Genomic DNA, 72089 nt, shown 5'->3' with positions numbered 1-72089 from the left:
TTCTTCAAAAAAAATGCTTCTGAAATAATGGTTTTGATATCAATGTACTTTCATTTGTTTTCTTGATGTGTATTATTTAGAGGTCTAAGTTTAAATTTTTACTATGAAATGTAGGTTTTAATAGAAATGTACCTCTTTTGAAAAAGATTTTTTTTACGCTTTTTATTACCAGGTCAAAGTCCGAGCTTGATACAATTTTCTTTGAAAACATTTCTGAAATGACAGTTTAAAAGCAGTGTACTTTGGAAAAAGAAATTTTTTTGTTTTACTTTATGATGTCTTTTATTACCAATATTATACCTGGATGCAAGTTTTTTTTTTTTTTTTTTGGAAAAACATTTGATGAAGGTATATAAGTAAACACCATTATATTGACATGGGTGCAAAGACCAAGCTACGATTTCAAAACTTCCTCCACCTCTATAATGTAATTATGGATCTCCACTAATTGTCATTTCATATACTCTTTACAAGTGTTTTTAATAAAACCCATGAAACATGCAATGTTACTTTTAATGTAGGTGATTATGGACAGTGGAATATGAGAAGGGATTATAATTGTTGAATCTTCATTTAAAAAGCTACATCCCGGTATAAGTTCTACCTTTTTAGAATGTAATAATTTTAGGAGTTTGTTTGAAATTATAGAGTATTTGTGCAATAAAAATTTTAAGGGGTATTTTGGTCCTTTTATGAAGTTTGATGGTTTAAAGACCACCCAAAATAATAATTTTGGAAGGCATTATGGTTTTTTTCTGGATAAGAATAAAGGACAATATGGTCCTTTTATGGTTATTGTAACAGATGGTTTAAAGTCATTTTTTAAAATTTTAAGTCTTTGGTTCACATGAGATAAAGAAAAGTATGGTGTGATGCTTAGAAATTTTGGTGTGACTACTCAAACAAAGGGCATCTTTTTTTTTTGTTTATTGTTATTTACGCTAGACTTTTTTCAAATCAGAATGAACATTCTTGATTATGGAAGGCAGGGGAAAAGAAGTTAGACCCTGTTTGATATTGGTCTGACCGAGTCTAGTCAGACCTTTTTGGCTGACTCGGTCAGCTAACGCTGTTTGATAAACACATATTACGCGTCTGACTCAGAAATAAACATCTGATTGGGAAAGATCTTGGAAGCCGACTGACTGGGAAAGGGAAAAAGAATTCCAATCGTACCCATTGCCCTAACATAGCCTCCTTTCTTCTCCTCTTCCAGCGGCTGTTTTCGTTCTCCCGTAACCAACAACCATTTTCGTCCCATCCTTCATCTTCCAACCACCGATCGAAGCTCCTTCTTCATCTAATCAGGTACATTCTGCAGTTAAGTTCCAATTTTATGTCTAAAGTTTCAATTTTATCTTTAAAAGTTCCGATTTTGCCATTCTTTCTCTAAAAGTTTCGATTTTTTGCTCTTGAATGTTTGATGTTCAATTGATTTTGCTCTTAAATTCATACATACCTGAATTTTATACCTTTGTGAATGGAGAATTTTCATATCTTAGATGATATGAAAATTCTGTTATTCCAAAGTAGTGGAATGTTGTTAATTGTCGACAATTTTGAAATTCGAATGCTTATAGCGATGTCAATTGTTTTCTTTTCATTGTGTAATTACAAATTGATCTTGTGTTAAGTCTTCTTCTTAAGCCATAACATGCATGTAACGTTGAATAATGAAATACAAAAGTGTCTCACTTATTTTTAGATATTTGATCGACTGGGATGACCACATTTAAGGACTAGGTAATTTTTTTATTGATGTCCCATGGGAGGTTTTCTTCCGTTTGTTCCTTTGTAATAATCGTAAGCAATAAGAATCGGAATTTAAGCAATATGTCAAATAAATAAAGATCATTATGCCCTAAAAGTTGGTATAAATCTGATAATTAATACCAAAACTTTTGACGTTATGATTAAATATTGATCAGGTATGATATGTTTCGAGTTATGTTGTCATTGATTATATAGAACTATGGTAACCATTGAATTGTTTGTAATCACATTTGGTATCTTGAAGGGTGGTTGTAGAGGTGGTTGTCAAGGTGGGTGAAGAAGATAAGGGGTGAGAGATGGTGATGTGATGATCGATCATGGTTGCTCTTGTTCAAGTCTTCTTTTATTTCCAAGATATCATCAAGTATGTGATGTAATCAACAACTATTTTGTTTGTTTTTTTGAATTCACATGCAAAATTTCTAGTTCAGATATTAGATCATCTCTTGAATTTGTTACCCCATTTTGCATAATTCCAATTAATGTGTGGAATGTTGGAAACAAGTTGGTGTTTGTTGGAAATGATATTTTTGAAAAATTTGTTTTGTATATTATGCAAATCAAAGAATCTCTTTTGTTTTTTGGGTCAAATATTCGTATGTAGTATGCGATCAGTTGTGGTAGGGTAAAAATGTTATTTTTTATTAGTCAGTGCATTCAGTCAGATATACAATCAAACAACATGGTTTCTTACTCACTCAGGATTTCTTACCCAGACAGACATTTCCCAGTGAACACTTTATCAGTCAGAAACTATCAAATGGGGCCTTAGTCAGATGCTTTGAAGTTTTGGTGTAATAAAAATTTTAAGGGGCATTTTGGACTTTTTCTAATTTTTTTCCAAGAAATTGTTTTTTTTTTCAAGAAAGCTTTTTCAATTTAATTGTACTATATGTTACTCCTTTTAACAACGTGGGCTTTTGGAGAAATAAGGAGTGGTTACCGATTAAGTGTATACAAAACTTCTATGTTTGTAAATTAATAAAAAAAATTAAAATTATTAATAATGTTTTTTTTTCAACCGTGGTTTCCATGGGTTTAAACCTAGTTATTCAATAATGAAAGATATAAATAAAATTAAATAAAACTAAAAGGGTTAAATTTCTAAAATATGAAGATTATAAATGAAATTATATAAATGATTTTAGAAATAATCGATAGAAAAAAAAATGGTGGGCCTCCCACGGTCCCACCAAAAAAATCTATGTCTAAAAAGATATTTAAAACAAACCTATTTTTAAAACATTTTTTGAAAACTAATGGAGTCACAAACACCCGATGCAAAGGAAGACTTGGGAGAGATGGAAAAATCGGCCCTCTAGGGTTTCTTAATCATAGATCTGATTTTCCTAAGACTAGGGGTCTATTTATAGTTGTGTGGGCTGCTAGGGTTTCAGGTGGAAACCCTAACTCTCTGCTTAGGCCTTAAGCAATCCATGGAACCCTTCTAGAAGGCCCCTTGGACAAAATCCTTATGGGCTTCCCATAGATTTCGTCCAACCCCTTCTATTGGGAGTCCATGGCCCAACCAGCAACTATTAGATAATTACAACAGCAGTCCCCTTTATTTAATCAGTCTCTTTTGACCACCAAATTAATTCCAAATTAATTTCTGATCAATACTAATTAAATAATATGATTTCCAAATAATATATTAATCTTGTAATATATTAATAAAATCATTTTTAGTACGAATTTATTATTCATATAATAAATTCTACTCTCTCTCCTCTTGTCATCTTATTAAGTTGCATGGGTGAAGGCAACCCAAAAGGACCATGCTCATAATCGGGTCAAGTACATACCAAAATAGTTATGGGCTTAGACACCTAATCCAACAGTCTCCCACTTGGATAAATCTAATAACTATTTTGCAAGTACGACTTCAGAACCTGATCAACAATCGTAGCTTTCAAAAGCCGTTGTCAATTCTGATCTTATTAGTGATGCGTCCTTTAGATAAGGGATCATATACTCCTCCATTCTAGATATCATATAAACATGAGACATGGATTATAATCATTCTCTCCGTCTATATGTTGTTTCCCGATTTCCGATTTGTGACGACTGACAATAGAATACAATTGAACACATCAACTTAGTCCAGGCTTGGCCAAGTGCTTAGGGTGTCATCACTAAATCGTCGAGGGGCCCACAGATATCGCTTTTATCCCACATTGTGTAAAAGGAATGGATAAACTTCGACTCAAATGTTTGCTTGTATTTTCTCATGAAATCGCACACAACACTATGTTTTATAACACCAAGTTACTGGTGCGTTTACATATGTCAATGTGCAACCGACTTGCAAACTACAACTCACACGTCTCGGTTTCAAGAATATAAGATATTATCGTCTCACTAATCACTCGTGATAAAATCCATGAAGTGATTCAAGTGAGCATAGGTTTAATCCAATACTCAAATCTTATTTCAGGAGTACTCATGAACACTGCAGCAGACTTTTGCTATGTCTAAACGCTTTAGACAATCTACAGTCGGATTCATGACAGTCTAGCTTCAATACCTATTTCCAAAGTATTTATCGACTGTGGATGGTTTGAATAATCTTATTATTCGGGAAGTCAAAACATGCAAAGTGAAACACAAGAATAATACTAATCCTATATGGCCCCAAACTTTTGAGTATAAATAAAATACCTTTATTTAATCACCATATTGATTACTCATTATTCATTGTATAATGTTTCGGATAGTCAACTTATTACTTGAATTATAACAACAGTTGTCCCATGCTCCAAGCATGCACACTATGTTTACCTATGATCCTTACTTTGTGAAATAGATCTATTGAACACATTCCAACGATACTCATTTCACAACTCCTAATCCCTGTCATAAGTGTAAGAATACCAAATTCTTACCACTATTAGAATATGTTAGATTCTAACATTTTATGCAACGATCATTTCGTAATGTCACAGCACCAAAGCCACGAAGACTTTGCCAATGATACTACAAAGTGATCTATTGGAGATTGTTACAAGGCAATTCCATAGATATGAAGTCTCACATTCAAAGTACATTCCTTTGAACATCCTTCTTGCATAAAAGTTTTTAATCTAGACATAAATTCTTAACGTCCAACTCCCAATATTGAAACATGTCCATATTTACCATATGACAACTCATTATTAATAGAATCTTATCTATTGATAATAATGTCAATACGTTACATCTGATACTATACTTCCAACTGCCCACAAGCAACCAATCCTTGGCGAATCTTAGATTGTCCTTGATAGTTGTTTAATTTAAAATTAGTCATATCTGGTTCTGGTCCTTTTTCCCTCTTAATGCCCTAGGCATTTGGAAATTTTAGAACATTCGAATATTACAGCATATGCAATCGATCCTATACCCGAAGCGTATTGGACACGATTCATAATGAAAAACGTGATACTTTATCAGTTTCTTGCTGCCATATATAAAATTCCCTTATGTTGAATGATTTCAACATAACATTTATATATGTCATTTGACTAAATTTGATTAAAATTTCTCGATCTAAGCTTTTAGATTTGAAATGAAGTATAATCTTCTCTCCCTTAATTATAGCAAAACAACTTTTTAACCCCTGCAACTTTGCAAAGTGAAACTTTTTGTTTTCTATAATTAATATTGCTAACTTGCAACACGTAAAATAATAATAATGCTCCCACCAACATGATAATTATATCCATACCAGCATAACATTTATGCTCCCACTAGCTTCGACATGTATTCAAAAAAACAGTTGGACTTCTAGAAATCAATACTTATTGACTTCCAAATTCATATTTCTAATACGATATGCTTCGATAAGCCTTTATCTAAGCTTCTCAAACGCATACACATTTCCTTAGATAGCTCATATGTATGTCTAAACTAATTCAGGACTTATAGCAATAAGTCCTAAATGTTTAGACTAATTGTCAAATCTCACAATTCGAACTATGAAGAGGGATGTCGTAATCATAATCGAATTTGAGAACGCAAATATCACAATTGCTATCTCCTGAAAATCTCTCTTAGTGAAAGCGTTTCCTTACAATCACTTTCATGAAACGGAGAGAAACCTTATAACACTTAGATTTTATGGTGTATGTGCTCTTATCCATGTGAATTTGTCATAACCATAATCATAAGATAATGTTTGTGATAAATCCAAACTCTTATGGACAGAACTTGTTCATTCTTTATTTTTTGCCATCAAGGGTCCTACCATTACCTCAAAGTTATTTAACAGCTCACCTATACTAGTCAATGCACTTTCGTTGAACAAGGTGCTGTCCTTTATGCAGTCAATTGAGAACTCGTAGAACTCATATGCATAAGTAACTTTACTGGAATGTCATAGAAACAAAAATTGTGTCAACACGATAGGTTACAAACCTCAAGTCGTGTGCTAGTGTTTAATAGGTTTACTCTTGATTAGTTCTTGAACCTTTTCAAGATCATTTAGACTCCCACTGACCTCTTGACATATAAGTTTCTCTTGTCAAGAAACATTTCTTGACAAACAAATATTCAGGAGTTAGTGAGGATTCCTATCAAGACAAACATTACACACAATTGGTCTTAGTTGGTCTTTGTCTTATCCAAGATATCACAACTTACCAATTTCAAACGTGCAAGAGTAAGAAAAACATTTTTCTAATCCACATTTGATGAGTGTGTTAAAACTTCTTAAGATGTGTCACTCAAGTCACAATCTTGGAGTACGACTCTAAGAATTGTTTTTGGAACGAAGTATGACTCATCCTTTTGATTTAATAATTTCAACAATTCCCGATTCTTCTTCTTATCCATACTAGTGCACTAAGATTTACTTAGAGGATCAATTGTGATATGGTTTCATAATCAATGAGACGATCATAACATGATACAAAAGTACTCTCCCTTCTTTCCAGATTGGAGAAACCTTTTATCTTTCTGCCTTATTGATTCTTCTTATTCGTTCTGCCATACATTGAAACTTTTCAATGATTCAGAATTACACTTAATCTTGTAAGCATAACCACATTTACTAGACTTTTAGTAAATCATGACGAATAATTTTATTGTTCTTTGTGGCAGATTTGACCTAGCGCACAACAATGCGTACTAGATCCTTTATTCCTTCACTTGACTCAAATACTTATGTGAACAAGGAATTAGTCTTAATTTCCCAAATACGATGGTTCTCATTCATCATACAATACATGTCACATGATTCCAAGTTTCTGTCCAATTGAAACTTGGGCGATAGGAATCTTTCCTTACTTAGAAAATTACGACACTACCATAAATAACATAACTAAGAATCACATCCACTCAATATTGCTTATAATAGAAATACACAAGCATCAATTTTAACAAATGACATTGCAAGGAGATATAAATAAGACAAAACTCAAAATTTATTTTATTTATAAAAAGGTGCGGAAAACTTGTCCTTACAACGCAAATTTCAAATGAAAACTATGTTATTACATATTCCAAAGCAATCTATCATAACTCTAAGCAACTCAAAAATCCAATCCTCGAATCATGCGATCGAAATCCATTTCTTCGTGATTAGACTCAGCTCACTCTTTCTTTAAGCTTCCTCTCTTTTCTTCGATCCTACAAAACATCAAAATGCAATCTTATCACATCATGTATTAAGAATAAAAAAAATAGGAACTTAATAGAGTTAGATAGTGGATTTTACCTGAAGCAGAGTCATACAGACTCTCCCATCTTCGCGATCCTTCAGATAATTGCGGCAGCTTCGTAACCAATGCCCCTTCTCTTGGCAATAGAAACAAGTGGACTTCTTCGGAATAGCACACGGGACAATCTCAGACTCAGGCTTTCTCTTGCGTAGAGAAAACTTTTTTGGACTTCCAATGTTGCCATCAATGTCCATAGAAGTTTGGGAGGTTGACTTACCAGACACATTTGCTTTACCATTCCGCCAAATCATTGCTGATTCAGCAGCAATAAGCAAATAAGTCATATCAATGAGGGTCACGTCGTGATCCATCATATAGTACTCTCTAATGAACTCACTATATGATTCGAAAAGTGATTGAAGAACCCAGTCAACAGCCAACTTCCTCGGGAAAACAGCACCCAACATTTTCAACCTGTCAATGTGTGACTTCATCTCCAAGACGTGTGCACACACAGACTTTCCATCTTCATGTCTTTTTGCCAATAAGGCTTGAGTGATATTGAACTTTTCAATCCTTCGAACTTGTGGGTCTGGGAGAATTATAGGAGGAGGTGGAGGAAGTGAAGCATGATTCTTATTTCCATGATCCAATCGTGGAACATCATTTTCATGTGGAAAGCTTTTTCCAAAAGGTTTGGGAAGACCATAGTCATTAGATTTCGACATCTACAAAACGGGAGAAATTCAAGTTAGTTGATTGAGTCCTTAATAACACACCCAAATGAGATATTAAGGCTAGGACCCAACACAATATTCTTCAAGTTGGAAGAGGGATGCCGTAATCCAATTTGCAGAACATTGGAAGGTATGTAAATGACGATTTACCAATTTCCACCATGAAAAACGAAAATTTTAAGGTTCAAGTTTTAAATGAATTGAAACTCCGAGATCTTTAGAGATTCATTGAAATTTTCAATGGCATGTTAATCTTGATTGTGCCCTTCATGTTTGTAACTGGGATGCCGAGGATCACAAACAAGGTGTGGATAACCATGCAAATATACTTGGTACCCTCAATGTCACTATCACCTAATCAATGTGTCGGTTAACTACACACGCTCCATTGATCTATGACAAACATCGAGTCACCCTCTGCCATCCTAACCAATCCCAAATTAGTGTGCCGGTTAATCACACACGCTCCACTAACGTCTCGGCAAGGTGCAAAGTGTAATTTCATGGGTTAGCACCAATTCCACATTTTTCCTAAAGTAACTAAGATTTGGGAATTTATAAAAGGTTTAGTTACTTGCATTACATTATACTTATAATGGAAGGTTGTGTCCCATCCTACCCGTTCGGTTAACGACCCTCCACTAGTCAAGAGTGCGGTGGGTAAGAGTGGATACCCATTCAATCGCCATTTTATAGGCAATTTCCTTAAACACCCCTTAGAGACCAGCTTCGTGAATGAGGCTTACTAACGGTAAGACTGACTCTTTACTTATACATATATAATATGTTAAACCTTTGAATGTTATATAGTATAAGGTGCAAGGTTCTAAAAAGCTCGTCATGGCTCCGCCATGGCCCGCCATGACTCCAAGGCTTGCATGTGCCGCCAAGCTTTACCAAAACGCCGCCTTGACTCATATATGTGTATAAAAATGAATAATAGTAGGAAATACATATAAAAATATGAATTATATACAAAATTGCCGCCTTAAGTCACGCCTTACAAACGACGTGACTCGCCAAGGCTCGGAAAAGCTTGAGGCTTGACATTGCCGCCAAGTCATGCCTTACGTTATTTAGAACCTTGATAAGGTGTATTTTATACTTTTAAAATACTAAGTGGTTTAAATTTATTAATAAATTAGACCATTAATTTGATTAATCTTAAACCATATAATTATGATTTATTAATTATCTCTTTTAATTAAACTCTTAATTAAATTAATAAACCATACGGGTGTAAATTAAACTTTTCAAAACTTTAGGGTTTTAGAATTTAATATTTCAAAATTAATACCTTTTAATTAAAATTAAATTCCAAAACTTAAGGACAAGTTTTGAAACCTTTCAAAACATTAGGGTTTAACTATTTAAATTTCAAAAACTAAAAGTTTTAAGTTCAAATTTAAACTATAAAACATATAGGGTGCAATTTGAAATTTTTACAAATTACTAGGTTAAATATTTGACTAATAATAATCCTATATTATCCATATTTAACCAAATCCATCAATTTTGATGAGGATAACCATTCCAAACATAAAAAATCGATTTTAGGCAATAAAGACGAGTTTTGGAAGCAATCCTCAACAAAATCTGGCAAGAAAATCGAAAAACCCGACAACAGACCTTTGGACTCGTCGAGTCCACTATGGAACTCGTCGAGTAGGACCTACTCGTCGAGTCCATAAATGGACTCAGCGAGTCTGCCAGTCAGAGAACAAAAATTTCGATTTTCTTGAACTTTGGCAATTCACTTTTGCATCTATTCACTAGAAAAACGACCTAGGCTCTGATACCACTGATGGGTTATAAGCATTACATCATTTCTATGGTGTACATGCAACCATAATTGCTTTGATCTAGGTTTTTCTACTATGAACACAACAACATTAATACCAAAGCAATGATCCTAAGAACTAGCAAACAACAATCAAATTGACATAAGATTAGGACTAGAAACATTACCTTGATTGTTATGTAGCAATAACAATCACAATCCACAAAGTCCTTGACTCTTGAAAGCTTAGTGCCCCAAGTGTTGCACCTGTAATGGAGTCACAAACACCCGATGCAAATGAAGACTTGGGAGAGATGGAAAAATCGGCCCTCTAGGGTTTCTTAATCATAGATCTGATTTTCCTAAGACTAGGGGTCTATTTATAGTTGTGTGGGTTGCTAGGGTTTCAGGTGAAAACCCTAACTCTCTGCTTAGGCCTTAAGCAATCCATGGAACCCTTCTAGAAGGCCCCTTGGACGAAATCCTTATGGGTTTCCCATAGATTTCGTCCAACCCCTTCTATTGGGAGTCCATGGCCCAACCAGCAACTATTAGATAATTACAACAGCAGTCCTCTTTATTTAATCAGTCTCTTTTGACCACCAAATTAATTCCAAATTAATTTCTGATCAATACTAATTAAATAATATGATTTCCAAATAATATATTAATCTTGTAATATATTAATAAAATCATTTTTAGTACGAATTTATTATTCATATAATAAATTCTACTCTCTCTCCTCTTGTCATCCTATCAACTTGCATGAGTGAAGGCAACCCAAAAGGACCATGCTCATAATCGGGTCAAGTACATACCAAAATAGTTATGGGCTTAAACACCTAATCCAACATATATATATATATATATATATATATATATATATATATATATATATATATATATATATATATATATATATGAGAATCGGTGCCAATAGTTATATCTATTTTAAAGGTTTTGAACTAAGAGTTAAACATAAAGAAGATACTTAAGAAATTATTATGTAGAGAATAATTATTGAGACTTCAGTTTTCATTAGACGATATGCGATTTTCTGTTTTTGAGACTTGAGTTTTTTACACTTTTTCACATCAAATGAGAGTTGGAATGAATGAAATAACAAAACTTTTTAATGGAAAGGACAATGTTTTCGATTGCCACTAGTGTGCAATATAACTAAAAACACCAAAAAAATACTAATAAGGCGTTAGAGAGCACGGTTAGAAGAAACAATTAAGAAGAGGATTAGAGATTCACATCGACTAATCTAACGAACCCAACTTAGATTGATGATTGATCCAATTAAAAACAGTCAATTAGATATCATCTGTTGTTTTCAAAGCGACAACCTTGCTTTTGTTGAACATCCACCTGTTTCTGGTCTTCCAGATTAACCATATGTTAAGTATACATCAAGTACTTCTTAAGTAAGCACATTTTTTGTTGGGCATGACACCAATTTTTAACGGATTCCATGGAACCGAGCGCATAAAAGAGGCCCAAGACCCAATCCACCTCCACACCACAATGGCATACTCACAGCCAAAAAAACAAATGATCGATGTCTTCCTTTTCACGATTACAAAAACAACAAGTGGAGGATTGAACGAGAACACCTCTAAAAGCTATTTACGCATAAACAAAGAGGTAGGATGAATAAGCCATATTTATTGAAGAACTAAAACTTTAAATAACAATTGGCAATACCCGATTGATATTAGTTACAAAATATAATTAAGGTTTATATATATAAAAAAAAAAGTTAAACTTGCTATCGAACTTCATCCTTTGGGCGACTCAACTCACTCAACTTGACTTGTATTTCGTGTTTACAAATTGACTTGTGCTGATTTATAAAATCTAAAAAGTTATATTATAACGATTTATTATTCTCAACAATATAAATATGTGTTGCTAATTTACTATACTTGAAATCGCCTGGTAGTGAAAAGAAAAAGAAAAACAGGCAAAACTTTAACATGAAGCACTCGTTATTTAGCGTGTGTCCTTTTGCCATGCTATCCTTATTGTGCTTTACATCAATAGTGATGAATGAACTTATCTTTCAACACTTTGCCTTTTTTCCGTTTTATATAATGATTTGATGTTAAATAATTAATGTACACACTTTCTTGATCTTCGCATTATTTAGAATCCCCACTTATACGGCTAATAAAATGATACGTACGAAAAGTATACTAAACAAATCCTATATGTGTATAGCAATATCATTGGAATCTCGTTAGGTGCTTGGGACGAATATTACTCTCTGCGGTCGATCTGGGAGGAAGCCAGCCGCGTGGACTAGGTCAAAATTCTTCAAAGTTAGCCGCGATTGTCCTTTTGTGAAGATATGTGTATCGGTACTACGAGAACTCAACTTGACGTATAACAATTTTTTCTCGAACAAAATTAATGTCAATTTCGACATACTTTTTGGTTTGGTGTTGAATAGGGTTGCGAGACAGGTGCTAATATCATTGCAATAGACAATAGTGGCTCCGGTTATAGGTTGGTGTAGTTTGAGCAGTGGTGGCGCTACATGGGGGCGGTGGGGGTACTACAACATCTCCAAAAAAATTGTTATATATATATATATATATATATATATATATATATATATATATATATATATATATATATATATATAATTTGTAAACATGTTCTATGTTATTGTATCCCCAATTAAAGGGATTGTACCATGTTTTTTAATGCTCGGAATATGATAACTACATAAAATATATTTTGACAACGTTTGTATCCCCGTATCAAAATATCTGGCTCCGACACTGAATTTGAGTAGAAGATTTTATAGCCAACATGTTTAATCAATGAAGTTGACATTTCCTCAATATTATGCCTCGACATTAGATCGTGACAAAATAGTCGTTTTTTAGGACCATTATATGAGTTTGTCCCTAGAGAAGAGACGATGCCTAGAAGTGGAACGACAGTACCTAGGTATGCTCCCACACAATTCACATCAATGTATGTAACGGGACCATGAAGTGAGAAAGCCTAAAGATTAAGTGTATTGTAACATCTATTTTCAGGTATTAATCTTTCAGTTTGCAATTATTCAAATTTAGAGTATTGGGAATTCTGACTGACCACGACGCGGAGGTGGAGACCCACCGCGATGTGACCATGTCATTTAAATGGCGACACGTGGCTACTAGTCTCAAAACCCTAGGCTTTGAGCCTTATTCAAGCACCTCATGATTAGGGTTTTGGCTCATCCTCAGCCTCTACCCTCTATAGAGAAAACCCTATTTACAGCTTCGGTTAATTTGCTTGAAATTGAAGCAATGAAACAAACAATTCTTTTTATTAGAAATTTTATTTATAGTTTCACCCCAACTTAGTGCAACTGACACAACTCTTTTATGAAAATGAGTGAAGTGTTTGTTTAGCATGCATGTATTCCACTTTTATAATACCAGGACATTTTGTGTAATTGGAACTTAATGTGAGCTAAGGGGCTTCATAATTTGTACTATAATATATGTTTTGGTATGTGCAGAGTGCACACATGTATAAGATCAAATTAGAAGTCGGTTCGACGACAAGTCGGGGGTCCGGGGGCAGCGCCCCTGGGTTCGGGGTTTCAAAAGGGGCGTTGCCCCTTTGGTGGGGTCTAGGGGCAGCACCCCTAGCGAGGTCCAGGGGGCAGAGCACCTGGATGGGGCCTCGTTGATTTCAAGGAGATTATGGTAAAATTGACTAAGATCTTCACTTTGGGAAAAACATGACTTCCTCATTAATTCCGGATTCCCATGATTTGTTTCCAAAGAAACCCATGACGGCCAACTCTAAAAACGAAACCCTATGTAACATTCATAGAATTCTTGAAAATTTTAAACTTTTTAAATAGCCCAAAAACATCATTATTTACAAATAGTTTTCAAAATAAGTTCAACATCAGAGAAATCCTAAAATCGTAAAACAAAAACAAGAGAAGGTGCACGATCACGCCTTCGCCTTCCCGCAATCCTCTGAGGTACCTGAAACATAATCCAAAAATGTAAGCCCAAAGCTTAGTGAGTTCCCCCAAAATACTGATACAAAACAAATAGCATAAATAATACTCCCTCCGTCCCAAAATTATTGTCCACGTTTGACTTTTGAAGTCTTTCCATGTCAACATTGACCATAAATAACTTTATTTGTGTTATATAATTTTTTATGAAACTTATAACAATGAAAATACATTTAAAAAACAATCTATTCATATATCTTGCATAAAAAATTATACAACAAAAAGTAAATTATTTAAGGTCAAAGTTGAACAAAAGAGACTTAAAAAGTCAAACGTGGACAATAATTTTGGGACGGAGGGAGTAACATGTAATGGGTCCACAACTAAACAGACTGGACTACCCCCTGAGCCCACAGCATAAGTCTGGCTTGCTCCCCGACCTGATCACTCATCAGACTGATTACCGCTAAGCGCTCAGTATGAGTTTGGCATGCCCTTCCCAACCCTCAGCTCGTATCTGGAATGCTCATGAATCCTCGGTATGAGTCTGGCATGCCCTCCTTGGCCCTCAGCTCATAACTGGCATACTCCAGGGTTTGTTGGCTACAACACAAAGCAGTACTACCTCAACCCACCCACATAATATGTCGACATATAACAGATAATATCATATACAGATAAACAGACAATATCACATGTAGTCCTACAGACCTACCAGACTAGCATATCAATCTAACATGCATATATAATCCGTACTCAGCATTTCATAATACTTGGTTATCAAACCAAATGGCTGACCTTGGTGCCTTCAACCCATAAATACATTGAGGAAAACTCATCTCTCAAATGTCAAGCTGCACTGAAAACCCCGACTGCTGACTCACGGAAAGTCCCGAACTATTGCAGTAAACAAACATCCAATTAACAATTGGAATACCATCCTTGACTAAGGGTCCATACTTAGGATAAATGTCTATTTTACCCTTTTTCCTAATTGGGCCAAGGCCCAAGTCCAAATCTTGATCCAAAAGTCCCAAATTACTTCTAGGCCCATAATTGGTCCAAGCCCATTGGGCCCACTAAGGCCCAAATCCATTGAGTCAACTAAGACCCAATATAAAATCCTAGGCCCAAAAAGGGCAAGTCCAACAAGGTGTCCAATACTTCAAAATCCTTAGTCCAACATGGGTCCAACTACTAAGCCCAAAACCCATCAATCAAGTCCAAGAAGCCCACTAATGCTCCGAACGCATAACGTTCCCTGGTGGAGTGTTGGGCGTTCGCCACCAACCCAGATCACGGACCAAAGTCTGAACGTTGGGCATTCCTTGACCTAGCGTAGAGCGTTCGCACGCTAATTCCAAAAAGAGCTTATTAAGCACTTAACGCTTAAAGCCACCCGGCCAAACCATGGATCTAAGTCCTAAAGAGCATCTAGAACCATAAAGTCACTAACTTGGTGACTTTGTATGCCCCAAAAGGTTCCAACTCCAAAATATAGCATTCAACTTCCATAAAATGGCTTAATCTCATGCATGGAGCTTATACAACTCTAAAGATACAAACTTTATGAATCTACAACCTCAAAAACGCCAAGAGGAGCAACTAAAAGCCTTAGAAGTGATCACAAACGACTAGATTTCAACTATGGGACCAAAAGGAACTAACATCCATGAAAACCTAGATCTAAGCTTTTCATGAGCAATATAAGAGCTTTATACCTCAAATGAGTTGGAAATGAAGCAGAGAACCAAGATCTATGAGCTCCTTCTTGAACAACCACCTTGCACCAAGCTTCTCCTCCTTGAATGAGCTTCAAACACACATCAAAACACACACAATGGACTCACAACACTCTTGGAGGCTCTAGGGTTTCGACATTAGGGTTAGAGAACTATGGAGGCCGAAAATGAGGCCAACACCTGGGACTGAAGGTATTTAAATAGGTCTCAAAAATCCAAAATTTTCAGAAATGGTCCCTCCTCCCACTCCAAATTTGCAAAACAAGGCCAATAGTAATAACTAAATATACAAGGGACCAAAAAAGGAAAATACCTGGATCGGGTGTTACAATTCTCCTCCACTTGAATTAGACTTCGTCCTCGAAATCTTTTATAACAAACAGATCTGGGTAATGCTCCCGTATCTTGGCCTATGGCTCCCAGGTGCACTCAGAGCTCTTCCGATGTTGCCATCGTACCTTTAACAGAGGTACTTCCTTGCTCCGCAAAACCTTCACCTTTTTCTCTAAAATAGCTACGGGCTTCTCAACGTAATTCAGGTGCTCATCGACCTGAATGTCATCCAATGGCACCATTGCATCCTCATCCAACACGCACTTCTGCAGCTGCGAAACATGGAAAATGCTATGGATCTGACTGAACTCCTCGGGAAGGTCCAGCATGTAAGCAACCTTGCTAACCTTGGCAATAACCCGGAATGGTCTAATATATCGGGGACCCAATTTCCCCATCGTCCTAAAGTGACTCACACCTTTCCAAGGTGAGACTTTCAGGAACACCATGTCACCGACCTGGAATTCCAACTCAGATTGGCGTCGGTCGGCATAGCTTTTCTGCCGACTCTGAGCAGTCTGTAGTCTCTGTCTGATCTGCTGAATCATCTATGTGGTCTGAAGAACCACCTCGATCCGACCCATGACCCTGTGACCGACCTTTCCCCAACAGACTGTGGTACGAAATCTCCGCCCATACAAAAGTTCAAAGGGCTGTGCACCAATGGTGGAGTGGAAATTGTTGTTGTAGGAGAACTCTGCAAGAGGTAGGTAGGAGTTCCAGCTCCCACCAAATTCAATGACGCGTGCTCGCAACATATCCTCGAGAGTCTGAATCGTCCACTCGCTCTGGCCGTTGGTCTGCGGATGATACGCGGTGCTGAAGTGTATCCTCGTGCCCAGTTCCTCAAGGAACTTCTGCTAGAAACGGGAGGTGAACTGAACATCACTGTCTGAAACAATGGAGACCGGAACCCCATGGCGAGAAACGATCTCGTGAATATACACATTGGCCAATTTCTCTGCCGACGAGCTCTCCAGAATCGCCAAGAAATTGGCGCTCTTGGTCAATCAATCCACGATGACCCATATAGCATCAACGCCCTTTGACGTCTATGGAAATTTGGTGATGAAGTCCATCAAAATATGTTTCCATTTCCACATGGGAACCTCCATAGGATGCAACTTGCCATGCAGCCTCTAGTGCTCGGCCTTGACCATCCTGCAGGTCAAGCACCTCTCAACGTACCAAGCGATATCCCAATTCATGCACGGCCACCAATAGCTCAAACGTAGATCATGATACATCTTGGTGGCCCCGGATGAATAGAAAAACGAGGCTTATGAGCCTCCTCCAACACAATCTGTCTGATTCCACCGGACATATGAACCCACACCCGACCGTAACGGGTCAACAAAACACAACTGTCTGGAACAAACTTGGTGATCTCGCCCCTGATTCTCTCAATCTTCCAATTTTTTTCCCGTACACCCTCGACTTGCGCCTCCCTAATCAACCCCACAACCGGAGAATCCACAGATATCCTCATACATGACACCTCAACAGATGATCCAGCCGACTTGCGGATCAGGGCATCCGCCACCACATTCGCTTTACCCGGATGGTAAAGGATCTCGTAGTCATAATCATTGACTACGTCCAGCCACCTGTGCTGTCTCATGTTCATGTTTGGTTGATACAAAATATGCCTCAAACTCTTGTGATCCGTGTAGATAGTACAGCGGACCCCATAAAGGTAATGCCTCAAAATCTTGAGAGCGAAAACTACCGCCCCCAACTCAAGATCATGTGTGGGATATCTCGCATCATGTGGCTTCAGATGCCGTGAAGCATAAGCTATCACTCGTCCTCTCTGCATGAGAACTTCCCCAAACCCGGTGATGGACAAATCACAGAAAACTTAAAAATCCTCGATTCCCTCTGGGAGGGTCAAAACTGGGGCCTCGCAAAGTCTCTGCCGAAGAGTCTCGAATGCTGACTGCTGCTCAGGGTCCCACCGGAAATCTATCCCTTTCCTCGTCAGACGAGTGAGGGGCACTACAATTTTGGAGAAGTCCTGAATAAATCTCCGATAGTACCCTGCCAAACCCAGGAAACTCCTGATATCCGAGGGAGACTTCAGAACCTCCCACTGCATCACTGCCTCGATTTTTGACGGATCGACCAAAACCTCATTCTGGTTAACGAGGTGTCCAAGGAATTGAACCTCTCGTAACCAAAACTCACATTTTGAGAACTTAGCATAGAGTCGTTCTCGCCTTAAAACCCCTAGAAGCTCACGTAGATACTCTGCATGCTGCTCTTTGGTCTTGGAATACACGAAGATATCATCAATAAACACGATAACCGAGCGATCGAGCATTGGCCTGCATACCCGATTCATCAAGTCCATAAATATCATATGAGCATTGGTGAGCCCGAATGGCATCACCACAAACTCGTAATGCCCGTAACGAGTCCGAAACACGGTCTTCTCCACGTCCTCCTCTGTCACCCTGACCTGATGGTATCCAAGCCTTAAATCTATCTTGGAGAACCAATATACTCCCTATATTTGATCAAAGATATCATCAATCTATGTTAGGGGATAAGGTTTCTTCATCGTTAACTTGTTCAACTCCCGGTAATCGATGCACATCCGTTCTGAACCATCCTTCTTTTTGACGAATAAAATCGGTGCTCCCCACGGAGAACTGCTCGGGCGGATGAACTGCTTGCCTAGCAGCTCCTGCAGCTGAGATGACAACTCCTGCATATCAGGTGGTGCCAAACGGTACGGCGGCTTGGCGATAGGGGCCGCACCAGGCACGAGGTCAATCCTGAACTCGACCTGCCTCTCAGGAGGCACACCGAGCAACTCCTCCGGGAATAAATCAGCAAACTCCTTAAACACTGGGACTCTGAAACTGAAACCTGATCCTCAACGCGTGTATCCACCACATATTCCAAATAACCCGCACACCCGTGCTGAATATACTGCCGAGCTCTGGCTGCAGAACAAAATCTTGAACCCATCCTGGTGCCCTCTCCATAGATAATCAGTTCTCCCCCACTGGGGTTCGAACTACCATACGTTGGCCCTCACAATCGATCATAGCACCAAAACGGCTTAGCCAATCCATCCCTACAAGAGCAGGAAAAAGTTCACTAGGAACGTACCTAACAGAGGTACAAATATAAGCATAACATAAAACATAATCAATAAAATAAGGAATGGAAACATACCAGTCACAACATCTAGTGCTACTCTGGCCTCCTCGGCGGTGAGCTGGAAAGCGCGACCTCGAGCCCTCAGGGCTCTGCTCTGCCCTGACTCCCATCTGTGATCCTCAAAGTGGCCGGTGCTGGAGCTGCGTCGGCGTGGCAGAAAGGGATGGGCAGTTGGACTTCACGTGGCCAACCTGGTCGCAATGATAACAAATCCTGGAACTGAGTGTTGGAGCCTGCTGGCGGCAGTCCCTCACCATGTGACCCTGTCGGCCATAATTGTGGCACCTAGATGAGGATCCGCAAGCACCTTCATGTGTCTTTCTGCACTTGCCACAAGTGCGGCCCTTCCGACCCCCAGATCGGACATTAGCGGTCTTAAACCGCTTTGGCGCAGGCTGCGACTATGTCGGGGCCGGCCTCTACTCTCTCTTCTGCAGCTCAATCTCACGCCACCTGGCGGCCTCCTGCATCTCTAACAATGTACTATAGCGCTGAGTGGCAACAAACTGCATGATCTCCGTCTTGAGCATGCTCAAGTAGCGGGTCATCTAAGCCTGCTTATATGAAGCAAACTCAGGGCAAAACATATCCCTCTCCGTAAATATCTGGGTGATCTCCGTCACTGTCTCAGTACCCTATCTCAAGTCCAGATACTCCTGGTCTAATCTCTCTCGCTCCACTAGCGGCACATATCGGGAGCATAACATCTCAGAAAACTGCTCCCAAGTCACAGCAGCTCTCTGCTCAGCGGAATAGGAACTGGTAGTGAGCCTCCACCAGTTCTTCGATCCGGTCCTCAGAAGGTTCAGGGCGCACCTGACCTTCTGGTTAGCAGGTCATAAGCACGTGAAGAAACATCCCTCCATGTCAGACAACTATCTCATAGCAATTATTAGATCATGCACCCCGTCAAAGGTTGAGGGCTTCATGTTGTCAAAGTCCCGGTACTGAAATACCCGACCCGATCCAGTCCCAACAGCCGCCACGGCTGCGGAGGCCACAACAGCAACCGTCTCAACAATGGTTGCGTATCGATCATCAAAGAACTCCATCATAGTAGTCTTAATAGACCCGAACATCTCTGGAATCTGACCCCGGACAATAGTAACCACCTCCTCGTGAATGATCTCCCTGATGCGGTCGTCTAACAATGCTGGTCCACCCTGACTACCAGCTCCTGAATGTGACCCAGATCTTGTCTCAAATCGTCTCGTAGTCACCATACTAAAAATACACCAGGAAGATATCAGATAATACACATATCATAAAGGGGAACTAACTCCAAACGAAGCCCTAGTGGTTGTGACTTCCTTGCTACGCATACGGGTCCTGTGCTTTCAGTAGTACGGGCCCACACTACCTTCCACACCTACCCGTCTTTGTCTCAAGGATCATCACAACACCCTAACAATACTCATAAGCATAGTCAAACACTCAATCCTCGCTCCATAGAGGAGAGGCTAAACATCTCACAACTGTCCGGCTGAGCCCACACGACTCATCCTACCATTAACTGCCACACGACCCTCCATTTGTGCCAGATAACTATTTCATGAATAAAATCACATGCCGCACAACTTAAACGATCTTAGACTAAAAGATTTAATCCTACAACACTTGGACTCAGACAATAGCTGCGCAGGAGGACTAAATCCCTTATTCTAAGATCATTTAACCCATGTAGCATGTGACTTAGCGTATTCACTCAATAGTCAGTTCACACACGAAAGAGTCATACAACAATCAATCAAGTGCTCTACAAGAGATAAGGCATCATATATTCGGCAATCCTATCATGTAATTCCTGGATATCCCTATCATGTTACTAGCATGCTGTTTTAACATATCTCAATATCAAATAACAGTATGGTATTTTGGGGTCTACTTACTGACTCCGACTGATCGTATATATCGCATCCTCCTTGAGTATTTTTAAAATCATTTTGAAAATCCTTTTCCTTAGTTTGAGACTGGATTCACACAAGTGTTCCTCCAATTCACTCAAACCAAGGCTCTGATACCAACTTGTATCATCCATAGAATTCTTGTAAATTTTAAACTTTTTAAATAACCCAAAAACATCATTGTTTACAAATTGTTTTGAAAGTAAGTTCAACATCAGAGAAATCCCGAAATCGTAAAACAAAAATAAGAGGAGGTGCACGATCACGCCTTCGCCTTCCTGCGATCCTCTGATGTACCTGGAACATAATCCAAAACTGTAAGCCAAAAGCTTAGTGAGTTCTGTTGGATTAATGTCTAAGTCCATAACTATATTTGGTATGTACTTGACCCGACCCGGCACGGTCCATTTGGGTTGCACTTCACCGGCACAATTTATATGGATAGTCTTTTGAGAATAGTATATTTATGATTTATATTAATATATTATAAGTTCTAATATATTAATATGAAATCATATTATTTAATTAGTATTGATCAAGAATTAATTTAGAATTAATTAAGTGATCAAAAAGAACTAATTAAATATGGACTCTTATATATATGGAATGGGCCAAGTTCATTTAGGTTGGGCTAAGCTTTCATGGATGGTCCATGGAGCTTTTAACCCATGGATCCTATGTAAATGAAAGGTCACGGGTATTAGGGTTTACATGGATGTAACCCTAATCCTCCATAATATATAAAGGGGTCCTTGGCTCACAAAATTGGCACAAGTGTGTGAAAATAAGAGTGGGCCGATTTTAGTGTGCATACATATTCTCTCAAGTTCTTCCAAGGTGTTTTGGTGATTTGTGATTCCATTTGAGGCTTCCACACTATTGGGGTTAAGCTCTTAAAGCTTGAAGACATCAAGCTACATCAAAAGGTATGTCATCTAACTAGAACTTTATCGTATAGGTGCTTCATAATATGTTGGTTAGGATGAAACCTTGGAATAGTTAATATTTGCATGTATAATAGAAAAAACATAGATCCAAGGTTTATAGGGTTGCATGTACACCATCGGAGTGTTAGAATGCTCAAAACCCAACAGTGGTATCAGAGCCATGGGTTGTTTTCTGTTATATTGATGCAAATGTTTTATTTTCAAGTTGAAAATAAAAAGGAAAAAAAAACATGACGTTTGTCAAATTTTAAGATAATTACTTGTATTTGTGAAAAACTAATTATTTGTACAATTTGAATCATTTGCTATATGAGTTGAATTAGGTCAAATTTAGTAAAAGATAAAATGATATGATTATTTTATTAGTTTTAAAAGTTTGATCTAAAGAGTTTTTTGAAACCTCCATAAGTTATGGATATGAAAAGGTTTTTAAAAAAAATTGATTCAAAGTTTTTTATGAAGTTACAAAACTTGGTCTTAATGTTTTAAAGAATTCCATAACTTGTTCTTAAGTTATGGAACATGAAAAGTTTCATCATAAAACAAGTATTTAACTTCATAAGTTATAGCATCCAAAAGTTTTCAAGAGTTACAAAACTTGCCCTCAAGTTTTGGAATTTGGAAAAAAAATTTTATGATAAAAAAAAAGAATTGAATTCTAAAACTCTTGGGTTCATAACTTAAACAATTAATTAAATGGTTTTAATTTTGAGTTTAATAATTGGAATTATGATGTTTTTATTGAATAATTCAATTAACTCTTATGGACTTTATTAATAGATAATTAAAGTGTTTAATTAAAAGAGAATTAATAATTCCATAATGATATGGTTTAAATTTAATTAAATTAAGAGTATAGTTTAATTAATAGATTAAACCACCAAGTATTTTAAATGTCTAAAATACACCCTTATACTATTATAATATTAAAAGTTTAATATATTATATGTATAAGAGCAAGTCGTCTTACCATTAGTAGGCCTCATTCACGAAGCCGATCTATAAGAGCAAGTCGTCTTACCATTAGTGTTGCAAGTTAGCAATGTTAATTATAGAAAACAAAAGTTTCAATTCGTGAGGCTGCAGGGATTGAAAAAGTTATTTTGCTATAATTAAGGGAGAGGATATACTTCATTTCAGTTCTAAAGGCTTATATTGAGACCTTAATCATCTTTAGTCAAGAATATATATATGAATTTCATGTTGGATTGGTTCAAATTAAGGAAATTCTATATATTGCGTTCTCAAAATTCGATTATGATTACGGCATCCCTCTTCATAGTCAAATTTTGAAAACATGGCAAATAAAAATATTGTAGCAAAAGACTGGTCTAGAATCATGTCTTTATGTGAGACATCATGAATCGTGTACCATTTGCTTTGGGTACAGGATCGATTGCATGTGCTATAATATTTGTCATTTCTAAATTTTTCCAAATGCCCAGAGGCATTAAGAAGGGAAAAAGTCTAGAATTGGATATGACTAAAATGATTAAGCAATTGTCGAGGACAATCTGAGGTTTACCAAAGATTGGTTGCTCAAGGACAGTTGGAAGTATAGTGCTAATTTTGGAAGGACCATATTGACATATTCTGAAAAGAGGCATCTCTTATTCAGAAGTGATAGTCAAAATGAGAATATGGAGTTGTCTCCATAGATGGAAGTTATATGTGTAAGATTAGAAAACTTAATGCAAGAAGCATGTCCAAAGCAATGTACTTTGAATATGAGACTTAGTTTCCATGGAGTTGATCTCCATTGGAATACCTTATAATGATTGTTGACAAGTCTTTGTGACTTTGTACATATTAATTACAGGAGGGTCAGTGCATATAAGTTTAAAATCTAAACAGATTTCGATAAATGATAGGAATTTGAAATTCTCACATTTTTCGATAAGGATTTGTGAGTGTGAAATTAGAATCATTGAAATTATGTTCAATTGGTTTATTTCACAAAGTAAGGATCATAGACAAACATAGAGTGCATACTTGGTGTATGGCAAAGCTATTGTTTAAGAAAAACATAGTGTACATGCTTGGAGCATGGGACAACTAGTGTTTTTAATTCAAGTATAAAGTTGATAAAACCGAAACAATGAATAATGAGTAATCAGTATGGTGATAAATAAAAGTGTTTATTTATATTCATAGGGTTTGATACCATATTTGATTCATTTATTCTTGTGTTTCACTTTGCATGTTTTGACTTCCAGAATAACTAAGTCGTTCTTCCTGAATGATTAAGTTATTCAAACCATCCACAGTCGGTCATATGTTGGAAGTAGATATGAATCAAGACTGTCATGGGTTGGTTTGTAGAGGTCCAAGTTGGTGGACAAAGTGGTGCTACAACACTCATGAGTGCTCATAAGTTCTGAGTATTGGATTCAACCCGCGCTCATTTGAATCACTTCATGGATTTTATCACGAGTGATCATGAGACAATAATATCTTATATTCTTCAAACCTAGAGATATGAGTTGTTACTATGAGTTGGTTATACATTGATTGCACGAAAAAGCATTTGGTAACTCGATGTTATAAAACGTGCCTTTGTGTATGATTCAACAAGTAGTAGAACAAGCCATATGAGTCGAAGTTTATCCATTCCTTTTACCTTCGGGATAAAAGCGATATCTGTGGGCCCCTCGATGATTTAGCGATGACACATGTGAGTGCTTGGCCAAGCCAGGACTGATTTGATTTGTTCAATCAGTCAGTCATCATAAATCGAAAATCGGGAAACAACAAATGGACAGAGATAATGATTATAATCCATGTCTCAGTCCATATGATATCTAGAATGGAGGAATATATGATCCCTTATCTAATGGACAAGTCATTGACAAGGTCAGAGTTCGACAGCGGCTTTAAGAGCTACGATTTCCAGTTAGGTTTTGAAGTCATACTCAATAATAGTTTTAGACTTATCCAAGTGGGAGACTGTTGGATTAATGTCTAAGTCCATAACTATATTTTGTATGTACTTGACCCGATCCGGCATGGTCCATTTGGGTTTCACTTCACCGGCACAATTTATATGGATAGTCTTTTGAGAATAGTATATTTATGATTTATATTAATATATTATAAGTTCTAATATATTAATATGGAATCATATTATTTAATTAGTATTGATAAAGAATTAATTTAGAATTAATTAAGTGATCAAAAAGAACTAATTAAATATGGACTCTTATATATATGGAATGGGCCAAGTTCATTTAGGTTGGGATAAGCTTTCATGGATGGTCCATGGAGTTTTTAACCCATGGATCCTATGTAAATGAAAGGTCATGGGTATTAGGGTTTACATGGATGTAACCCTAATCCTCCATAATATATAAAGGGGTCCTTGGCTCACAAAATTGGCACAAGTGTGTGAAAATAAGAGTGGGCCGATTTTAGTGTGCATACATATTCTCTCAAGTTCTTCCAAGGTGTTTTGGTGATTTGTGATTCAATTTGAGGCTTCCACACTATTGGGGCTAAGCTCTTAAAGCTTGAAGACATCAAGCTACATCAAAAGGTATGTCATCTAACTAGAACTTTGTAGTATAGGTGCTTCATAATATGCTAGTTAGGATGAAACCTTGGAATAGTTAATATTTGCATGTATAATAGAGAAAACATAGATCCAAGGTTTATAGGGTTGCATGTACACCATAGGAGTGTTAGAATGCTCAAAACCCAACAAGTTCCCCCAAAATACCGATAAAAACACATAACACAAGTATAATAACAACAAGTAATGGGTCCACAACTTAACAGACTGGATTGCCCCTGAGCGAACAGCATAAGTCTGGCTTTCCCCATGTGCCCACAACTTATGTCTGGCTTTCTCCTCGGCTTGATCAGTCATCAGACTGATTACCGCTAAGCCCTCAGTACGAGTCTGGCATGCCCTTCCCGTCCCTCAGCTCGTATCTGGAATGCTCATGAGTCCTCAGTATGAGTCTGGCATTCCCTCCCGAGCCCTCAGCTCATAACTGGCATACTCCAGGGTTTGTTGGCTACAACACAAAGCAGTACTACCTCAACCCACCAACACAATATGTCGACATAGAACAGATAATATCATATACAGATAAACAGAAAATATCACATTCAGTCCTACAGACCTACCAGACTATCATATCAGTCTAACATGAATATCTAATCCATACTCAACATATCATAATACTTGGCTATCAAACCAAAGCGCCGACTTGGTGCCTTTGACTTGTAAGTACATTGAGGAAAACTCACCTCTCAAATGTCAATGTAACATTCTGTTTATTTAATAAATAAATAGATAAAAATTGATGAACGAATAGTCGCCCTAATACCAATAATATTTAGCGGAGAGTGGTTTCGGGGAGCCAAATGTTATATTTTAGACTTTCGGGGGTTAAAGTGTAATTTCAGGACTTGTTTTGCAAAGGATTTTAGAAGTCAGGGGGTGTTTGGTATTATTTGGGCTTAATATGTAAGGATTTATGGAAGCAGGGACTGATTGGTAACATTTTAGACTTGATTTGAAAGAGGTTTCAGAAGGCGGGGGCTAAATTGTAAATTTTGGAGTTGGTTTGCAAAGATGTTGATGGGGAGGGACCAATTCTGCCATAATGGCAATGTGTTTATGGTGTCGGGTATATAACCCTTAGGGGAACCCTAACCCTAAGGGGAGCAAGCAGCCGCCACCACCTTATCTCTCCTGTTTACAAATAAAATGACATTTAGTGGCACAGAAAAAATGCCGCTAAAAACCCAAAAAGTGCCACTAAAACCCCCCTGGTAATCAGCGGCACAAAAAAAAATGTCACTAAAAGAGCTGCCACTAAAGACCATTAGTGGCACTTTTTGGTTGTGCCGCTGCAGCCTAAATAGGTTTTAGTAGCACTTTTCAATTATGCCACTAAAGCATTTTGAGGTTTTAGTGGCACTATTTTTATGCCACTGCTTAACTACAAAAATTATTATTATTTTCATGTTTTTAGTGACATTTTTTAACAAAAAAATATACTTATAAATTAAATATGTTGTTCTAATTTTAAATGAATTATAAAACAATGAGACAATTAAGATAATAAATGTAAAACATAACATCATTACTTTGATTCAAACTTTTACAATAACAATAATCTGAATAACTAAACACATAAATGTCTTAAAAATAAGTCTAAATTTTGCTAGTACTCAAAACACGATTGTTGCTAGCTTCAATATCAGTATCACTAGGAAATTCAAACGGATTGCAAGATTTTGTATCAAGTCCATGTGATTGTGCTCCATCCTGAACCAATGAAATATAAAACAAAAAATTAATAATGATAATTAATAATAATAATAGTTATAATGTGTTTATAAATAAGTTAAAGCATCATACCAGGGAGTTCATTCGATGTATTCATGTACAGCTAGACCAAGGCTGGAATATAGAAAGTTATAGGATGCTTAGTGGTTGATCTAAAATGACACCAACAAACAATTTAGAGAAATTTGCTACATTTTCAGGTCCATACTCCATACAATCTGAAAAGTAAAATCAGTCACCTAAAATTTCATTTGCATGTGTTCTTCAAAGAAAAAAATAACAATTAGAGAAAACAACCGTAAGCTCTTATTTTCATTTGATATAGCTGTATGTTGATTCAGATTGCATACAGAGCTTCAATTATATGCAAACAAAAGCAGCAAGACATAACATCATGCCATCAATGAAAATAAGCAGTCAATTGCTATACCGAAACAAAATCTCTATCATAAATTACACATCCCTTTGAGACAGAAAAATAGATGCCATATATCGTAACATAAACATCTATTTCCAACCAATCAAAATTTCATAGAAAAATTGGGTTGGCAGCCTTGAGTTCAAATGCACAGTAAAGAAGAAACTGAGAACCTTATATCAATCATCAAAAAACTACTCAACACGCACATTAATCCAAACAATTAAAAAAACGATATATCAATTATCCAACTATCATAAGACATCATAATCAACAAAGCTTAATAACCAAATAATCACATAATCAAAACAGTTCTAGTAATCAAATCACTTGAACGAACCTAAACGAGGATTACCACCACTTCCTAAATAATAAAAAGATCTAGGGTTAGATGCGTGATGAAGGGAAATAGCCACCAAAACGAATCACGTTTTGGGGTTTGTGTGACGATAGTCAGAATTTTTTAGAACCGAAGACACAGTTCGCCAAATAAACAAAGCACTGAGATTTTCTGTCTTGCAATAATAAATCAGAATAAATGACAGTTTGACAAAACAAGTAAATCAAATGCTAAAATAAGATGATCAAAGGTTTTTAACAAATCCAGAAGAATAACCAATAAAGAAATGCAAATCCAATGCTAAAATCAGCTTAACAACTTAATTTTGCCTTTGTTTATCCTAAAATCAGCTTATCATTCCTTGAAATCGATAAATCAAATGATTTAGTAAGGGGATGAGAACTAACATTCGTAGATGGCGAGCTGTGAGGCAACGACATACCAGATTGCTTGGAAGAGGAACGATTTCATACCTAAATCAGAGACGTGTAGGCCGGGCGCAATGATAAGCAGTTCCAAGGGGGCAGCGACGACGAGGTTGCGAAGACAAAGCGGCAACGATTTGGAGTTTGGATTCAGGACGATGCAAACGGTGATGAAGGATTTAGGGAAAGGGTTGGAGACGGGCGGACTTGGGAGAGTCAAAGGTAATATAAGGGTAAGGGTGAAATTGAAATTGGGATTTTTTTTTGTCTATCTCTTATACATATGTAGAAATCTGGGGGGAATCAAAGTGTAGGCGTGCTTTATAATTTTGGGGGAAAAATTTTTCCCGCTTTCAACAAAAGAGGAGGGATTTTCTAAATCATTTGTTTTTTTGTTCTTATTTTTAAACAGTTTAAAATTATAATTATGAAATCAAGTTATTTTTTTTTAATTTACATTTTCATATCAAGTTATTATAATGATTGAATTTCTCTTTATATTTTATTAAAATTAAAATTAAATATGATATATGATATATAAAATAATTTTTTTTTATAAAACTAATAATTATGAAAATAATGTCATAAATGACTAATGCCACTAAAAATAAGCTATTAGTGCCATAAGATAAAAAGTGTCACTATATCTTAAAACATTTAGTGGCACCAAAGCAAAGTGCCACTAAAAGTAGGCTATAGTGGCACAAAAACAAAATGCCACTAAAACTTTGTACCACTAAATGTAATTTTATTTGTAGTGAAACCTCATTACCCCCCTCCACCGCCGTGCGTTGCTGCTGAAGCCGAAGAACCGCCAAGATACACCGCCGTCACCCTGTCGTCGTTCCATTGTTGATGAAGCCGAGAACATCGAAGACAGTCGTCATGGCTGTGTACCGCCATGACTGGACGCGCCTCACCTTCCTCCTTCTGTTCGTTCGGTTCGCCATCATTCACGTCGTCGTGTCAAGCATTGACCGTTGTGCTCTTCTTCTTCTTCTTCTGCTGCTGCTGCTGCTGTGGTTGTGATTTTCGGTGGTGGATTGCCACCATTTCCCCACCGTGAATGCCTGTGCATCTCTGTTTGCGGTCATACACATATATTACCGCCGTTGTCGTCGTCGTTTTATACCATCACCGCCGTTTGGCGCCACCAGGTGGGGTGGTTGGGCTTGTTTACCGTTAGAAGTGCCTGGTGGTGTTGTGTTCGAATGTTGTGGTGGTATAAGGCTGCTGGAACGATTCTTGTCCGGAGATCCGAAGGAAAACCCCACTGACACCACCGTGAGGTGGTGGCTGCCACCAGGAGCCACCGCCGACCACCACAAGGGTGGTTGTGTGTGTGTGATTATTTTAAGTGTATGTGTTTATTTGTGGTTATTTCATTTTAAAATGTAATTAAGAATTGGAATAATGAAAAGAAACCCTAACCGCCACCGTGAGGTGGTGGCTGCCGCCTCCTGCCGCCACCAGCCGCCGTGTTGGGTGGCGGTGTGCTTATTGTGTTTGATTAGTTTGGATGTTTAGACAAAGGGACTAAAACCCTAATGGGCCTAAGGGAACCCTAATGGGCTTAAAGATTTAGTTTTGGGCCTATTGGGCTATGATTGGGTTGGAAACCCTAATTAGTGTTTAGAAAACCCTAATATTGGATATTTGGATTTGGACTTATCGAGACCCGCATTTTGGACCACTGGAGTGAAGTGATGACTCAAGCCCGATTTCATTGTATGTTTGGACTTAATGGATTAAGTCCTTAATGGATTAATTCCTTAATGGGTTAAGTAGGAACACTTAACCCTGATCGTCATTTTATGTGAAAAACCCTAATTGGGTTTGGATGCTTGTTGGGCCAATTATTGGACTAAGCTGTGGTGGGCCTTTGTAGGCCAATTGGGAACCCATTTATGGACTAAGGGAAATTATTGGGCTTCAGGATAATACCCATTAGAAAGGCTTGGGCCCAATTTGGAAAATTAGGCCATAAGTGGGCCATGATTGGGCCTTGAGGATTATTAGCTATTAGGCCATCAGAATGCCAATTGTTTGGGCTAGAATAATTGGTTGGGCCTTAAAATAAGTCCATGTAGAGATTTGGGTCCAATTTGGAAAATTGGGCCATATGTTGGGCTTTGGCCCATTACTTGTCTATTGGGCCTTTGGTGTGTGAGTTGGACCTTGGGCTTGGAACCAATTATTAATTGGGTGTCATTTTGATGTTGACAGTTCGGGAATCTGTCAACCAGCAATGACAGTTTTGTCCGCGGGACTTCAGTAGTGCCAGGTGAGTCTTCTCACCATACCAATGGGTCTAAGGCACCAAGGCCGGCCCATTTTATGATATGTGGTACACTAGCTGTAGTAGAGATATGTGGTATGATAGTTAGCTTTATGCTAAGTGGTATGCTAGTGATTATGTGGTATGCCATTGACTATGTGGTATGTGTTATGCTAGTTGTCTTTGTAATACTTGCATAGAAGACCATGGGGGAGCCCATGACACTTGGATGTAAGACCATGTGGGAGAGCCCATGACTGTCCGGCAGGGAAAGACCATGGGGGAGCCCATGTCACTTAGATGTACGACCATGTGGGGGAGCCCATGGCTTCCTTATGCAGGGATATGTGGTAGAGATAGATTTTATAGCTAATGATATGTGGTAGAGATAGCTTTTATAGCTAATGTTATGTGGTAGAGATAGCTTTTATAGCTAATGATATGTGGTAGAGATAGCTTGTATAGCTAATATGATATGTGATATGTGTAGAGGTAGCTTGTATAGCTAATATGATATCCGATAGGTGGTAGAGATAGCTTGTATAGCTAATGTGATATGTGTTATGTGTTATGTGGATTATGTGTGGGGTATGTTCTAGGGAACTAACTAAGCTTCGTGCTTACAGTTTTGTTTATGGTTTCAGGTATCATTGTTTTGGAAAGGAAGGGCTCAGCTTGATCGCAGTGCACACACCCGTGTTTCCACAATATATGATTTTGGGACGAACTCTGATGAATGTTTTAATTAATCGTGTTTTTGGGATGTTTTGAATTAAGTCATATACGTTTTCTTTGCAAAAAAAAAATTTACCCTTGATTTTTGGGATGTTACAGTCAAGCTGCACTGAAATCCCCGATTGCTGACTCACGGAAAGTCCCGAACTATTGCAGTAAACAAACATCCAATTAACAATTGGAACACCATCCTTAACTAAGGGCCCATACTTAGGGTAAATGTACATTTACCCTTTTCCTAATTGGGCCAAGGCCCAAGTCCAAATCTTGATCTAAAAGTCCCAAATTACTTCTAGGCCCATAATTGGTCCAAGCCCATTAGGCCCACTAAGGCCCAAATCCATTGAGTCCACTAAGGCCCAATATAAAATCCTAGGCCCAAAAAGGGCAAGTCCAACAAAGAGTGCAATACTTCAAACTTCTTAGTCCAACATGGGTCCAACTACTAAGCCCAAAACCCATCAATCAAGTCCAAGGCAAAAGTCCAAGAAGCCCACTGATGCTCCGAACGTGCGACGTTCCCTGGTGAAGCGTTGGGCATTCACCACCAACCCAGATCACAGACCAAAGTCGGAATGTTGGGCATTCCTCGACCCAAACGCAGGGCGTTCACACGTTGACCCCAAAAAGAGCTTATTAAGCACTTAATGCTTAAAATCACCCGACCAAACCATGGATCTAAGTCCTAAAGAGTATCTAGAACCATAAAGTCACTGACTTGGTGACTTTGTATGCCCCAAAACGTTCCAACTCCAAAATATAGCATTCAACTTCCATAAAAGGGCTTAATCTCATGCATGGAGCTTATACAACTCTAAAGATGTAAACTTTATGAATCTACAACCTCAAAAAATGCCAAAAGGAGCAACTGAAAGCCTCAGAAGTGATCATAAACTACAAGATTTCAACTATGGGACTGAAAGGGACTAACATCCATGAAAACCTAGATCCAAGCTTTTCATTAGCAAGATTAGAGCTTTATACCTCAAATGAGTTGGAAATGAAGCACAGAACCAAGATCTATGAGCTCCTTCTTGAACCACCACCTTGTACCAAGCTTCTCCTTCTTGAATGAGATTGAAACACACACCAAAACATACACAATGGACTCACAACACTCTTGTAGGCTCTAGGGTTTCGAGATTAGGCTTAGAGAACTATGGAGGCCAAAAATGAGGCCAACACCTAGGACTTAAGGTGTTTAAATAGGTCTCAAACCCTAAAATTTAGGGTTTGAGCTCCACGCGTGAACGCGTTGAGTTCCCCACGGGAGCGCCCCGCGTTCGAGCTCCGCCTCCAAAATTCAAATTTGTCAGAAATGGTCCCTCCTCCCACTCCAAATTTGCAAACCAAGGCCAATAGCAATAACTAAATATATAAGGGACCAAAAATGGAAAATACATGGATCGGGCGTTACACCCTGCATCTCGTTTTCTATATAAACGGATCTCTTATTTAAGGAGAATATATCACTTCTCAGTTCTCGTTTTTCTTCATATAAACTCAGAATTCTCTAGCAATTTGGCTTACGTTTTCCAATGCCTAGATTCATAAGTGTCCCCTTGGGATTATCCTAGGATGAATTTTTGTAACCCGAGCATAGGGTAGAAATATCAATTTGAAAAGTGTGTACCCAATCCAAGGGGTATCCATATCTCCACTGATAATTTTATATGTTTCTCGAGATTGGTGAATCATTCCGCAAGATGACCATGGAGTTCGCAAAACTGGAGAAGTTTGAAGGCATCGATTTCAAGCGCTAGAAGAAGAAGATTCACTTCATGCTGACCACTCTGAAAGCAACATACATGTTGACTACTCTAAGACCACCTGAGGTGTTGGAAGGTGTTGATAAGAAACTTAAAAAGACCATGAAAAGGCAAAAGTGGGACAACGACGACTACATTTGCAAATGTCACATCTTGAACAGTATGTCAGATGCTCTATTTGATATCAATGGTGATGTTTTAACTACTAAGGAATCGTGGGACACCCTTGAATTAAAATACATAAATAAGGATGCTTCTAGCAAGAAGTTTGTGGCTAGTGACTTTAATAACTTTAAGATGGTTGATTCAAGGTATGTCACTGAACAATACAATGAACTCCTTGGTATTTATGGTCAATTTAAACTAAACAATATGAAAATGGATGAATCCTTTGTTGTGTAAAGTGTAATTGACAAACTTCCACCATCTTGGAAGGATTCCAAACATAACCTAAAACATGAAAAGAAGAATTGTCATTGGTTCAAATTGCTAGTCATATTCGTATTGAAGAATCTCTTCGTGCGAAGGAAATTGACAAATCTAATAAAACCAAAAGGAAAGTTGAATCTGGACAGCTTTCTGTTCATATGGTTGAAAATAAAGCCATGAACCCGAACTATAAAGGACACTGAAAATGTAAGCAGGAACATGTCCCGAATAACTCTAAGAAAAAGAAAAAGGAATTGGTTTTGCAATAGAGTGGGGCATTGCAAGATTGATTGTCGTGTGAACTTAGGCAACAATAATAACAATAATGGTGCTGGAAACAGTGGAGCCAATGAAAGTGTGAAAGGGTGTTCGGGCAAAGTTAAAGGAGGTCAATTTTTTACTAACTTTGATAATTCTAATTAGAATTATATTTATTATGTTTCATTTATTCGTGAATCGTTCTATGTACAGGATGATGATGTTTCTTGGTGGATCAACCCCGGGGCAACGAACGATGTATGCAAGGATAAATGGTTGTATGAAACATTAACACCGCTTAAAGAAGGATCAGTACTGAGAATAGGAGAAGATTCTTTTATACCTATTTGTGGTGCCGGTATCTTGAGTCTTGAATTTACTTCTGGAAAGACTATTAAGATTTTTGATGTTTTGTTTGTTCCTAAGATTCGAAAGAATCTTGTTAGTTCTAGTTGTTTGAGTTTTACTGGTTTTAAACAAGTTATTGAGTCGAATAAGTTCATCTTATCTCGAGGTGGAATGTTTATTGGTTTTAGATATTTAAATATTAGAATGTTTCGTTTGAATATTGTTGACAAATTATTACTTGTTCAAAATTTTGTATTTGTTCTTCTACTTCTAATGTTGATAAATCTATGTTTTCACATGTAAGATTAGGTCATGTCAATTTAAGAGGATGCATGAGATGTCAAAAGTTGGATTAATTCCAGCCTTTGACATGACTTCTAATAAATGTAAAACATGCATACTTATAAAAGTGACAAAACAGCCATTTCCTAGTGTCACTTGAAATTCGGCTATTTTGGAACATGTACATAGTGACCTGTGTAATATTCACTCCACTCCTTAGGAAATAAAAAGTATGTAGTCACCTTCATTGATGACTGCACTCGGTTTTTCTATGTGTATTTGTTACATTCTAAGGACGAAGCTTTAGATAAATTTAAAATATACAAAACCAATGTGGAATTGTAATTGGGCAATCTGGTTAAATGTCTCAGGACTGATACGGGAGGTGAATATATAGATCACATATACTTCCAGTCAGTAGGTATCGTTCATGAGACCACGACACCTTACTCGCCCCAACAGAAAGGAATTGTTGAACGTAAAAGTCGAGTTTTAAAGTAAATGGTAAACTCGATGTTGTCATACTCGAGATTGAGTGATGGAGTTTGGTGAGAGGCCATGTTAACAGTCTGCTATTTATTAAATAAAGTTCCAAATAAAAAGAACAAATCAGTCCCATATGAACTTTGGTTCAAGAAAAACCCGAATTTAAGTTATTTTCAGGTTTGGGGATTTCGGGCAGTTGTAAAACTAATCGAGCCTAAAAGAAAAACTTTGGGAGAATGTGGAATAGATTGTATATTCATTGGATATGTTGAAGATTCCAAGGCATATAGGTTCTACTTAATTGAACCTAATGATTCAGTATCGGTTAATACCATTATTGAGTCACGAGATGCAATTTTTGATGAGATGTGCTTTGAATATATTCAAAGGCCTAATGATCTGATTTTTGGCACTAATGAAGTGCGGAATCCAGAAAGTTCAGATGGTGTTACTAAACCAGAAACAGAAGAGCTTCGAAAAAGCAAAAGAGACCAAATTCCGAAAAACTTCGGTTCCGACTTCCAAATGTACTTGGTGGAAGGCTTAAGGGATGAGGAGGGTCTTAAATACTCTTATTGTTACAGTATTAAGGATGATCCAAAGACAGTTCAAGAGGCCATGCGGTCTCAAGATGTACTATTTTGGAAAGAAGCAATTGATGATGAAATGTCATCAATTCTTGAAAATAACACTTAGGTGTTGACTGATTTGCCCCCAGGTACTAAACCACTTGGTTTCAAGTATATTTTCAAAAATAAAATGAATGTTAATAGGACTATTGATAAGTTCAAAGCCTGATTAGTCATTCAAGGTTTTAGATAAAAACTCGGTGTTGACTATTTTGATACGTATGCTCCGGTTGCACGTATTTCTACAATTAGATTGTTGATTGCCTTGGCAATTATCCACAATATGGTTATTCATCAAATAAATGTGAAAACAGCCTGTTTGAAAGGTGAAATTGACGAGGAAGTTTACATGAAGCAACCAAAATGTTTCATTATGCCCAGTAAAGGGTATATGGTTTGTAAACTTGTCAAATCTTTGTATGTGCTGAAACAAGCGCCTAAACAACGAAATAAAATGTTTGATGATGTTATTTTGTCCTCTGTTTCAAGATTAACCAATGTGACAAATGTGTTTATAGTAGATTTGATGATGCTACTAGTGCTGGAGTGACCATTTGCTTATATGTAGATGACATGCTGATTTTCGGTACCGACCAAAATCAAGTAGATGAAACAAAGAAATTGTTATCATCTATGTTTTCCATGAAAGATTTGGGAGAGGCTGATATAATTCTTGGAATAAGAATTTGAAGGATGAACAAAGGCTTGGTAATGATTCAAAGTCATTATATTGAGAAAATTCTCAAGCGTTTAATTTTACCGATTGTTCTCCTGTGAGCACTCCTATGGATCCAAGTGTGAAATTGATGGACAACAAAGGAACTCCTATTTGACAATTGGAATACTCTAAATCCATTGGTAGTTTGATGTGTTCAATGACAAGTACCAGATATGATATTGCTTTTGTTGTAGGGAAATTGAGCAGGTACACTAAAAATCCTAATGCTCAACATTAGCAAATAATGAATAGAGTGTTTAAGTATCTCAACGGAACCATGGATTATGGATTGAGTTACTTGGGATATCCTTTGGTTTTGTAAGAACATCCGGATGCAAGTTGGATAACCAACATGGAGGATCATTCCTCAACGAATGGTTGGCTATTCTTGCTTATGGGATGTGTCGTATCCTGGGCTTACAAAAAGCAAAATTGCATTACAAACTCAACAATGGAATATGAGTTTGTTGCATTACATTCTGCTGGTAAAAAGCTGAATGGATAAGGAACTTAGTCTATGATATTCCTTTGTGGTCTAAACCGATAGCACCTATTTCTATCCGTTGTGATAACGTTGCCTCTTTGGGAAAAGACTATACTCAAGTGTGTAATGACAAGTGTCGACACTTAGGTGTACGACACAGTATGGTTAGAGAACTAATCATCACCGGTGTAATTTCGGTTGTGTTTGTGACATCACAACATAATTTGGCAGATCATTTGACTAAGAATTTGTCAAGAGACTTAGTGCACAAGTCTGTGATTGCGATGGGATTAAAGTCCATCTAAAATCTGTAATGGTGAGACACTTAATTCCCTTCTAATATGACATTAGGAGTTGAATTCAATGTGGAAAGCTCATACTTATAGATTGGAACACATGAAGTTTAACTTCTTAATAATTCTTTTGATTAAATGTATGTGCAGATACATGGAAAGGAATTACCTACGTGATTGTGAAGTGTATCCGCGTTTCAAGAGGTTGTGGACTTAGCCTTGATACGATCATGAGAGGATTAGGACATGCTGCTTAATAATAATGTCAAGTTGTATTATGCTAGAAATTTCAATAAAGTAGTATGTATTTTACTTTCTGGTATTCAAATGGGTTGATGGGTTCAATTCTTAGAACACCCTGATTCTCGAATATTTGTAAGAGTATGGTACTAAGTGGAAATTTAATCGTTGCGACATTTTCATTTATGTATTAATTTGGTTTTGTTTTGATAATGTTATGTTTGTTCAAAGCTTACACTAAAATGGGGGAGGATTGTTTGTGGTTTTAGTGTCACCATAACATTTTGTATAACTGAAACTTACATGTGAGCTAAAGGGTTTCGTAATTTGTACTTTAATATATGTTTGGGTATATGCGGTGTGCACGTATGTATAAGATCGAATTAGAAGCCGGGTCGACGACAAGTCGGGGGTCCGGGGGCAATGCCCCTGGGTTCGGGGTTTCCAAAGGGGCAGCGCCCCTAGTGGGGCCCAAGGGGCAGAGCTGCTTGTTGGGGCCCCGCTAGTTTGAGAGCGGTTATGGTAAAACTAACTAAGATCTTCAGTTTTGAAAACCACTTATTTCCTCATTAATTACGGATTCCCTTGGTTTGTTTCCAAAGAAACCCATGACAACCAACCCTAAAAACGAAACCCTACATCTCGTTTTCTATATAAACGGATCTCGTGTTTAAAGAGAATAGATCACATCTTAACTCTCGTTTTTCTTCATACAAACTCAAAATTCTCTAGCAATTTGGCTTACGTTTGCTGTGCCTAGATTCGTAAGTGTCCCCTTGAAATTATCCTAGGCTGAATTTCTTGTAACCCAGACATATGAAAATGTTTACACGATCCAAAGGATATCCAGATCTCCACTGTAAACCCTATCCACTTATCTAACAACAAGCACCTAAAGATATAACTAAAGATATAACAGAGACAGCAATTAAGATAAAGAGTACATGCATCAAAATAAGATTACAAAATTATTCCACAGCACCAGAGAGCTACATGAAAAAAAAAAAGAATAAAAGACGAATGTGTCATTTAACGATCTAATCATTATGTTTATAAACTTATTTTAAACTAACGATCATATTTAATAAAATATAATAACATTAAAGTATGTTAAAATGAGTGATTATAATCATGTGGTTGTTGCAACAGGAACATTTTCCTTAAATCACTTATTCGAACATACATAATGTTTTGCATTATATTTTAACACATATGATGATTAATTTACCATAAATTTACAAATATAAATAATTAAAATTAAATTCATTCTAGAAAAAATACATATTGTGGATCATATACAGGAGGAGTAGGAGGAAAATTGAGAGAACTCTGCTTGGCTATACTGTGTTTTTTGGTTGGTATTTTGTGCTATTCCATGTTTAGCTCTTGGCTGACAGGAAGAAATCCCACTCTTTTCTGCAAAACCAAACATTTATATAATTAATTTAATATATTTATATATTATATTATTACTATTTCAGAGCTAAGTTTCGACCTTTATATGCAAACAATATTATAAGATGAGTGATGTAACTTATGTCCATTACTTAATTTGTCACCCAATAACAAAGGTCTAAGTTGTGCCTAGTTTTAAACTCATTTGTACGTACGTTAATTTTTAATTATTAATTTTATATTTCTTGTATATAAAATTTAAATTCAAAGTTAAGTAAAAACATAGATGAAGTATAGGAAATTGTCAAATTAAGAAGAAATTAAACATGTGAAATATTATTAAAATTAAGTAATAGCAAGGAAACCGTTGACAGAACACCAAATAAGGCCATGTTACTACAAGACACTTTCTGCTTTAGTCACCCAACAAATCTACGACTTTACACCAGCCAACGGTGTTTATGTCAATTTCTATAAAAAAAATACATATATATTATTCATAATTATTATATAATATAATAAATATAAACTTTGTAAACCAAATAAACAATATCATGACTTTTTAACATCCAAAAAATTAATCAATTGTGTGAACGCTACTTGATAGCCTATATACCTCTATGACTCTATCCACATTTTGTTATATTTGGTGTTAACTTGTGTTGTACATGAATAAATTAAGCATTAATTAAATGAAAACTATACGTGCATTCTTTTATAATATGAAGTAAAAAAGCAGTCAAAACAAAGAACACGGCATGAAAGGTGGGTCAAAGGGTGTTTAGAGGGAGATTTGAGAACAGATGTTTAAAACCACATGCAATTTACTAGAAAAAGAATTCAATACATTTTGTCAAACGTACGTTAGTACGTAGTTTTTTCAATCATTATATGTGAATTCAGATGTTTTGACTTCGTATAAGATATAAGCGTATTTTTTTAAAAAAAATTAACAAATATATGAAACATCAACTTGTTTTTATACTCTAGTTATAATCTTATGGATCTCCTTAAACAATGGCCAATTATTGCGAAAGTAAACAATACATCAATATATTTGAATGTCAATTTGTGTGATTTTCTTATTTATATATACATTTTCGGTATTTTTGTTTAATAAAAAGTATGCAAGAGAAACTCAAAATATCGAGTTATTCATGTTTATCTGGTCGATGACTTTTATTTTTAATTTATTAATGACTTCAATTTGTAATTTTGTATATAGAAATATTTAATGAATAATTGTGACTTTGTGAATAAAGATAAAGATGAACGTACCCCACGGCCCTTGGAAGCATCCTCTTTCCATTGCACCCGCCGTTTATCCGTCGGTGCCTCGCCACCCCCACCACCTCCGCCGCCATTTTTCTCCATGCAAAGTCTCATGATCTTCTCCGCCGCCTCACCACCATCTTTGCTCTCCCTCATCAACCTCTCTACCTCCGCCTTTGGCAACCTCAACTTCACCCTCAATGGCTCGACACCACCTCCACTACCACCGCCGCCATTCTCCACCATAATGCTCGGGGCCTTCATGAACGATAAATCCGACGCCGACCTCCGACCCAACATTAGGCTTTCCAGCCGGTCCTTGGCGCTCATATTTATCCCCGACCGGACTCTTCTGGCCGATTTATCTTCAGGAAACTTTGGCAATTCAACCAAGAAGTAAAGCCTCTTAGCCTTCAGATCTTGTTGAGGTTCCAACGGCTTAGCCCGGATTCCGTAATGCTTCACCATCTCCGAATCCATCAACACGAGACCCGGGTGGCCCTTCATGACATCGCCGGCGTTCACCGGTGTCTTCAACTTAATCGTTTCACCATTCATTTTCATGATCTTTGTAGTTTTCTTTTTTGCTCCTAAGCTGTTTCCCATTTTTAAAGTTTAGTTTTATTTTCGAAAAAAAAGTTTTTCTTTTGAGGGAAATGAGATTTTGGATTACGGGATCTTGTCTTCACAAAAAGAACACAAAGCGTAATGCTGGGTGTGGGAGGAAATGGAGCAATATATAGTTGTTTAGTTCTTTGTAAGGGTCAAATAAAGACTAATGAGTGCAAAATGTTCATCTTTTATATATATATATATATATATATATATATATATATATATATATATATATATATAGGATATAGATTCGGTAAGAAATTTTTTTTGGTAGGAAGGTAAGAAGTTTTTTTTCTACATATTTTTTTGAAGAACAAAATAAATGAATCACTAGATGATTCATTTGTAAGATGATTCACAAGAAAAAATTCCCAAAAAAACATCTTTATGATTCATAAGAAAAAATTCATTTTTATGACAATTTTAGTGAATAACAACAAAATGATTGTATAAATGAATCATCAAGATGTTTTTTTGAGATTGTATAAATGAATCATCAAGATGTTTTTTTGAGAATTTTTTCTTGTGAATAATCTTACAAATGAATCATCTAACGATTCATTTTGTTTGTTCGCGATAAAAATATGTAGAAAAAAAACTTCTTACCTTCCTACCAAAAATTTCCTTCTTATTTGATCTTGACTCTCTCTCTCTCTCTCTCTCTATATATATATATATATATATATATATATATATATATATATAGGCCTACGTTATTCTATTCAAAGTAATTATTGTGTTATTGTATTCATAACTGTGGGCCAATCAATTTTACTTATTTTAAGAAAGTGATTAATATATATTATTGAATTAAAATAGATTTAATAAAGGAAAATTACATATTTTAAGGGATAATAGATTCTATTAATTTTAAAAATCCGATTTTACGAATTATAACTATTTTAATTCGGACATTCTGACAGAATATGTTTATTTATTTAATTATTTACTCAAAAATAAAAATATTCTTGAACCATAAATTCTTGAACTTCTTGTAGAATAACAAATTCTTGAACAATCAATTGAAGAATAAAAACAAAAAATACATTATTTCTTATAGAATACGGTTAACAAATTCTTGGCCCACATTTATGAATACGAGAACACAATACTTAGTTTAAACAAATGAACCTAGCTCTCTCTCTCTCTATATATATATATATATATATATATATATATATATATATATATATATATATATATATATATATATATATATATATATATATATATATATATATGTGTGTGTGTGTGTGTGGTGGTAGAGAAAATAGTAAGATGCTCTTTCGGTGAAAATTAGTTATAGATGCATAATTTTGTGTAATTTTTCAACTCCCAATCATCAATTCCACTTCATATACTTTAATTCATCTCAAGTCAGAATATATAGTGTTTTGATGCACTTTTCAATACTGAATAAGTATTTTGAAGTAGTATAATGTTATACATATTTACTATAAAATTAAAAAAATTATAAAATGGGTAAAAACATAAAAAGGATACACCGTCGTATTCTATTCCAAATACAATCAAAGTGACCTCATTAATGACATTTAGTTCTCTTTTTTTGGAGTTTCTATAGCATTTTTAATTACGTACGAGACACGTGCTTTTAAATTGAAAACCTCTTTATGATATGAACATTACATTACCCATTATTAGTTCACAGTTCCATGTAATAAAGTAATGAATTAGGGGTCTTAACATCTTAAAAGGACAATGGAAACCTAAACAAAATCTTAATTATAAAACTTAATTTTGCTATTAATGACGTCATGCGTGATAGATGGGGAGAGAGAGACGTTAATCACGGTGTGAATTTGAAAAATATGTAATAGATTCTATATTTCTATTCATTAGATATCTACTCTTTGACTATGTATTTTAGTGTTCCCATGTTCATGGTAGTTAAAACTTTTATATATATATATATATATATATATATATATATATATATATATATATATATATATATATATATATATATATATATATATATATATATATGTTTTTTAAAAAAACCAATACTTTCCTGACTACTTTATAAAAAAATCTGTTATTTTTTTTGAAAACCAAAACCACCACACTTTACCTATAAGCTTGTCTTCGTTTGATAACAATCACACACAATGTTTTAAAAACCGGTTTAACCGGCCGGTCGCACCGGAAACCGGGAAAGGGAGCGGTTCAATTATCTCCGGTTTTACGTCGATTTCTGAACTTGATTAAACCGACCGTTTTTAGAAAAACTCAGTTGAACCGGTCAAAATATATCAGTTGAACCGGTTAAACCAAATAAAAGTACATGGAAAAGAACCATTTGCATAATAAACTTTGGTGATTTTTTTCAAATCTATGTAGTTTTCTCCAAATAAAAACATATAATAAATGTTATAAAGTTTGTAATGTATTTGGAGTGATCTACAACTTATTTGTATATATATTTTTAATTTTTGAACTTGTAAACGTCAAATTCATGATTTATATATGCATGTATATATAGGAAAATATGAAAAAAAAAATATGGAAATTATAGAAAGCGGTTAACCCGCCGGTCGAACTGGTTAAACCGGTTACCGTTCACTAAACCAGTTCAACTAAAAAACTGGTTTTTAAAACATTGATCACACATAAGTGGTTCTTTAAACTACATAATGATTCTTTTAAAAAATGTATGTACATTTAAATGTTTATATATCTACTCTAATAAATGAAAGTTTTTTTGCCACTTGTCACACTCCAATTCAATTTGTCAAATGTCATTTTGTGTTTATTTTGAATTAATTTTTTTTCCACGTGTCATTTTATGAGTTTTTTCTATTTTATTAAATTCCACATAATATTTTAATATAATAATTACAAAAAATGTAGTAATAAATGGATATCAATATTATTAATCAATTTACCTTTCAATTTCAAAATTCCCAAAATTAAAGCCATTAGTTTATTTTGTTTATTTATTTAAATTATTTGCTTAAATTTAAATGATAAAAAACATTTCCATAATAATAATTCATTATTTTTTTTATTTTCTTTTAAATTCAAAATTCTCAAATATTTTGACCTTTATATTTCACTTTTTTTCTCTTTAAATTAACACATGTAATACATGGTTCTCACAACTAGTACTATGTATATATCAAGGGCGGACGCAAAAATTGATAGTAGGTGTGAGAAAATTTCTTTTTCTGGTCAAACGTAACATAGTGACACATATTTTTATGTAGTTATACAATTTTTTTTACATAGTGACATAATAAGTAAAAAAAAAAAAATTTCCACAGGAATAGCAGGCGTTGTCGGTGCTGCACCAGACACCCACTAAGAACCACCCTTGATGCATATTTCATTTGAATAGGCATATATATATATATATATATATATGTGTGTGTGTGTGTGTGTGTTTGTGTGTGTGTATGTGTGTTTGTTTGTTTGTTTGTGCGCGCACGCACACACACACATTTATACTTTTATTTTTGTATTTGCGAGACTTTTGACTTGTGAATGGCCTAAACGGGATATCTAGATTTTTTATGGTATTGGTTTTGAATATATTTGTCTGGAAAAAAGTTATTAGTTTTTCAAAATAAGTCACCTCTCTCTCTCTCTCTCTCTCTATATATATATATATATATATATATATATATATATATATATATATATATATATATATATATATATATATAAAGGGTTAGGTTATTGTGTTTTAGGTAAATATTATGTGCAAGTAAGGAGAATTCTGGACCAATTGATGAAAAAAATGAATGGCTATGATTTTCAGGATATATGATATTACAATGGAATATCATTTACCATAATATCACTCAAATTTAATTAAAAGAGTATTTTAGACAATTAACTATATTTAAAAAATAAAATTTTCGAATTTGAAGGGATAATTTTGATTTTTTTTTTAAAAAATTTATTCAATTTAAATTCTAATTTAATTTGTAATCATAACCGATTATAACTTATTTTATTCTGTCAGAATGCGATTCTGCTAGAATGAAATTATGTTAGAATAACAGTTTATGACATCCTTTAAGAATACATAAATAAGAAGAAAATAATATTTTTTTGAACCCCAGTTGAATAATAACAACATTCTTATATTTATTCATAGACATCCGAACTTAAACAAAAATTAAGACATATTCTTACAGAATAACAGCCATATACATTTTAATATAATTACACATATTCTAATAGAATGCCATAAAAATGAATAAAATTCTTACAAAATTGCATTCTTAAATATACAATTATTGAACAAATGCACTTGATCTTTTTTAATTGTCCAAATAATCGACTTGATTCCAACTATTCTTACGAAAATGTGATGTATTATCGTAAGAATGTAATTCTTCGCAAATATACTTGTTTTTGAACTCTATTCCAAGTCTTTCTCTTGTGTGATCAATATTTGATTCCTTTTTAAGGCATTCTAAAAGAATAACATGCATTAATCGTTAGTATTACCAGTTAAACAAATATACTTGTTAACAAACATTCTAACAGAATGCGTTTATATAAATAAATTCTGACATGATACAAGCATTCTGTTAGAATAATAGGCATTCTGAGAGTCTTGACAAAATACATACCACATGGTCAGATCCTCTTTTAGGCATTTCCACAAACACCTTTTGTGCAACATATATAGATAATAGAGAATCAAAGCTCATAGTATATGAATGGCTTTGTTATAATGATAAAAATGGCTTGTTAAAACTCCTGTGGAATTCTATAAACTTGAGATTTATCCACATGATTTTAATTAATTATGAAAAAACTAAATAATGAAAACAATGAAAAAATAAAGATAATAAACGTTAACAATCTTAGAAAAGTCATGATCAGATAATATGGATATAGTTACGTCTTTCATCATCTTTGATAATCAAGTCTCAATGGAAATTCTACATCAAAATTAACAAAAGCTATTTTAGTTCATGCAAATAAATTTATCACATGGTGAAACAATAATGATTAATTAGATTTAGGGTTCTACAATTACACACAAAAAAATGTTTAAAATGAAGAAACTAAAGAAAATTCCCAGTGTATGGGCCCTAAAACGATTTTTTTTTCTTCCTCCTTTCGTTCACTGCCTCTTTATACATTGAAGACCTCAAAAGGAGGTTAATTGAATAAAATTTTAAAAACAAATTCCAAATGTACTAAAGAATAAAATTCCAAAAAGGATTGGCCTAACTTATTAAAAAACACAAGCGAGAGACATATAGCAAGCGATACAACAAGAGGAGAGACCGACAATATTATTCCTAATTCAAGATCAAGCAAAAGCCAATCATTGATTAATTTTAAACTTAAACCAAAGAATATCGATCTTAATAGTGGGAACGACCAAAGAAGAGAGGGGATGGGAAGATCGTCATAGCTGATTAATTTATGAGATACTTTCGATTCTTACCTTTGAGGCATAGAGATGGCCGACATCAAGGGGTCTGCTATGATCGGAGAAGCATGATTAACTTTGAAGGAGTCAATGAGGCGTTGTAACATCTGGATTTCCAGGGACATTATCGTGTATGTTAATCTTGACATTTGAGGAGGGACTAGACGAGTTGAGGGACCAACTCGCCGAGTCGAGTCGAGTTGATCGCGTGAATTTAATGAAGGACTCGACGAGTCCGAGGAGGGACTCGCCGAGTAGGTGCTGGGCAGAGAAACCCTAATTTCCCGGGTTTGAGACATATTTAAAGGAACTTATAGCCTCATTTGCGGCTACCATTCCTTGAGAGCAAACCCTAAACGTGCATGGAGAGCCATGAGAGTCTTAGAAGCTAAAACTTGGAGTAAACTAATGCATCTCTTGAGGAGAAGAGGAGATCACCCATCAAGGGAGCTAGAGAATCAGTGGATCTGGTGTAACTTCGTGCAAGGGCTTGGGTAAGAGGTAAAAGCTTGCACCTTTCTTGTTATTTGGCTTAGATCTTGTAGATATGGAAGATTAGGGTTTCTTCCACCATTGTTGGGACTTTGTATGCATAAGGTCTCTCATGAGGCCTATACTTCAGATCTGGACCTTGTGAGGTCCAGAGAGTCCAAAGATTATAGCTTTAGTTAACCATAGAAGAGTTATTGTGGTTAATCATCCTTGTTAGAGTTATATTGGCATTATGAGCCTTATATGCCATGTTTAAACATAAAGCTTGCAGCTTTACGTGACAATCGACCCTCAGGATGGTAGATCTAGTGTTTGGGGTGATGGATCTGCCTTAAATCGTCTGAATGAACATTTTGTCTGAATGAATTCACCGAGTCGATGAGCCGACTCGACGAGTTGGTTAGGGTTTGTCCCGAGGAACCGAATCGGGCGATAGCTCGACGAGTTGGGGGTCAACTCGACGAGCTGAGCTGGACTGTCACGAGATTTCTGAGGAAAGTAAGTGGACTCGACGAGTCGCAAGGGTGCACTCGGCGAGTCGGGTCAAACATGGACTGTTGACTCGAGTTTGACTTCTGTTGACTTTGGGGCTTTGATCAGCATAAGTAGTAGAGACCATGGAGGGGTAAAATGGTCTTTTATCCACTTCAAAGAGTTAAAGAGAGGAAGAATAGCCTTTGATCATTAGAGTTGTGATTAGAGTATCACTTAGAGATATTCATCCCTTGTGTTAGGTGGAGGCTAGTTCGAAATCCGGGAGCGGGGTCTTTACTTGCTGCTGGTCAGGTGAGTCTTCTCACTATACTTTACCGTGAGTGGTAATTAGAGTTATGCGACAGAGTATCTTGTATGATATGTATGTGATGTGCTGCACTGCATTATTTCTATGTGATTTATGCTGTGTGTATTCCAGAGTTTACAGAGTTAGGACCGGAAGGTCCACAGAGTTAGGACCAGAGGGTCCATAGAGTTAGGACCAGAGGGTCCACAGAGTTAGGGCCAGTGGGCCCACGGTGTTATAGCCTCGAGTGGCTAATATGTGTTATATGTGGTATTTTGGGGAACTCACTAAGCTTCGTGCTTACCGTGTTATATGTTATGTGTTTCAGGTATCTCAGAGGATCGCGGGAAGGCACCGGCTTGATTGTACACACCATAGAAAGAGTCACGTTTTGAGGATCCTGGCTTATTAATGGAGTTGTGTTTTGTAATTTGAATAAACGAGATTTCTATACAATATGTTACGAAAAGTATGCGATTTTAAAATGAAAATTTTGTTTGGAAAATTACGATGTTACGGGCGTCATGTTCTGAAGAAGATGATGCATCGTCTATGATATAAGGCAGACTAGGCCAAACATTTTTATTTTCTTTCCTTAATTGCAGAAAATCAATTAAATGCTCTCATTAATTAAGAGTACAAAAGGTCCAAATTACCCTTACTTATTTAATAAATTATTTAATTATTTGCTAATTTATGATTAGTGCATTAAAAAACACAATAGTTATTAGAAACATTTGAACCCAATAGCTGTTAGAAATATTTGAACCTAACTCATTCCTTGGGAAAATTTGTCCTTTCAAAAGCCAGTTAGGGCTTTGTAGTCTCTGGGTTCCAATTCAATCATTCAATACTATCACTCTCAGCTAATAGACAATATTATATACATCATACCTAGACTACATTTTAATGCTTTCTGCTTACAATATATATATATATATATATATATATATATATATATATATATATATATATATGGTAGTCTACTCTTGACAATGTTTTAAAATATGATTTAACTATTAAAATGATTATTGATGTGTACTTAGTATTTAGATAAGGGAATGATAATATTCTTTTTTAATCACCAGGCGTAGTGTGAACATGATTATGAATTTGCATGCTTCAGGTATTATGCCAAAGATTGTAGATTGTATTTTACCCTACTTCCTTTGGTTATATTATAATTTATTTACCTTAAATTTAAATTTATTACAGAATGGTTTGGAGAAGTATGAAGTATTAACTATTCAACATATGGGAAATCCATCTCTGTTACTTACTTATTGGGTAACACTCTACGAGACTGATGCAGAGGTATAATGACTTGTACTTTTGGTTTAATACAAATTTCTTCAATATTTTCCTATGTTTATGCAACAAAGTATTTTTTTTATATAAAATATGCAACTGTGTTTCCTTTTATGATCAACAGATGCAATATTTTACTTGTGACTTGTTTAACTAGTTGAAACATGTTAAAAGGTGAAATATTGTTGTATAATATGATGAATAGTTTAAACATAGTTTTATAACCAGTATGTATTTTGAGTTAATGTGGAAAGAAGGGCTTAATACACTAATTCAGGTTTCCGCATTAATTCTAAACGATTTTACAAATTTTCCCTAATAATATAGTTTGTGTGATGATGTTTTAGCAAATATTTTGGGATTCGACTGAAGCTTCATCAGTAAATGATGTAGGGTATGGGGATCCCATGCAGAAAGTAGAAGCCATGGCATTTCTCCAAGATTGTGCTCGTTTTGGTCTTGGGCTTCATCTTTATCATGAGGAGTTGTAGTTGCTTTGCAAATATATATATATATATATATATATATATATATATATATATATATATATATATATATATATATATATATATATATATATATATATAAAACGAAGGCAAAAGGTTGGAAGAGCTAAAGACATTCTCTAGCTGTAATGCAACTCATATATTTTATGGATATGATAAGTTGACCAAATGGTTAATCAAGTTTTACAAAAATTTACACTTTAACCAGACTTTATTCTTCACTTGTTGCATCTGTTTGTTCTAGCCAACTAGGTCCAATTTCATTTTTTTGATGTTAACTATTCTTTTTTAAACTTAGATCATATGGACAAGGATGGTTGATTATTTGTCTAATTAATTGGTACTGTAATGTTGTCAATGACTATAGATCATGAGAATACCCAAACTTTTAGTTTGTCTAAATCTATAACGTTCAATGAAATGCATCAAGGATTCTGGGAAACCTACACAAAAGTTGTAAGTCGATTCTTATGGAACATATTTATTAAAAAGTATATTTTTTTACTGATTTACTTCATCTTGCAGGTACCAAGCACCTTAATCAACTAACTCATTTTGTTATCATTTTTTCCCCAATTGCATGAAATAACAATGTACTTTTCTATTTCTTTCATTTAAGCTTTATTTACCACAAATAAGTTTAAGTAAGTTGCTTTTTTCATGCATTTAGGCATTTTTTAGTTAAAATGCAAGAAATAACAGCATACCTTAATTGATTTGACTTGAACTTTTTTTTTTTACTATTTTACTATACGAGTCATTTTATGTCCCTAAGTGTAGGAAACTTGTAGAAAACGAGTCAACACTGATTGTAACACCCCAATTATCAAATATCGATTAACTGAAAAATAATCGTTTCAACATCTCCCAAGATCAATTATGAACTTACTTATAGACTAAACTACAGCGGAAGCAAAATAAAATAAAATAAAGTCTTCAATTAAACAACTTCGGGTGTTACGTCTTTGCGGAATTCCTCTGTCGTCTTCTGGATCAATCCTTCTCCTTGGACTTTTCTCTGCCACTTGCTAAATAGTTTCTTGGGTTGTGCACATTTAAAGTTTCTAAATGGGTAAGACTAGGGCCTAGTGAGTTCGTGTTGCACAGACATGTCCATCACATAAAAAAACATATAGTTTTATCATATATCTTCAATAAATCATACAATAAAACATATCACCCGATGACATAATTTAGGGGAACGATTATTTATCCAGAGAAAGAACCAAATGTTCATTTCCCTTCTCCTTGAGACAACTCATCATCTATTGTACTCAAGTATTTTAAATATATAAGGAAATGAGTATGATTCTCAATTCTCATCCCCGCCAATTACACACATCCGTCATGCTCACGACGATTAAACACCCACCCGTTCCCGCTAAACATGTCATCCAAAAAATAAAACACACACATAGTAGATAACAAATCCAAAATAACATTTACACGCAACCATACTTATCATAAAATATACTGTGAATAAATAATTGAAAAACCGCATATAAACCACATGATAAACATTTATTTGCGAGCAACCACAGAACACGAAAAAACTCACATCGTTGGCGTTATGTCTTAACCGAAGCTTACCACGCTACCCGCACCCTACATTCCACCAACCAGTATTTTCTAAGGTCATAATCCTAGGAAATCATCCTATGTGTTTATTTTGGCTCAACTACCTAAATGTCTCATTCAACCAACCATAAATTATTTTTTAACATATTTACCACATTTTATTCCAAATACATATATATATATATATATATATATATATATATATATATATATATATATATATATATATATATATATATATTGTTGTAAATAATTGGTGGATGACATAATAATTGGTGCATGACAAATTTGTCAACATTCCTAACTAGTTACAATTATATGTTAGTAAAATTTGTAGTATAAATACCCCTCCATTGTAAAGAATGAAACACACCAAAAGTTATAAGAGATATAACTTTCATATTCTCTCTAAATATTATTTCTTCTCAATTAAAGATCTTATCAAAGTTTACTAGTTTGGTTTGATTTATAGTTACATTAATTACGCTTAATTCATAACACGTTATCAGCACGAAAGCTCTAATCAAGGTTACTAAACAAGTGGAAAATCACATCTATCTTAATCAAGGTATGTATTACTTAGTAAAAACACTATTAATTATAAAAACCTCAATCATATTAAAATAATAATACTAATGAATTAATGAAACTTATACATTATGGACATTATGGACTACTAACAATTTTTATTTCTTATACTAACATTTCTTTATGTATTCTAATTTTTATACTAACATTTACATTATGCAACTAATTTTTATTTATGCAAACTAACATTTACATTATGCAACTAATTTTTATTTATGCAAACTAACATTTACATTATGCAACTAACTTTTATTTATGCATACTAACATTTATATTATGCTACTAACTTTTATTTATGCATACTAACATTTAAATTATATTTATTTATACATGTCAATGTTTATTTATATTTTAGATACTCTTCATAATTTTATTTAAACATATACTAATATTTATTTATGTTTCTAATTAGTAAAGTTATGTATTAGTTATAAGTCTTATTATATGATTTATAAAATACATATACATATATACACAACGAGAATATATATGCAACGGTTATAAACAGCAAAAACAACGGCTATATTTTTTTTTACCATAAATAAACATCTTTACCCTGCTTATTTTACCCACAACAAATATTTCTCTCTTCTATCAAATAAATCAATTTCAAGAAATCAAGCTTCAAGATGATTCATCCTTTTGTGATAATCATGACTATAATAGTCATGTTACTTTTCATCCCAATCCTTAACATCGAAGATAATATGGAATTTCATCTACTTTTAGGCTTGTATGCAATGTTAGCTTTACCGCTTCTTTTTTGTGTAATATTTATTGAAATAAATGGATTTTAATTTTAATTTTTATTTTGTTTAAAATTTATAGTTACATTATGTCCAACATTACAAAGCTCAAGTTTGCAGCACTTGAAGTTAGTGGGAAAAACTATGTGCCATGGATGATAGATGTAAAAATGCATCTTGAATCCATGGGTATCTCAAATACTATATATGAATTTAATAATTGCTTGGCACAAGACAAAGCAAAAGCACAAGTTTTCCTTCATAAGCATATTGATGAAATGTTGAGATTTGAATATCTTGATGTTACCGATCCAAGTATTCTCTGGAATCTTTTGAAAGAAAGATTTGATCATCAAAAGGAAGTTATACTTCCAAATGCTAGAGATGAATGGAGAACAGTAAGGTTTCAAGACTTCAAGAAAGTAAATGAATACAACTCAGCTTTGTTTAGAATATGTTCATAACTCAAGTATTGTGGACAAGAGGTTACTGATGAAGATATGTTGGAGAAAACTTACTCAACATTTCATGGAACAAACATTACTTTGATGCAACAATATCGGATGCAAAAGTTCACAAGATATTCTGAACTGAATGCATGTCTGCTTGTTGCAGAGCAAAACAATGAACTCTTAATGAAAAACCATGAATCTCGTCCAACGGGATCAGTAGTACTTCCTGAAGCAAATGCTACAAATATTGATTGTCATCGAAACAATACACATGGACGAGGGCGAGGTCGTGGTCGAGGGCGAGGCCGTGGCTATTTTAATCGAAACCAAAGCCATAATCAGAACCATAATTCTGGTCGTGGACAAGGTAATAATCGTGGTCGTGGTCAGAAAAGAAATAATTACCAATATTCACAAAGAAACAATGTCCACACACAAGATACGACCAAAGTGGCAAGGCATGACACTGGGACATCACAAAAATCTGATGGTTCATGTTATATATGTGAAGTTTAATATGAGTCCAACTGGAGCACAAAAGATTGGAGATCTTTGTATAGCAGATAGTGGTAGTACACATACTATTCTGAAATCAAAGAAATATTTTTCAGAATTAGTACCAACAAAAACAGTCATACATACAATATCAGGTCCTGCAGACTTGATAGAGGGAACCGGGAAAGCCCATTTTATATTACCAAATGGTACAAGCTTTTGTATAGAAAATGCCTTATTTTCTCCAAAGTCTAATAGAAACTTATTAAGTTTCAATGACATATATTTCAAAGGTTATGACACAAAAACTGTGACCATTGAAAATAAGAAATATATGTATATTATAGACAAAAACCATGTGCTTGAAAAACTACCAACACTTGATTCTGGTCTGCATTATACATATATACATATGATTGAATCAAATATGGTAGTAGAAGGAAAACATTGTGATCCTGGGACATTCAGTTTATGGCATGATAGGTTGGGCCACCCAGGATTAACAATGATGCGAAGGATAATTGAGAATACACACGGGCATCCATTGAAGGACTAAAAGTTTCCTCAATCCAATAGCATAAAACCATGTGCATCTTGTTCCCTTGGAAAGTTAATTATAAAACATTCTCCAATGAAAGTTGAAAAGGAGTCACCTAGATTTCTAGAAAGAATTTAAGGTGATATATGTGGACCGATTCACCCACCATTTGGACCATTTAGATACTTTATGGTCTTAATAGATGCATCCAACAAATGGTCTCATGTTTGCCTATTATCAACTCGTAATATGGCATTTGCAAAGTTTCTTGCCCAAATTATTAAATTAAGGGCACATTTCCCTGCTTATACTATCAAAAGAGTGAGACTTGATAATGCTGGTGAATTTACTTCACAAGCATTTAATGACTATTGTATGTCTATAGGAATTGTTGTTGAGCATCCAGTTGCTCATGTACACACACAAAATGGTTTAGCTGAATCACTGATTAAACGTCTCCAGCTAATAGCTAGACCATTGATAATGAGGACCAAACTTCCTGTTTCTGTTTGAGGCCATGCAATCTTACATGTTGGATCATTGATACGCATAAGACCAAGTTCATATCATGTATATTCTCCATTACAACTTGCTTTCGGTCATGAGCCAAATATATCCCATTTGAGAATTTTTGGGTGTGCAGTATATGTCCCTATTGCACCACCTCAACGAACAAAAATGGGTCCTCAAAGAAGGTTGGGAATATATGTTGGTTATGAGTCAGTCTCTATTATAAGATATCTTGAACCATTAACAGGTGATGTTTTCACAGCACGCCTAGCAGATTGTCAATTTGATGAGGCAAATTTCCCATCATTAGGTGGAGAAAAGAAGATTCTGGAAAAGGATGTGTCATGGCATGAGCCTACTTTATCATATCTTGACCCTCACACAAAGCAATGTGACATGGAAGTTCAAAAGATAATGCATTTCCAAGAAATGGCAAATCAATTACCTGATGCATTTACTGACACAAAAAGGGTGACTAAATCATATATACCAACTGTCAATGTTCCAGCTCGAATTGACATTCCACATGGACAATCTGATGATAAAGTCACTCAAGAGTCTAAAACACGCCTGAAGCGTGGAAGGCCATTTGGTTCTAAGGATAAGAACCCACGAAAAAGAAGAGGAGCAGAAAATGCACTAGATCACGATGAAAGTGTTCCTGGAGAAACACGAATTATTCAAATTCCCCCAGGAAATGAGGATGATGCATTAAATTATGGTCAGACAAATAGAATATGTGACCGAAATGAAACTGACAATTTAGGTGCAATATTTTTTTATTCAGTTGCATGTGATATTATGAATGATGATCCCGAACCAAAATCTGTCATTGAATGTCAAAGAAGAAATGATTGGGCTAAATGGAAGGAAGCTATGCAAGTTGAATTAAATTCTCTTAACAAGAGAAAGGTTTTTGGGAACATTATCCTCACACCTGAAGTTGTGAAACCATTAGGATATAGATGGATCTTCGTACGAAAAAGAAATGAGAAAGACGAAATTGTAAGATACAAGGCAAGGCTTGTTGCTCAAGGTTTCTCTTAAAGACCTGAAATTGATTATGAAGAAACTTATTCACCGGTAATGGATGCAACCACTTTCAGATATTTAATCAGCTTGACAGTATCTAAAAATTTAGAGATGCGTCTTATGGATGTTGTTACAGCTTACTTGTATGGATCACTTGATAGTGATATCTATATGAAAATCCCTGAAGGATTTAAAATGCCTGAAGCGTTAAGTGCAAAACCCAAAGAAATGTATTCTATAAAATTACAAAGATCTTTGTATGGGTTAAAACAATCTGGGCGCATGTGGTACAATTGTTTAAGCGATTATTTGACAAGTAAAGGTTATAAAAATAACACTATTTGTCCATGTGTATTTATTAAGAAAACAACATCTGGATATGTGATCATAGCAGTCTATGTTGATGATCTAAACATCATTGGAACGAATAAAGAAATCCTTGAAGTGATTGAACTTTTAAAGAAAGAATTTGAAATGAAAGATCTTGGAAAAACCAAATATTGTCTTGGTTTACAGATTGAGCATATGCCTAACGGAATACTTATGCATCAATCAAATTACACAGAAAGAGTCTTGAAACGTTTCAATATGGACAATGCAAATCCTTTAAGCACTCCAATGGTTGTTAGATCATTAAATATTGACAAGGATCCATTTCGTCCATGCGAAGAAAATGAAGAAGTCCTTGGTTCAGAAGTACCATATCTAAATGCAATTGGAGCTCTTATGTATCTTACCAATTGTACTAGACCTGACATTTCTTTCGCTGTAAACTTGCTAGCAAGATTTAGTTCAGCCCCAACAAAAAGACATTGGAATGGAATCAAACATATTTTTCGATACCTTCGAGGAACTAGTGATTTAGGGTTATTTTACCCTAACAATTCAAAACAAGGCTTGATTGGTCATGCAGATGCAGGTTATTTGTCTGATCCTCATAAAGCTAGATCTCAAACTGGATATGTATTCATGAATGGAGGTACTGCAATTTCCTGGCGTTCTCAAAAGCAAACACTTGTTGCCACATCCTCAAATCATGCTGAAGTAATTGCACTAAATGAAGCTAGTAGAGAATGTACATGGTTAAGATCGACGACACAACTAGTTTTAACTTCATGTGGACTTGAAAATGATATATGTCCAACTTTAATTTATGAAGATAACTCAGCATGTGTCACTCAAATGAAAGAGGGATATATCAAGAGCGACAGGACAAAACATATACCTCCAAAGTTTTTTGAGTACACTCAAGAGCTTATAAAGAACCATCAAGTTGAAATCAAATATGTTCAATCCAATAACAATGCAGCAGACCTTTTTACGAAGGCACTTCCTACTGCAATCTTCAGGAAACATGTCCATGGCATCGGAATGCGACATGTGCATAGAACATAATGTGACGGATGTCTAAATAAGGGGGAGTCAACTATACACTGCACTCTTTTTCCCTTCGCTAAAGTTTTTTTCCCACTGGGTTTTCTTTAGCAAAGTTTTTAATGAGGCAGTACGTCAAAGTTGAATGCTAAAATGATGTCATCCAAGGGGGAGTGTTGTAAATAATTGGTGGATGACATAATAATTGGTGCATGACAAATTTGTCAACATTTCTAACTAGTTACAATTATATGTTAGTAAAATTTGTAGTATAAATACTCATCCATTGTAAAGAATGAAACACACCAAAAGTTATAAGAGATATAACTTTCATGTTCTCTCTAAATATTATTTCTTCTCAATTAAAGTTCTTATCAAAGTTTACTAGTTTGGTTTGATTTATAGTTACATTAATTACGCTTAATTCATAATATAATATATATATATATATATATATATATATATATATATATATATATATATATATATATCCTAAATGCCAACTTTGCATAAATTGTATATATTAATGTATGATGTCACATTTAATTTACTCGTTATAATAATAGAGTTTAACCCTTAAAATAAAAAAAATCATGCCAAAACAATGAACATTTAAAATATCGAGACTTATGGTTTAAGGTTAATAATAAAACTAATATTAATAAAATTTTACCAGATTGTTAAGACTATAGGGATCATTATTGGAAATATCAGGTTTCAATTCAAAATGAATAAAAAAAAGGTAAATCGTTGTGACAACTGACAAGGAAACTGATCTTTTTTTTTTTCAAAACCAAAAGGGCTCGTTCCGTAAATCTGAATCCTTCAAAAGTAAAAAGAAATGCACACGTTTTGACTGGTGGCTTCCATCATTTTTGTTTATTATCACAACGTTTAATTATTATTATTTTTTTTACAACCCATTCCTTTGCTACCCGCCCAAATAAAGCCCGAATCCATTTCTTCTAGAGCTCCGAGTTTTACCCAATTAATGTCGAATAAATTCGTAAAATCACCATTAAACATCTCCATTTCTTGTTTACATTTTCCCCATTAAAATTTTTAACAATAAATTTATAACCATACGAATTTCAGGTTTCATTATACCAAAATTCTACTCTTTAGATTTTTATCAAATTGCTACTGGTTGAATCAAATTTGCGACAATAGATTTAGCCAAAATGCGTTTAGCGTGCATAAAAATCTATCTAAGCAACTATATCAAGCTAAAAACGAAAATTCATACCTTAATTTCGTACACAAGTCCGAAAATACTTTATGAACTTCTTCCTTTGATTTCTTCCTTGTTTTTCAACCTTTTCTTGTAATTCTAGTGGGGTTTTCACTCTATTTCTCGTGTCTTTTATAATGTTCAAGTTTGTAACCTTTCTAGTTAACCCAAAAGTCTAAATTTATGACTCTAATCAAAATGATGGGTTTTAGAACTAAAATTTCATAATTTCTCTATTTACTCCTAATAAAATCCTTAATCATAATTATAATAATACATTTTGACCATGTATTTATATATTTATTTTAATTTGAGTTATCACACTGATTGAGATGGATGCATCATCAAGTAGTGAAGTTGCAAGACTTAAAGTTGTCATGGAAACTATCAAAGGAGAACTTAATCACAAGTTCATTTTAATGTTGTGTTTTGTTTTACTATAATAAATATTATTCAATATTAGCAATTTATTACATTTAGTTATTGAAATGATTATTTGTATCTGACATACTATATTTTATGCAATGAATTATCTTTTTTGTGTATGGTATTTTATTTTGTATTATGAGAGTTTAAATGTTTTAATTAATTTGATAATTAATAAATCTATAATATATATATATATATATATATATATATATATATATATATATATATATATATATATATATATATATATATTAAAAACATTTAAAATTATGACACGCAAAAATGTGTGCCGTCTTTCTTTTATGACAAGGGCTTTAATGATACACATTGCGTTTCGTAAATGCATGTTATAAATGTGCGTCCTAAGGTTACGACACGCAAATGTGTGTCGTCTTCCTTTATGACAGGGACTTCTTTGACACGCATTTGCATATCATTTGTCTCTTCATTAAAGGCAGTTTTTCTAGTAGTGACCCTTGCAACGTAAGGACACTTGCATCACCTAGACCATCCAATCATTATATAAGAACATCGATGCAAGTCGGTAAGGTTAGAACTTTCTCAACCCAAGCAATTTTACTATGCTCCTAATCGACATCCAACTTATGCATCGAAGAATAATATCGGGATCCGTCCATCGGTATTGTTCTCTAAACTAGCATTTTTCTACCTTTTGTAGCATGCCTTCAAGACTGTGCATTAGATGAGGACATATTCGACATGCTATCAGGCATCCGGAATGCTACGTAGTAACATCCGACTTGGGCAAAATGAAATACTTTCTTCGGATATAAGTAAAGCATGTTATATGAGGAATATTCATTAGCTAGAAAAGGTATGCCCACGAAGTGTTATTAAGCATGAACCTCTTTAAGGACAATGATGCAATTCAATGTGTTGTAGTGGGACCCACGATCTGCTTATCTAATTAATTCCATATGTAAGGTTGAGTCTAGTTGTTGTTAAGTACATTGGCCATACAATCACTTGCTTGAATACTACAGTGCCTAAAAGGAACATATGATCCTGGAATCTTCTATAGAAGAGGCAAAAGTACATTCGAGTTTGTTTATATTTTGGGGATTGGTGTTGTATCTTGGAGCTCAAAGAAACAATCGGTGGTTACTCTTTCCACCACAAAGGTAGAATATATGGCAACAACATTATATGCATGCCAACATATTTGGATCATAAGAGTATTGGAAAAACCAGGGTGTCGAAGAAAATACAGAAACATTGATTATGTTTGATAATAGCTCCACAATTTAGTTGTCAAAGAACTCAGTGATGCACGCCAAAAGCAAACATACTGATGTACGATTCCACTTTCTAAGAGACATGGTCAAATAATGGCGAAGTTGAAGTAAGTTAATGCAACACTCATAATCAAGTTGTAGATGTGTTAACAAAGCCATTAAAGCTAGAACATTTTGAGAAGTTTTGTGAAATGCTTGGAGTAACCGAAGTCGCCAATTTAAGCTTAAAGTAGACGCTTTAGGTTAAGGGAGGGAATGTTAGATACTATCTCAGTTTGAATTGGCCTTCGCTTTAGGGGTAGCCTATTTGAATATGTTATAGTCTTTAGGAGTAGCTATTCCTTAGGAAGACTTGGTTTGTTTCAGAGTAGTCTATTTCAATAACACATTCCTTCTTGTTCTTAGATTTTCACAAAAAATAACACATTCCTTCTTGAATATGTTATAGTCTTTAGGAGTAGCTATTCCTTAGGAAGACTTGGTTTGTTTCAGAGTAGTAATATTTAAACAATGTAACAAAATATAAGTATAAATACATGTAAATAAATTATCGATCATTATATATATATATATATATATATATATATATATATATATATATATATATATATATATATATATATATATATATATATATATATATATATATTAGATGAAACACATTTGATTCGGTGAACTGGTTAGCTAATAATGAAACATTTTATAACTATAATGAATATATATACATTTTTATTGTGACACAAGTATAAAATAGTTATTTAATTTTCATAAGCCTCTCAGTTCCATAGAATCTTTTAATAGAATACGTAATTAAAAGAGAACATAAAAGTAAACTAACTTACTCAAATCCTGAAACCATAAAGTTTATAAATGACCTAACTTAAATATAAATATTGACCGGGAGCGCATGTATTCGAAAAAGATGACCTCAAAAGTGTCGTTATATGATCGGCCCCGCCATCAATTTGGACGACTTGGCGATGCCAAATTTCCTTTCTTATCTTCAATCAACAATCCAATGTCTCTCCTTTTTGCATGCCCATCATTACCTTTTGTAGCTTTGTTTCTAAATTAACTGATTTATTTTTTTAAACTGTATTGTAATTTGAACTTTAATACATAACAATGGAGATTTAACAAAAAAATTGAATAAGCAATAATACTAGAATGTATCTCTTAAGTGTCAAATAATCTAACGTAAACAAAGAAGACTTATTTACATTGTTTGACAAAACGAATGAACTATCCATATAATAGTATGGGAATGTCATTTCGTTCCATCCACAATTTAATTCAAGAAAAATAATAAGGGTTTTTTTTTTTTTTTTTTTTTTTTTTTTTTTTTTGTAATATTTGTAAACTGCAAACTTTTAGTCAACTTTTTTTTTTCTATAGATCAGATCTGTAGATTAAAGCCGTTTGATCTCTTCAAAATAAACAACACCTACAACTTCTTAAACATTTCAAATTAGTCGTAGAATTATGATATTATTTTTATTATGTTTTCTATTGTAATTCAAAACTCAACTTATATATCTACATATTTGAGTAATCAACAATCTTGGAATCTAGATTTTGATTAGACCATTACAAGTTTGACAAGTAAAGCCTTGAGTTGCATATAATCGCCAATACTCATGTGAGTACAAATAGCAGTATACTTTTCTTTAGATTCATATAAAGAAATATTGCAAAAGGTGAGAATTTCGTGGACCTATCAACTATTCAAAAAACAATTCATACCCGTCGAAATTAATACCACAATGAATAATACAAAATCCCTTGATAGCATTAATAAAAATGGGAAATTACGCTTTTTATTAATTAAAACCAGGACAAATTTTGCTATAAAAATACATTAATAACATAACAGTGTTGGTTTTGGTAAATAGCCACCATAATCATCTAAAAAAGGAGCGAATAATTGAGGAAAAAGTACTTCTAACGAACTATTTTGTACTTGCTTGCACCAATAGTTGGTCAAAAGATTATAGTCAAATTGACTAAAAGTAATATTTGGAATAAGAATTATTTATGACTTTAAAAAGAGTTATTCACAAAATAGTAATACTATTTTGCAAGTTTTCTTTCCTTATTAAAAGGTGAAAATTCACGGCGTTGCACATAAATAAAAGGGAAAATGACATTTGAGGGTAATAAAGTCTTCGATAAGTACTCAGTTGGTCCCTTATCTTTTTTTTTTTGTCTTTATTATGCCATTGAACTTAATAATCCTGCTCACCGTGAAGAAGATGGCCTCTGATTCCAAACTCCGTAAGTATTTGACAGTTTATGTACATTATAATGGTTTATTCGCACCAAAACCATTAGTGTACTTGAACGCTGTTGTTGTTTCAATCTCTGATGTCGATTTTGGTGCAATGGATCTCAAAGAGTTTAAGTTGTTCGTTGCAAAGTTGATTGAAAGCAGTTGCGATAATGTATATTACTGCACTAGAAATGAACCATTGGCAGAGGGTATTAGGAGAATTGGGAATGATGCTGACTACTATGAGTTTATTGAAACGGGTTATAGTGATGAAGCTGGTCTAACAATGAATGTGTATATAGACCACGAAAATGAAGCTGTACTTGATTGGGCTGATATGGAAGTACTAGAAGATGATGAAGGGCATTATTATGAGCCAGATGTGGATGATGATAAAGATTCACAACTTTCTGATGATATTCCATATGAGCATGAAGTAGATGGTTACATTCCTTCTCTTGACAAGACTGTTGGTGATGAATTCTTACACCGGGTGTCAGGTATTTCTAAGGATAAAAATGATGAGCTTGAAACTGATGAGGTTGAAACCAACAATGGGGATGACAAACCAGTGTACCCTATCCATAATGAGAACCGGAAATGGGACAAAATGGTGCCAATTCTAGGTATGAGATTCTCTAACCCTATGGAATTGAAAAATTGTTTGACTAACTATGCAGTGAAGAATGGGTACAATCTTTATTATGAGAAAAATGATAGTCAGAGGTTATTAGTGAGATGCTGTAAAGATAACAAGAATCCCTCTTGTCCTTTTAGACCGTGGGCTTCCTGGATGAGTAGTGAAAGGTCTTTCCAGATTAAGTCCTTAGTTGATGACCATAACTGTTCAAGAGTCTTCAAACTTGGTTCCATTGTAACATATAAATGGATTGGAAAGCATTTTAAGAATCCGCTTTTGAAGAACCCCAAAATGAGCATAAGGAAAATGAAAGCCAAAGTGAGTACAAAGTTTAACTTGATTGTTAGTGTGACTCAGTGTAGAAATGCTAGGAGATATGCTTTGGATGAGATAGAGGGTAGTTTGATAGAACATTATGGTAAAGTATGGAGTTATGGTGAAGAGATAATGAGGAAAAATCCTGGTTCAACAGTAAAGATAGATGTGAATGTCATGCCTGATTCCACCACTTACTTTTCTAAAATGTATGTTTGTTTTAAGGGTGTGAAGGATGGTTGGATTGCAGCATGTAGGAGGGTAATAGGGGTAGATGGTTGTTTTTTAAAGGGTATATGTAGAGGCCAACTGTTAACAGCTATGGGAAGGGATGGAAACAACCACATCTTCCCTATTGCATGGGCTGTGGTGGCAGTAGAAAATAAGGAAACATGGAAGTGGTTTCTTGACCTCCTACTGGATGACATTGAAATGGGAATTGGTCATGGATTGACCCTCATATCAGACCAACACAAGGTATATTTTCTTTTAAGTTTTGTTTGAGTTCAATGTTTTTTGTCATGTCATCCATTCCTTGTTTCTTTCAGGGATTGGTAGAGGCTGTCAAAGAAAGAGTTCCAGCAGCAGAGCATAGACAATGTGCTAGGCACATCTATGCTAACTTCAAGAAAAGATTCAAAGGTGAACAATACAGGAAGTTGTTTTGGGCAGCTGCTGCTAGTACTACTCAACCTAAATTTGAGGCAGAAATGAATTCCATAAAAAAAATTGACCCTTTAGCTTATGAACACCTCATGGAAAGGGACCCTAAAAGTTGGTGCAGGGCATTCTTTGAAGTGGACAGGGCTTGTGATGCTTATGAGAATGACATATCAGAAAGTTTCAACTCTGTTATTGATCTTGCTAGGAAGAGACCACTCATCACCATGTTGGAAGAGATTCGGATTTATGCAATGGAGAGGATGTATAGAATGCTGCTAGAGGGACAAAGTTGGGGTAATTTAAAAATATGCCCATTTATAAGATTAAAGATATCAAAGTTAAAGAAACAGCAAAGGTATGATATAACTTGTATTTCATAAGTATTATTATGTCATCTAGTAGATTAATAGAACTTGTTATTTTTGTGGACAAATTTTGGGGAGTTATACCTTCTGGGGTACAAAAATATGAGGTTAGGATTGGAAATGATGGATATGCTGTGGACCTTACCAACAACACATGTGGATGTAGATCTTGGCAAGTATCAGGTATCCCATGTGTGCATGCAGTGGCAGCCATTTCATACCTCAACAGGAATGCAGAGGATTATGTTGCACCATGGTTCCATACAGCCATGTTCTTGACTTGTTACAACCATACCATTAATCCACTTAAAGGTAGTTCCATGTGGCCTGAAGCTCCCTACATGAAGCCATTGCCTCCTCAAAAAAGAAGGTTACCAGGAAGGCCAACCCTTAAAAGGAAAATGGATCAATCTGAGAGGGAAAGCAAGGGGAAAACAAGGCATACTATCTCAAAAGCAGGTCCAGTTAATAGATGCACTATTTGTAGAGAAAGGGGCCACAATAGATCAACATGTCCTACTAGACCAGCAGATGTAGCATCCACTTCAAGGCCAAAAAACAAGAAACCTAAAAAATGTAAAAAAGAAAAAGGTATGCTATTAAAATTAAAACAATATAATTAAATTGCAACAGCCAATTCATTAACTACATCTTTGTATAGCAGGTAAAGTGGAACCAGTTCAAGTGGATCCAGTTCAAGTAGATCCAGCTCAAGTGGATCCAGTTGAAGTAAATCCAGCTCCACATGTTGAACCAGTTGATGATCCAGCTCCACATGTTGAACCAGTTCAAGTAGATGATCCTGTTAATGATGTCCCTGCTCAACCAGTTGCAACTAGGCAGAGGATACGAAAATACTCAGAAAGAATTACCAAGATAGGGTTGAGGAGGAAGGTTTTGAAGAAAGAAGGAAACACTGATCACCACCCAATGGTGTTGGAATGATTTTATGTTTAAATATTTTTGGAAAGACAAACTTTTAGTCTCTTAATTATGTAATTGGTAAAACTTTAAGAATCATGGCACATGGCACATCTTTTGACATATTAGGACAACTGTGGGCACAACTTTTGTAATGGTGCACATGTTGATGGAATATTACAACTTTGTCTTTTATCTATATGCTTTGTTGTTTGTTTATTTGCATATACATTGTTTAATCTTATATTATCTATCATTAATTAAGAAATGTTTAATATTATATTATCTATCATTACTGCCAAATTTAATCTGGACCATTTTACCCCTGGATCACATCAAGACATTAACAATTATCATTAATCAAAAAGATTTTGTCTTAATACATTAAGAAATGTTTGATGTATCCAATGTGGTTAATGTGGACCATTTTACCCTTGGATCACATCAAGAGATTAACAATTGATTACTGCCAAATTTAATCTGGACCATTTTACCCCTGCATCATGTCCAATTCACTAACCTGTTAAACACATTAATACTTCTTTGAAACCACTCAAAACATCAAACTATCATTAATCAAAAAGATTTTGTCTTAATACATCAAACAAATTACAACATTAAGGGTTACATTTAGTCTTTGAATACAGCTAAACTAACTACTTCTTAAACACAAATAACATAAACAACACAATCATCACAATTTTATGAGTAAATAGCTTCCATTTGAGTTTTTCAAACTCTTGTCTAACAACCAAATTTTCTTGTTCCATCTTCATCTTACATATGCTGATCTCGTTTTCCAATATAGAAACTTTGAGGGTTAAATTGCACAGCTCTTTTTTGTCCTTCCCAGAACTGACTTCATTTTTAGGGGTTTCAGGCTCCAACCATTCCTAGAACTTGCATTTTGGTCCTTCATTCTTGAAAAAAGTAACAAATTGGTTAAAGAAAGAAGATTAAACGAAAAGTAAAAAACATTTGTTTTACCATGGAGTTAGGGCACAATCTGAATTTTTTTCCTGGATTGTCTTTAGTTCGTGAAGTTCGTACACGAGATGGTAACCCACAGTAACAAGGATTTTCAGGTTGAAATTCAGCATTTCGTTTGGAAGAAATAGAAGAAGAGGAAGAAGCATCCATGTCGATCTAGGGCAAGAATGATGGAGTACTGCAGCTTTGCAATAAATAAGCCCAATTTATGCCACATAATGCCATGTAATATCCACATAAGCAGTAACCTACAACAACCGGTATCGAGGGTTTTGGTGAGCAGGATTATTAAGTTGAATGGTATAATAAAGACAAAAAAAAGATAAGGGACCAAATGAGTACTTATCGAAGACTTTATTACCCTCAAATGTCATTTTCCCTAAATAAAACTATATTGTTAAAATCATAAAAAAGATATAGTGCTGATTAGAATAATATAATTATATTATTGATACATATATTGTATTAGAAATATGTATATCGTTGTTATTAATTAAGAGTTATAAAAATCATTTTATGAACTTGTTTCTTATTAACAATAATTATCGTTTATATGTTATTAATGTCATCCATAACTTCCTAGCAAATATTTTGATTATTTTGGATGTTAGTTTTGTTGATAAATTATAAAACAACAACAAAAGATAAGTTTCAAGTGAAAAAAATTAAGAAACAATGTTAAAATGATAAACAAAAGAATAAAAATTAATAATAAAAATAACATAGGTTTCAATTAGAAATTAAAGAATTATGAAATAATATTAAAACGACAAACAAAAGCATAAACTCTAATAATAAAAAACAATTTGAAAAAAAATAAAAGAAGTTTAACATAAAGAAAGAAATAGAACCAAGTACTAAATTATAATCTATCTGATGAAAATGTCTATCAAACAACAATATTATTGCTCATGTTTTATTCCATGAAGTAGAACTTTATTTTCTTCTTAACTCTTTTTTTCTCAATGTTATTCTTGAAATCCTAACAACTAATATTCATGAACTATATATATACACTAAATCAACCAAATAATATATCATAAGTTATAAAAACTCTCAAGTTATAATAGTTAATTAGTTGAAAGCTAAAACATTTTAGTATTAAAATAATATTTAATACGATTATAAAAAATCTTTTGATATATAATACTTAGATGATAGATTGAAAAGTTGTAATAAACTACCATAAGTCATGATATAATATCAAACTTTATCATAATATTTATTACTTATGATTACAATCATTATTAAAAAAAACAATTGAATGGTCATTGGAGTTTCAGATGCTTGATGTTCAAGTATTTTGGCATCTATTATAGTAGATATATAGATATAGATAATCATAGATTTTTAAACTTATTTAAATAATAAACAACCCCATGAAAAACCTCACAAACTTGTGCACATATAAATTCTGACATAAAGGCATTTCGATAAACTTTTATGGTTATAATTTTCTCTTTACAAGCCATATTAATAAAACAATCATCGACCCTACCAATCAAGGCTCGATACCTGTTCACGAGCAATTATTTTCGTTGTGCCCTGTGAGTATTGATGTTTTGTTGTGTAATGTCCCAAATTCCAAACTAAAATTTTTATTTTTAATATAGAGTAAACAACCATTTTTATTAAAGTTGCATTCAAGTCAAATCACTTGTTCATAAACCATAATTCAAAAATTAGAGTTATAAGGAAGATAATGCAGAATCTCGAATCATAAAACTGTTGATGTGTGTGTACACTCCCGCCTTTGCAATCTGATAAGTACCTGAAAAACATTCAATCCACAACTGTAAGCACAAAGTTTAGTGTGTTCCCCAAAATATCACATACAAAACAACATAAATAAACAACCATGGGTTATTAGCAACCCCTGGGGACTATCAGCAGTACCAATGGACTAGCAGTATGTCCTGTGGGCTAACTATTGGATTAAGGTGTCTAAGTCAATAACTAAATTGATATATTCTTGTAATTAGAAGCAAAGTCCTTTTTGGGTTGCCCTCAAGACCAGAAATAGTTTGAAATGATATTAGGAGAAAGAAGTATAATTTATTAGATTATTATATGATTAATAAACTAATTGGAAATTATGGGAAAATGATTTATTAATATAGTATGTGATTAATATATTAATTAGAAATAGAGATTTGGTTTTTTAACTATGTGGTTAATAGATTAATATGAGATCAATGTTAAATAATTGATTTATTAATTTATATGATTAATAACTTAATGTGAAATCAATTAGAAATGATTAATTATTAATCAGAATTAATTTGGAATTAATTTGGGATTAATTGGACTTAATTAAAGGTGTAAATGGTGAATTGTAATTGTTCAATAGTTGAACAAAAGAAGAAATTCTAGAACCCTTCATGGTATGGACAGTTTTAGAGGGTTTCTTAGGGTTTTCTGGAAGCCTCCTGGTTGCATAAAAGAAAAGGATTTGAATTATGATTAAATTTATTATTTAATCAATTCAAATCTTGCTTTACTTGCAAGTTACCTAAACTATAAATAGGACCCTTGGCTTGTAATTTTCATTCACAACATTACCTAAAGGTATAGGAACAAAATTCCATTCATATCTCATCTCTCCTCCTTATTCTAGGGTTTCCGGTTTTGGATGTGAGCCATTAGAGGCATCATCATTTTGGTGTTTTCTTTCCAAGGAACTTCAAGAGGATTTGATTTGATTATTTTTATGATAACCAAAAGGTATGTAACCCTAATCTTTATGTAAATTTCATTTTTCATAATCTCTCTCTAGGATTTCTTGATGTTCATAAGTTATTGCTATCAATAGAGAAAACATAAATCCTTTCTAGGTTGCATATGAACTTAAGGGTTTAAGTGTTTTTTCGACATATGAATTTTTTTATAACCTAGAAATACCATCAATGGTATCAGAACCTTAGTTTTCTAATTGATTGTGCATAATAGTGAATTAATCAAAATTAGAGTTTATGGAAATTAAACCCTAATAGTCTTAAATTTTTGCTAAAGGCTAAGGTTCTTAAAACCCTAGCCTCCACCCCTATTTTCGAAAATGCTAGGTTTCCCTTCGGGTTTTTAGTTTCCTTAATTATAATTTTAAATGCATTAGAATTTGGATAACTAAAACCTAGTAACCCTAATCCCTTTACTTTTAAAAATTAGAAGGATTATTGGCTTATGATTAAATTTGAATTATTTTATTAATGATTTAGTTGATGATAATTATTTAATCCATAATGATTTAAATTTGAATTATTTTATTAGTTGTTTAATTGGAGATAATTATTTAAATCCTTAATAATTTAAATTAATTGATGATTGATAAATCATTAATTGATTAAAATAAATTAATTATTAAAAGTTTAATTCGAAAATTAATTTTATACCCTAGTATTTTGAAAAGTTTTAAAATACACCTTATACTATTCGAAAATTAATTTTATAAGAAAAGTCAGTCAAATCAGTAGTAGGTCTCATTCACGAAGCCATACTCTAAGGGGGTATAAGGCAACGACCTATTAAATTACCATCATTGGGTGTCCGCTCTCACTCACCGCTCCCTTATATGGTGGGGGATCGTTAGCCAAACGGATTTAATAGGACATAACCTCATTAAAAGTATGATACTATAAAGTACTAGAACCCACTTTAAAATCTCACTCTAGATACTTTAGGAAAAATGTGAAGTGTATGCTAATCCATGAAAACACACATCACTCTTTATATGTCGTTAGTGGAGCGTGCGTGGTTAACCGACACACTAATTTAGGACTATAATGTTGAGTGATGGTCAAATCGAAAATTATCATTGTTGATGTAGCGTGTGTGGTTTACCGACATATCTGTTTGAGATGATAAATGACCTCGAGGTTGTCAAGCAGATTTGTATGGTTATTCACATCTCGTTTGTGATCATCGACATCCCAGTGACAAAAGGTGAGAGCATAATCTAAGGTTAAACATGTCGTTGATAAGATTCAATGAATCTCAAAAGATGTAGGAGTTTCAAAAAATTGAAATTGGTAAAAGCCTTACCTACCTAAAATAGATTTGAATTTGATTACATCATCCCTCTTCAAAATTCGAATCGAAAATATGGATCCTAACCTTAATTTAAATTTTGGGTTAATAATTAAGGATTAAAATCAACTAACTTGAATTCTCTCTTTTCGCAATATTAGATGTCAAATCAAGACAGTGTTGGTCTTTCTCGTTCTTTGGGAAATGTTTTTCTTCAATCATCTGGAGACGGTCTTCCACATTTTGCTCAAGGTGAAAATTATTGGATTAGGTGTCTAATCCAATAACTAAATTAGTATAATCTTGATTTATTAGCAAAATCCTTTTGGGTTGCCCTCAAACCTAGTAATTGAATGAAATGCTTTTTGGAGAGAGACTGATTTATTAATTTATTATATGATTAATAAATTAATTAGAAATAAAAATAAATAATTTATTAATATATTATGAGGATAATATATTAATTAGAAATAATATTGTTTAATTAAAAGTTAATTAGAAATTAATTGGAATTAATTTTAAGATTAATTGGATTAATTAAAAATAGAAGGACTAAAGGTGAAAATGTTCAAAAGTTGAACATTGACTAATTCTAGAACCTGCCAAGATGGGGACGGTTCTAGAGGTATTATTGGGCTCTAAGGAAGCTTAGAATGCCTTAGGTAGGAAGCTATAGGGTAAGGGTTATCTAAAAGGAACATGCCTTACATACAACATTCCTAACACCTATATAAACCCCTAAGGGTTTAGATTTTAGATTTCACCACTCATCTAAGAGCTTAGAGCCGAAATGCTTCTTTCTCCTCCTCTTACCTCTTTTTCTTCCAATTGCTAGGGTTTGGGTGTGATTCGTTAGAGGCACGAGACTTCTGGTGCTTGCTTTCTAAAGACCAATCAATAAGGAATACTAGTTTATTTGCTATAATAAACTAAAAGTATGTAATTTCTAATATCCCTTTCTTAATTTCAAAAATAGAAATGTACTTTTAGGGTTCTTGATATTCAATTGTTTGTTGCAAATCATAGTGAGAACATAGATCCTTTAGGTTGCATGTGAACTTAGGTTTTAAGTTTTTCCCCCAAGATAAGATTTTTGTAACCTATAAAACCCATCAGTGGTATCAGAGCCATTGTTCTCATTGATCTTGCACAAAGTTGAATAGATAAAAATTAGGGTTTATAAAAACTAAACCCTAAGGAGGCAATTTTCGAAATTTACTAGGGTTCTTGAAACCCTAGCCTCCACCCTCATATTTTCAATTTTTGAAAGGGTTTTAGAAACCCTAGCCTCCTTAGCCATTTTGAAAATTGAGGAATTCCTTTTAGGGTTTAGCTTGTTTCCTTATTTGTTATTTTAAAAGCCTTAAAATATGAACAATTAAAATCTAATAAACCTTAGCATATTTTCGAAAATTAAGAGGCTTAGGATTATGATTACATTTGAATTATTTTATTAATTGGTTAATTGTAAATAATTATTTAATTCATAATGATTTAATTAATTGTTTATTTAAAAGATAAAGGTAAAATCAAAATTGGTTTATTTTTAAATTAAATTAATTTTTTATTAATTTCAAAATTTTCAATTTAAACCTAGTATTTTAGAAAAATTTTAAAATACACTTTATACTATATATAATTAAAAGATTAATATACTATATATAAGACAAGTCAGTCAAATCGCTAGTACGCCTCATTCACGAAGTCATACTATAGGGGGAGTTTAAGGAATCGACCAATAAAATGACTGTCATTAGGTATCCACTCTTACCCACCGCTCTCTTGTATGGTGGAGGGTCGTTAGCCAAACGAATTTGATAGGACAAATCTCATTAATAAGTATAATGATATAAAGTAACTAAACTATTTTTTAAAAATCCCACTCAAAGTTACTTTAGGAAAAATGTGAAAAGTATCCTAATCCATAAAATTGCACATTATGCTTTATATAGTTAGTGGAGCGTGTGTGGTTAACTGGCATACTAATAATGATTATAAAGAGTAATAATGGGCATCTCAAAAATTATCATTGTTAATGGAGCGCGTGTCGTTAACCGACACATTAATTGGAGATGATAAATAACATCAAGAGTGCCAAACATATTTGTATAGTTATTCACATCTTGTTTGTGATCCTCGACATCCGAGTCACAAATAGAAATTTCAGTAGTTATTCACATCTGAGATTAAACATGCAATTGATAAGATTCAATGAATCTCAAAAGATCCAGGAATTTCATAGTTCGAAATTGGTGAAGTGCTTTTACCTACATTTCATAATTTCGCAATAAGATTACGACATCCCTCGTCTTAGTTGTGAATTCTTATATTGGATCCTATCCTTAAATATTAATTATGGGTTAAAATATTAAGGATTTATATCATCTAACTAAAACTTCTTTTTCTCTATAGATTTCTACTCTTAGTGATGCTTCTTCTTCTCAATA

General features: G+C 34.3%; 2 protein-coding genes and 1 long non-coding RNA gene across 4 annotated transcripts; 1 reads left to right on the top strand and 2 right to left on the bottom strand.

Moving 5' to 3' along the window:
• Nucleotides 1-27080: 27080 nt before the first annotated feature.
• LOC145133007 (uncharacterized) lies at nt 27081-28766 on the bottom strand. 2 transcript variants are annotated; one of them, XR_013718336.1, is made up of 3 exons: nt 28473-28766; nt 27380-27525; nt 27081-27286 (listed from the first exon to the last, which is right to left on the bottom strand). It is a non-coding gene; the product is annotated as an uncharacterized LOC145133007 (long non-coding RNA). The 2 variants fall into 2 exon arrangements; XR_013718337.1 differs by having other exon boundaries at nt 27380-27459.
• Nucleotides 28767-33311: 4545 nt separating this feature from the next.
• LOC145130489 (uncharacterized) lies at nt 33312-35771 on the top strand. The gene is made up of 4 exons (XM_079065279.1): nt 33312-33583; nt 33971-34079; nt 34173-34400; nt 35253-35771. Exons 1-4 carry the CDS (start codon nt 33312-33314, stop codon nt 35769-35771), a joined length of 1128 nt encoding a protein of 375 aa, XP_078921405.1.
• A 2912-nt stretch (nt 35772-38683) lies between these two features.
• Nucleotides 38684-40858, bottom strand: LOC145129014 (uncharacterized protein At1g66480-like). Its single transcript, XM_079063771.1, has 2 exons — nt 40113-40858; nt 38684-38855 (listed from the first exon to the last, which is right to left on the bottom strand). The coding sequence occupies exons 1-2, from the start codon at nt 40710-40712 to the stop codon at nt 38808-38810; spliced, it is 648 nt and encodes a 215-aa protein (XP_078919897.1). The 5' UTR covers nt 40713-40858; the 3' UTR covers nt 38684-38807.
• Nucleotides 40859-72089: the final 31231 nt, after the last annotated feature.

The sequence above is a fragment of the Lactuca virosa genome, chromosome 8 (genome assembly GCF_052849685.1).
Source record: "Lactuca virosa cultivar CGN04683 chromosome 8, Lactuca_virosa_CGN04683_v6, whole genome shotgun sequence".
Classification (NCBI taxonomy): Eukaryota; Viridiplantae; Streptophyta; class Magnoliopsida; order Asterales; family Asteraceae; genus Lactuca; species Lactuca virosa.
The sequence above is the reverse complement of the archived record's forward strand: the minus strand, read 5'-3'. Positions and strand labels throughout refer to the sequence as shown.

Bases quoted from the DNA above. Each gene is read 5' to 3' on its own strand.
- LOC145129014 (XM_079063771.1), bottom strand. From the start codon at position 40,712: ATGGGAAACAGCTTAGGAGCAAAAAAGAAAACTACAAAGATCATGAAA. The intron at 38,856-40,112 runs GTACGTTCATCT...TTGGTTTTGCAG, and splicing joins ATGCTTCCAAGGGCCGTGGG to AAAAGAGTGGGATTTCTTCC.
- LOC145130489 (XM_079065279.1), top strand. From the start codon at position 33,312: ATGTTGACTACTCTAAGACCACCTGAGGTGTTGGAAGGTGTTGATAAG. The intron at 33,584-33,970 runs GTATGTCACTGA...GTTTTGCAATAG, and splicing joins TTTAAGATGGTTGATTCAAG to AGTGGGGCATTGCAAGATTG. The intron at 34,401-35,252 runs GTTAGTTCTAGT...AGTTATTTTCAG, and splicing joins CTAAGATTCGAAAGAATCTT to GTTTGGGGATTTCGGGCAGT.